Source organism: Octopus bimaculoides, chromosome 12, assembly GCF_046866305.1.
Source record: "Octopus bimaculoides isolate indiv1 chromosome 12, ASM4686630v1, whole genome shotgun sequence".
NCBI lineage: Eukaryota > Metazoa > Mollusca > Cephalopoda > Octopoda > Octopodidae > Octopus > Octopus bimaculoides.
The window spans coordinates 59,370,989-59,433,548 of record NC_142939.1 but is presented as its reverse complement, the minus strand read 5'-3'; the positions used below and the strand labels follow the sequence as shown (position 1 = coordinate 59,433,548).

Genomic DNA, 62,560 nt, shown 5'->3' with positions numbered 1-62,560 from the left:
TAAAAGATTGTGTGTGTGTGTGCGTGCGTACGTGCGAGCATGTGCGTGTGTGTGTGTGTGCATGGATGGGTGTTTGCGTTTGTGCCCACCACCGCTTGACAACCGATGTTAGCGGAGCATACCTAGAAATGCGGTACTCTGTCACACACACGATTTTGTTGCCTCATAACTTCCAGAAAAATTAATGTTTTGTAATGAAATTTTCTACAAATACGCTTCAGATGGTGTAGATTACGATTTTGTCTGAATTTAATATGAAAAAGTAATCGGTTTGCTCATACACATACATACTGACATACATCACATGAAATTTCGAAAAAAAATTATATGTAGGAGTGGCTGTGTGGTAAGTGACTTGCTTACCAACCATATGGTCCCGGGTTCAGTCCCACTGCGTGGCATCTTGGGCAAGTGTCTTCTACTATAGCCTCGGGCCGACCAAAGCCTTGTGAGTGGATTTGGTAGACGGAAACTGAAAGAAGCCCGTCGTATATATGTATATATATATATATATATATATATGTTTGTGTGTCTGTGTTTGTCCCCACACCATCGCTTGACAACCGATGCTGGTGTGTTTACATCCCCGTAACTTAGCGGTTCGGCAAAAAGATATCCGATAGAACAAGTACTAGGCTTACAAAGAATAAGTCCTGGGGTCGATTTGATTCGACTAAAGGCGGTGCTCCAGCATGGCCGCAGTCAAATGACTGAAACAAGTAAAAGAGAAAGAGAGAGTAAAGTGAGTTAAAAGTACTGAAAATTTGCGATGATATATCTGTGTTCCGCAGTAAAACAGATAAGCCTGTATCGACATAATAAATAAATGAAGCTGCTGCCATCATTTTGTCTTTCTGGTTATGATTCCAGTTAATCTGGAATCTTTGCATAATATAATTCCTTGATGCATCTTCAATCTATTGACATTTGTTCCATACCTAGGAATATCTTGTAGTCTGCTTCAAATGCAGATACTGAATAAATTGTGTTTTATTGAACCAAATATAATCCAATGCGTAGTCCTTGCCATCAAGAAAGGGACAATATTTTCACCAACACCAACACATAATGGCATGCACTGAGGAGATGTGCATAAATTTCAATGTTTGAAGTTGGTGCCAAACCTACTATTCCCTTCTATGTTGATTACTTCATAACTCTTTCTTCTTAGTTCTCGGAAGCAGTCTTAAAATTTTCAATCTCTCCCTGTTGGCACAACTAATGTCTCCAATTCACAATTAGGAGACCATACCTAGTCTCTCAACTCCAGAACTTGATCATTAAGTAAACATATCTGGGATCAGTGCTCCAGAGCTTGGCATAATTGAACAACCATACTTGCAATCAATTACTCAGAACTTGACACTGTTGGACAAGAGGGTCAATTTGTAGATTATCGATCCTAAGTATGATCACCAACTAGTGTAAAGTTTAGGATCATTGATCCCATGTATGATTGCCTTATCATGTCAAGCACTGAATTATTTATTCCAGTTATTGTTTTGTAATAACCCAGAGCTTGGCACCATTAAATGATATTACTTGAGATTCATAATCCAGAAATTAGCACCACTGGGTGAACATAGGTAGGACCAGTGATCCACAGCTTGTCATTATTAGGTGAAAATAATTATTCAGAGTATAGCACGCTTAGGTAAGTGTACTTGGGATCAATAATTCATAGCTTGGAATTATTATCACATAAACAATACTTGGTAGCAATAAGCCAGCCCATGTCACTATGATGCAATCATACTTGAGATCAATAACCCAGAACTTGACACTATTAGGTGACGTTTACCTTGGATCAATATATCTAGAATCAATAATTTGGAACTTGGCACTTATTACAAGACAATAACTGGAATCAATAATCCAGACCTTGACATGATTAGGCGATTGTATTTGGGATCAATAATCCCAAACTTTGCACAGGTAGGCAATCATACCTAGGATCTATAATCCACCCCTTGACACTCGTAGGTAACCATACTTGAAATCAACAATTAGAGCTTGGCACTATCTGGTGACTAAATATGTAATCAGTAATCCAAAACCTGACAATATTAGATGACAATACTTAGAATCCATAATCCAGAATTGGACCCTTTAGGCCTTTCATATCTGGGATCAATAATCTAAAGTTTGGCTCTGTTAGTTGACCATTCTTGAGCTCAATAACCCAAAACTTGGAACTGTTAGATAAACATTGCTAGGATCAATAATTTAGAATTGGTAATATTAGGCGACAATAGTCAAGATCAATAATGCAGAATTTTACACAATAAGGTCAACCATATCAGAAATCAGTAATCAAGTGTTTTATGTTATTATATATCTCCAGAATTTGGCAGCATCAGGTGACCATATTTGGTATAAAGAATCACAGCATTGTACTGTCGGGTGACCATACCCTTAATCAGTAATTCAGAGCTGGACACTATTAGGTAACCGTACCTGGGATCTATAATCCAGAGTTTGTTTTTATAAGCTAATCACTCCTAAAAGTGTATAATACAGAGTTTGGTTCTATTAGTGGACATAATTAGAATCAATGATCTGGAGCCTAGCTCTATTAGCTGACCATACCTGAGGTAATCCAGAGCTTGGCACTGCTTTGTAATTGATATCTGGATTCAATAACCCATCAGGAATCAGCTTAAAAGTACCTGGCGGTTATCACCAGAGCATGATAGATGGCCAAGCTAATTTTACTGCATTAAAATTTAGATGTTTAAATCAGGGGTTTTCAAACTTTTTGACTTGCGGACCCCTTTATATTTCAGGCTTTACCTTAGGGACCCCCTTATAAATGCATATGAAATTTAAACATAAATATTTGCTTAAAATAACATATATTTTTACATTTATTTATTTAACAGTATTTAACAAATAGGTTTATTGTCAATTAAAAGATTTCGATTAAAAAACATATATAAAATCAAATTGCCCATAAAAAGTATTTGCTGTCTACAGACCCCCTGTCTTGTCCTTGCGGACCCCCTGTGGTCCGCGGATTACAGTTTGAAAACCCCTGGTTTAAATCACAGTTTAAACTAACTGAGAGAAAGAGGAAAAAGGACTGAGAGATGTTTGCTGCTTTTCAGCTGTGATATACAACAGATAGTGATACTTGGTAGCCATACCCTCATGCGCCTCCCCTCACCCCCGTTCAGATTTGCATTTTGTGCAAAGTCTGCAGCTCTACAAGCAAAAGGATGACAATATTGCAAGTGCTGCACTCAGTAAGTTTTTGAGACATTTGTGGTACCTCTCTGAGGAGCTTGTAACGCTTGCATCTTTTGATTCAGCTGTTTTGCATGAGACAAAAAACAAAAATGAAGCATGCTATGCAAAACCAAGTTGACTCAAAACCGAGCAAACGAGCATCAATAAATCCTGAATCAGTTGGGCAGAAACAACTGCAGGATTTCTTTACTGCCAACACAAAAAGATTCTTTGAAATCCTGGAGGTGCCTTGCACATTTCTTGAAAAAAATACTGAAGAATGGAGTGATGATGAAAGTTATGCGAATGCAAGAGATATCGCATATGGAATTCAAAGTGGTAAGCAATATTGCAGGAAGAGCTGATGGAGAAATACAACAAACTGGTAACCAATGCTGAAGAGCAGAAACAATATCTTCATCAGTTGTTTGCTGCCTATCGACTCCTCCTTTGTCATTCAGTGCTTGAAATGAAGAGTAGGTAGGCAGCCGACAACTGATGAAGGGTCGTTCTTTATACTACTTGTCCTGTTTTCCTTTTGTTTCTCTTGTTGTTTGTGTATTCAACTCATTTGTTTTCGTATTTCATGTTGTTTACTGTTTGTGACATCCTGTACCCATATATGCATACACACACACACACACACACACACACACACACACACATATATATATATATGTATGTATATGTATGTATATGTATTTATATATGTATATATATATCTGTATGTATGTATATGCATATATATATATTACATTTATATATTTATTTTGCAAGATTCTTGATGTGAATTCGTGTGTTGAAACAGATATTGTTGTATTTGGAGATGGTCAAGTTGTCAGTTTAGCCAATGGAAACACATGCACTATATATTTGGTGTTCATTTGCTTCAGCTCTATTTTATATTAATCATATTTCGACCAGAGTTCTTTTGTCACACTTCTGGGAACTAATCAGTGGTCTTTTGCTTTCTTCTTTCTTTTTTGTGTGTCTTTCCTTACTAATGATCAGCCATTTTGTATTCCTATTGTATGTGGGGGTTCGCTCAACAACATAGAAGTTAATATTTTGTCCACAAATAGAACAGATGCAACGCTTAGACAAATTACAGAAGCTATACACATAATAGAAGATAAACCCAGCCTGAATAGGAAACTAGAATGAAACACTAGCACATCCCCACAACACACAACAACCTATGACAGAATAAAATCCCCATAAACTGATAACACGAATATGATATAATACAATACATAGATAAACAAATGGAATTAAATAACTATATACATTAACAAAATAAATAAAAACAAATTAAACAAACATATATAAACAGGGGATACAGATAATGCAGGCACATTCCCCCCACACACACTCTTACTAAACATAGACACACACAGGGGTATACGCATGTGAAAATACATAAACCCTACCAAAATAGACACAATAGCATAGGGCAGTTTTCCTACCTGGCCAGCTCTTGTAAACCGTCCTACCCATGCATGCATGGGAGATGGATGTTAAATGATGATGATGATATCATCATCATCATCATCATCGTTTAACGTCCGCTTTCCATGCTAGCATGGGTTGGACGATTTGACTGAGGACTGGTGAAACCGGATGGCAACACCAGGCTCCAGTCTAATTTGGCAGAGTTTCTACAGCTGGATGCCCTTCCTAACGCCAACCACTCAGAGAGTGTAGTGGGTGCTTTTACGTGTCACCCGCACGAAAACGGCCACGCTCGAAATGGTGTCTTTTATGTGCCACCCGCACAAGCCAGTCCAGGGGCACTGGCAACGATCTCGCTCGAAAATCCTATGGGAGCCAGTCAGGCGGTACTGGCAACGGCCACGCTCAAAATATATATATATATATATATATGCATGCACACACACACATGCGTGCACACACACACACACACAGAGTTTGATGCGCTAAGCACCCAACAATTATTTCATTCAGGGTTCGACTATTATTGTTAATCCCATTAAATTTCCGCTGTTACATATTTACATGGGTTCTGTGCTGTCTGATGTGGGCGATAATGTAATATATGAGCACATCAGCAATGAGAGGAAAAAGAACATGGGCTTGAACCTGGTACTCCTCTATTTCATTTGTTACATATGTTTTGGCATTGGGTAACACATGATGTCTTACAATCGATACAATCTGTAGATGCATCTTCATAAGGGTACCATATCCTATATCTGGAGATGTGTTTGCTAATGCATGCTGCCCTTATGCTGTGTGTGTACAGATTGCATCTATAGTGAGATATCATGTGTAACTGAATACTGAAACATATGTAGCAGATGATTTTTTCATCTGTTACATATGTTTCAGCATTACAAATTTAAGCCCATGTTCTTCTCTCTCTCTCTTTCAAAATAAAAAAAAATGTATATGTATGCATAAATGAGGAAACTTGTATTCATTAAAATTAAGAACTTTTTCCGTTATATAAATAATTTATTAATGTTTGATTTGTTCTGATTATTTTACTAAAGTCGATTTTGCCTTTAGAGACAGGATAGTCTTGATAAAGTTTTCATTCTAAAATTTGACATTCTTTTGATCTTCAAATCGGGCTCTGGATAAAAACTCTCAGAAAAAAGATCATAGGTACAAGGATAATTACAATTCATATACGATTATGTTTTAATCTGGATTATTCAGACATGGGTACTTGGGCTTCTTTGTAATGAATGAAAGTACTCCAGAGCAATCAAGATATCTGTTAAACACGTAAGAGTTTGAAATTAATATTTTCCTTCCTTGCAATGGCCGTGCTACTCCATCAATGTTTTCATAGGTCTGTTCAAGGTATTGCATTAAGCGGAAAACATAACGATTCCCATCTTTTCGAAGGGCTCCATAAAGACTGAATTTATCTCCAGAGTTTATGAGGTTACGAGAGGATTCTGGAAAATTATAATAGACTTTTTCAGATTTGACCAGTTTGTTAACATATTCTTTGTCTGTTGTTGAAGACTGCATTCCATGAGCTGATTCACTACATACTTTTATAGTATCTTTGCAAAACCTAGATGTAGATGCAACCACTTTATTATTGCTAGAATTGTTGTCAAGATTGGATTCAGTATTTTCTTCACAAACATACTCTCCTTCACTAATATTTTCCCTTCCTTGGGACTTTTTTGCCTGTTTCTTTGAGAAACCATCTGACAAACTTTTTACATTTCGTTCAGCTGCAGCAGTTGAACTAGTATTTTCTGGCTTATCTATTTGGTCATTAGATCTGTCTTGGTCTGCATTTTGACTTGAATCAATTTGATTTTTCTTTCTGTTACCAGGAAAATTCTTGCTATTTAAGTTAGTACTTTTTTTCTTTTGGGAGGTACCAGGTTTGTCAAATTTCTTTGCAGTTTTCCCGGCATATTTTTTAGCACTTGTCATATTATTATTTTGACTTTTGTCAAGAGTACTTTTTAAAGCATTTGAGTTGGTGCTAATTTTATCTGAAGAGGCACTCTTTGATGCTTGCGAAGAATGACTACTGTTTGATTTTGAAAGAGAACGTACAGAATCAGACTCATTCCCAACTACCGTAGTCTGTTGAGATCTAGAAGATTCATTCGATACCTCAGTTAAAGCAACATCACTTTCAGATCTGAATTGTTGAGATGAGGCTACAGATGAATCTCTTGGTTGAATTCCAGCTGGCAAATCAGTCGATGATGATTGAGTGCGAGAACTTCTACTAAGCTCATCAAGGACTTCAGTAACAGAAGTGTTCTTGTCCTGCCTAATAGATCTGCCACTTGATATTTCTGATACTGCTTTATGTGAGGTGGATCTTGAACTCAGGTTGTCTGGCGATAGATTACTATCAGTGCCATCTTTGGATGAGTGATGGAAAGATTTTGATGATGAAGCTGTTGAAGCTCTACTGCCAGAGAGTTGTGTTCTTGAACTGTGACTCCTCTCTCTCATTGAACTTGGAGTACTCTCTCTCATTGAACTGGGAGTACTCTCTCTTCCAGATATCTGACTTCGTTCGTCTCTCATTGAACTGGGGATACTCTCTCTCCCAGATATCTCACTCTGCTGGCCCATCATTGAACCAGGAGTACTTTCTCTTCCAGATATCTGACTTCGTTCGTCTCTCATTGAACTGGGGGTACTCTCTCTTCTAGATATCTGGCTTTGCTGCTCCATCATTGAACTAGGAATACTCTCCCTTCCAGATAAATGACTTTGTTGGTCTGTCATTGAGCTTGGTATACTCACTCTTTCAGATATCTGACTTCGTTGGTCTGTCATTGAGCTTGGTGTACTCACTCTTTCAGATATCTGACTTCGTTGGTCTGTCATTGAGCTTGGTGTACTCACTCTTTCAGATATCTGACTTCGTTGGTCTCTCATTGAACTGGGGGTACTCTCTCTTCCAGATATCTGACTTCGTTGGTCTCTCATTGAACTGGGGGTACTCTCTCTTCCAGATATCTGACTTCGCTGGTTTGAACTAGGAATACTCTCCCTTCTAGATATCTGGCTTCGTTGGTCTGTCGTTGAACTGAGAGTGCTCTCTCTTCCAGATATCTGACTTCGTTGGTCTGTCATTGACCTGGAGGTACTCTCTCGCTCGGATATCTGACTCCGCTGGTCTGTCACTGAACTAGGAATACTCTCTCTTCCAGATATCTGACTTCGTTGGTCTCTCATTGAACTGGAAGTACTCACTCTTCCAGATATCTGACTCCGCTGGTCCATCATGGAACCAGGTATACTCTCTCTTCCGGATATCTGACTCCGTTGAAGTATCATTGAACTAGGTGTACTCTCTCTTCCAGATATCTGACTTCGTTGGCTCGTAATAGAACTGTGTAGTCTCTCTCTTTCTAGTATTTGATTTTGTTGTTCTGGTATTGAATGAATACTCTTTATATCAGATAGTTGACTCTGCTGGTCTGACACAGATCTGGGAGACCTTTCTCTTTCAGACATGGGACTATATCTGCTAAGTACAGAATCTGGAGCACTCTCTATTGAAGACATTCCTTGGCCTACTATTCCACTATGAATACTCTCGGTTCCATATATTTGACTGAGTTGATCTTGAATTGTGCTGGAAATACTCTGGCTTTTAGACATCAAACCCCGCTGCTCTGGAATAGAACTGTGAGTACTCTCTCTTCCTGATATTTGACTCCGTTGAAATGGTGTTGAACTTACAATGCTTTCATTTCTAGATGATTGTCTCCATTCGTCAGATACAGGAGTGTAAACTTTCTCACTTCCAGATATGTGGCTCATTTCGTCAGCTGCTAAATTTGGAATACTCTCACTTTGGAATATTTGACTGCGGTGACCTGGAACTGAACTAAAACTACTCTCTCTTTCAGACGCCTGTCTCCGTCGGTCTGTTACTGGACTTCCTTGATCTGGTAATGAACTGACAAAACTCTCCTTTCCAGTAATCTGGCTCCGCTGGTCAGATATAGAACTTTCAGATGTATGACTCCCTCGTTCTACTATTAAACTGGGAGTACTCTCTCTTGCAGATATGTATGTCAAATGAGGTGCTATAGTTTGGCGAATATTCTCACTTTCAGATGTCTGACTCCACTGGTCTGGTACTGATCTTTGAATACTCTCTCTGAGAAATACCCGACTCCACTGATCTGGTATCGAACTAAGAATACTCTCTGTACCAGAGACCTGATTCTGCTGGTCTTGCATAGAACTAAATGTATTCCATCTATCTGATATCTGACTGCGCTGGCTGGGAATTGAACTACGAACACTGTCTCCTCTAGATATCTGAAGCTGTTCATCGGGAGTAGAACGAAGCATACTCTCAGATACAGATGCCTCACTCGGTTGACCTACTATTGAACTAAGACTACTCTCACTTCTCGATGTTTGTGTCCGTTGTTCTGGTATTGAACTAAAGTGACTGTCTCTTTCTGATACGTGACTGTGCTGCTCTGAACTGTAAATACTATCTCGTTCAGAAATATGACTTCTTTGGTCTGGTATAGAACTGCGCATTCGATCAAATATCTGACTTCGTTCGTCTCTCATTGAACTGGGAGTACTCTCTCTTCCAGATATCTGACTTCGTTGTTCTCTCATTGAACTGGGAGTACTCTCTCTTCCAGATATCTGACTTCGTTCGTCTCTCATGGAACTGGGAATACTCTCTCTTCCAGATATCTGACTTCGTTGTTCTCTCATTGAACTGGGAGTACTCTCTCTTCCAGATATCTGACTTCGTTCGTCTCTCATGGAACTTGGAATACTCTCTCTTCCAGATATTTGACTTCGTTCGTCTCTCATGGAACTGGGAATACTCTCTCTTCCAGATATCTGACTTCGTTCGTCTCTCATTGAACTGAGAGTACTCTCTCTTCCAAATATCTGACTTCGTTCGTCTCTCATGGAACTGGGAGTACTCTCTCTTCCAGATATCTGACTTCGTTCGTCTCTCATTGAACTGGGAATACTCTCTCTTCCAGATATCTGACTTCGTTCGTCTCTCATTGAACTGAGAGTACTCTCTCTTCCAAATATCTGACTTCGTTCGTCTCTCATGGAACTGAGAGTACTCTCTCTTCCAGATATCTGACTTCGTTCGTCTCTCATTGAACTGGGAATACTCTCTCTTCCAGATATCTGACTTCGTTCGTCTCTCATTGAACTGAGAGTACTCTCTCTTCCAGATATCTGACTTCGTTCGTCTCTCATGGAACTGGGAATACTTTCTCTTCCAGATATCTGACTTCGTTCGTCTCTCATTGAACTGAGAGTACTCTCTCTTCCAGATATCTGACTTCGTTCGTCTCTCATTGAACTGGGAATACTCTCTCTTCCAGATATCTGACTTCGTTCGTCTCTCATTGAACTGGGAGTACTCTCCCTTCTAGATATCTGACTTCGTTGGTCTCTCATCGTACTGGGAGTACTCTCTCTTCCAGATATTTGACTTCGTTGGTCTGTCATTGAACTGAGGGTGCTCTCCTTTCCAGATATCTGACTACGTTGGTCTATCATTGAACCAGGAATACTTTCTCTTCTTGATATTAGGCTCGGTTCTGTTGTTGAACTACGAATAATCTCTCTTCTAGATGTATAACTCCGTTCGTCTGAACCAGACTGAATACTACTTTCGCTTTTAGATAACTGACGTTCTTCAGCGAAAGGTCTCTCAGTACTCACCATTTCATAAAGCCGGCTTCGTTGGTCTGGTACTGAACGAACAATACTCTCTTTCTCTGTTATTCGACTTTGCTGTTCTGGTATAGAAGTTTTAAATGATGCACTTTCATCATCCCGACTCCTTTGACCTAATACACTACTATATATTCTTTCTCTTTGAAACATTTCGCTCCTTTGGAGAGACAGTGGACTTTGAATACTCTCTCTTCCACTTATCTGCTCGTCTGGTACAGAAATACGTAGGCTCTCAGTTCGCGATGATTTACTCCATTGTTCTGGTACTGTGCTAACTCTACTATGTTTTCCGGATATTTGACTCCATTCCTCTGAGAGCGAACCTCGAATAGGTGGTGGTTCAGATATATGGCTTTCTTGATCTTGTACAGAACTCAGATTGCTGTCGCTTCTCGATAACATACTGTGTTGGAGTGCAATCGCACTAGGAGTACTGTGCCTTAGAGACACACGGCTACGCCGTTCACTTGTTGAACTAAGAGTACTCTCTCGTCCAGTAATCTGACTGTGTTGATCTCCCATTTCACTAGAGATACTTTGTATTCTTGTTATTGGACTAAGCTGTTCTTCTTTTGAACTACGTATACTCTCTCTTCTAGATGACATACTTCCTTGGTCAATCATTGAACTGGGGGTACTCTCTTTTACAGATATCTGACTTCGTTGGTCAGCCATTGAAATGGGAATACTCTCTCGTCCAGATATCTGACTACGTTGGTCTCTCATTAAACTAGGAATACTCTCTCTTTCAGATATATGACTCACTTCGACTGGCGGAGAACTAGGAATGTTCTCCTTACCAGGTAATTGACTTAGCTGGTAGGCTATCGCCGTCTGAATGCTCTCCCTTTCTGATATGCGACTCCGCTTATCTAACGGAGATATGAGACTTCTCACACTTCGGGATATTTGACTACGAATATCGGCTATTGAACTGCGAATAGTACGTTTGCTAGGTGTTGCGCTTCGTTGGTCTGCAGTAGAGACGAGCATTCTCTCTTTTTCTGATATTTGACTCCACTTTTCTGGTACCAAACTATGGATTTTCTCTCTCTGTGATATCGGACTCTGAACGTCAGGTACAGGAGACTGAGTAACCTCCTGTTCTGATAAACGGCTTCGATGAGCAGTTATTGTACTGGGAATACTCTCTCTTTCAGTTACATCACTCCGTCGGTCTGCTTCCGAAGTGGAAATACTCATTGAACTGGATATCTGACTCCGCTCATCTGATATCGATCCGAGAGTACTCTGCCTTTCCGATAACCGACTTCGTTGTTCCGTGATTGTACTGGGGACAGACTCTCTTTCAGTTACTTCACTCCAACGGTCTGTTGTTGAACTTGGAATACTCCTTGTTCTGGACATTTGACTTCGCTGATCTGATATCGACCTGACAGTGCTCTCTCTTTCTGATAATCTACTTCTATGGTCTGGCATCCAACTTACGATAGACTCTCTTTCAGATACTTCACTCCGCTGGTCTATCATAGGACTCGGAATACTCATTGTTCCCGATATATGAATTTGATCATCGGATATCGATCTGATAGTACTCTCTCTTTCAGATAATCGACTTCGTTGATCAGTCATTGTACTTGGGACACTCTCTCTTTCAGATATTTCACTTCGACGGTCCGTTATTGAAATGGGAATACTCGTTGTTCCAGATATCTGACTTCGCTGATCTGATATCGATCTGATAGTACTCTCTCTTTCTGATAATCGACTTCGTTGATCCGTCATTGTACTTGGAATACTTTCTCTTTCAGACATTTCGGTCCGACGGTCCGTTATTGAACTGGGAATGCTCATTGTTCCCGATAACTGACTTCGCCCATCTGATATCGATCTAATAGTACTCTCACTTTCTGATAATCGACTTCGTTGATCCGTCATTGTACTGGGAATACTCTCTCTTTCAGATACTTCACTCCGACGGTCCGTTATTGAACTGGGAATACTCATTTTTCCCGATATCTGACTTCGCTGATCTGATATCGATCTAATAGTACTCTCTCTTTCTGATAATCGACTTCGTTCATCCGTCATTGTACTGGGAATACGTTCTCTTTCAGATACTTCACTCCGACGGTCCGTTATTGAACTGGGAATACTCATTTTTCCCGATATCTGACTTCGCCCATCTGATATCGATCTGATAGTACTCTCTCTTTCTGATAATCGAGGTCGTTGATCCGTCATTGTACTGGGAAAACTTTCTCTTTCAGATACTTCACTCCGACGGTCCGTTATTGAACTGGGAATACTCATTTTTCCCGATATCTGACTTCGCCCATCTGATATCGATCTGATAGTACTCTCTCTTTCTGATAATCGATTTCGTTGATCCGTCATTGTACTGGGAAAACTTTCTCCTTCAGATACTTCACTCCGACGGTCCGTTATTGAACTAGGAATACTCATTGTCCCCGATATCTGACTTCGTTGATCTGATATCGATCTAATAGTACTCTCTCTTTCTGATAATCGACTTCGTTGATCCGTCATTGTACTGGGAATACTCTCTCTTTCAGATACTTCACTCCGACGGTCCGTTATTGAACTGGGAATACTCATTGTTCCCGATATCTGACTTCTCCCATCTGATATCGATCTGATAGTACTCTCTCTTTCTGATAATCGACTTCGTTGATCCGTCATTGTACTGGGAATAGTTTCTCTTTCAGATACTTCACTCCGACGGTCCGTTATTGAACTGGGAATACTCATTGTTCCCGATATCTGACTTCGCCCATCTGATATCGATCTGATAGTACTCTCTCTTTCTGATAATCGATTTCGTTGATCCGTCATTGTACTGGGAAAACTTTCTCCTTCAGATACTTCACTCCGACGGTCCGTTATTGAACTAGGAATACTCATTGTCCCCGATATCTGACTTCGTTGATCTGATATCGATCTAATAGTACTCTCTCTTTCTGATAATCGACTTCGTTGATCCGTCATTGTACTGGGAATACTCTCTCTTTCAGATACTTCACTCCGACGGTCCGTTATTGAACTGGGAATACTCATTGTTCCCGATATCTGACTTCTCCCATCTGATATCGATCTGATAGTACTCTCTCTTTCTGATAATCGACTTCGTTGATCCGTCATTGTACTGGGAATAGTTTCTCTTTCAGATACTTCACTCCGACGGTCCGTTATTGAACTGGGAATACTCATTGTTCCCGATATCTGACTTCGCCCATCTGATATCGATCTGATAGTACTCTCTCTTTCTGATAATCGACTTCGTTGATCCGTCATTGTACTGGGAATACTTTCTCTTTCAGATACATCACTCCGACGGTCCGTTATTGAACTGGGAATACTCATTGTTCCCGATATCTGACTTCGCCCATCTGATATTGATCTGATAGTACTCTCTCTTTCTGATAATCGACTTCGTTGATCCGTCATTGTACTGGGAATAGTTTCTCTTTCAGATATTTCGGTCCGACGGTCCGTTATTGAACTAGGAATACTCATTGTTCCCGATATCTGACTTCGCTGATCTGATATCGATCTAATAGTACTCTCTCTTTCTGATAATCGACTTCGTTGATCCGTCATTGTACTGGGAATACTCTCTCTTTCAGATACTTCACTCCGACGGTCCGTTATTGAACTGGGAATACTCATTGTTCCCGATATCTGACTTCGCCCATCTGATATCGATCTGATAGTACTCTCTCTTTCTGATAATCGACTTCGTTGATCCGTCATTGTACTGGGAATACTTTCTCTTTCAGATATTTCGGTCCGACGGTCCGTTATTGAACTAGGAATACTCATTGTTCCCGATATCTGACTTCGCTGATCTGATATCGATCTGATAGTACTCTCTCTTTCTGATAATCGACTTCGTTGATCTGTCATTGTACTGGGAAAACTCTCTCTTTCAGATATTTCACTCCGACGGTCCGTTATTGAACTAGGAATACTCATTGTTCCCGATATCTGACTTCGCCCATCTGATATCGATCTGATAGTACTCTCTCTTTCTGATAATCGACTTCGTTGATCCGTCATTGTACTGGGAATACTTTCTCTTTCAAATATTTCGGTCCGACGGTCCGTTATTGAACTGGGAATACTCATTGTCCCCGATATCTGACTTAGCCCATCTGATATCGATCTGATAGTACTCTCTCTTTCTGATAATCGACTTCGTTGATCCGTCATTGTACTGGGAATGCTTTCTCCTTCAGATATTTCGGTCGGACGGTCCGTTATTGAACTAGGAATACTCGTTGTTCCCGATATCTGACTTCTCCCATCTGATATCGATCTAATAGTACTCTCTCTTTCTGATAATCGACTTCGTTGATCCGTCATTGTACTGGGAATACTCTCTCTTTCAGATACTTCACTCCGACGGTCCGTTATTGAACTGGGAATACTCATTGTTCCCGATATCTGACTTCGTTCATCTGATATCGATCTAATAGTACTCTCTCTTTCGGATAATCGACTTCGTTGATCTCCTATTGTACTGGGAATACTCTCTCTTTCAGATATTTCACTCCGACGGTCCGTTATTGAACTGGGAATACTCATTGTTCCCGATATCTGACTTCGCCCATCTGATATCGATCTGATAGTACTCTCTCTTTCTGATAATCGACTTCGTTGATCCGTCATTGTACTGGGAATACTTTCTCTTTCAGATATTTCGGTCCAACGGTCCGTTATTGAACTAGGAATACTCATTGTTCCCGATATCTCACTTCGCCCATCTGATATCGATCTGATAGTACTCTCTCTTTCTGATAATCGACTTCGTTGATCCGTCATTGTACTGGGAATACTTTCTCTTTCAGATATTTCGGTCCGACGGTCCGTTATTGAACTAGGAATACTCATTGTTCCCGATATCTGACTTCGCTGATCTGATATCGATCTGATAGTATTCTCTCTTTCTGATAATCGACTTCGTTGATCCGTCATTGTACTGGGAATACTTTCTCTTTCAGATATTTCGGTCCGACGGTCCGTTATTGAACTAGGAATACTCATTGTTCCCGATATCTGACTTCGCCCATCTGATATCGATCTGATAGTACTCTCTCTTTCTGATAATCGACTTCGTTGATCCGTCATTGTACTGGGAATACTTTCTCTTTCAGATATTTCGGTCCGACGGTCTGTTATTGAACTAGGAATACTCATTGTTCCCGATATCTGACTTCGCCCATCTGATATCGATCTGATAGTACTCTCTCTTTCTGATAATCGACTTCGTTGATCCGTCATTGTACTGGGAATACTTTCTCTTTCAGATATTTCGGTCCGACGGTCCGTTATTGAACTAGGAATACTCATTGTTCCCGATATCTGACTTAGCCCATCTGATATCGATCTGATAGTACTCTCTCTTTCTGATAATCGACTTCGTTGATCCGTCATTGTACTGGGAATACTCTCTCTTTCAGATATTTCACTCCGACGGTCCGTTATTGAACTGGGAATACTCATTGTTCCCGATATCTGACTTCGTTCATCTGATATCGATCTGATAGTACTCTCTCTTTCTGATAATCGACTTCGTTCATCCGTCATTGTACTGGGAATACTTTCTCTTTCAGACATTTCGGTCCGACGGTCCGTTATTGAACTAGGAATACTCATTATTCCCGATATCTGACTTCGTTGATCTGATATCGATCTGATAGTACTCTCTCTTTCTGATAATCGACTTCGTTGATCCGTCATTGTACTGGGAATACTCTCTCTTTCAGATACTTCACTCCGACGGTCCGTTATTGAACTGGGAATACTCATTGTTCCCGATATCTGACTTCGCCCATCTGATATCGATCTGATAGTACTCTCTCTTTCTGATAATCGACTTCGTTGATCCGTCATTGTACTGGGAATACTTTCTCTTTCAGACATTTCGGTCCGACGGTCCGTTATTGAGCTGGGAATACTCATTGTTCCCGATATCTGACTTCGCCCATCTGATATCGATCTGATAGTACTCTCTCTTTCTGATAATCGACTTCGTTGACCCGTCATTGTACTGGGAATACTTTCTCTTTCAGACATTTCTGTCCGACGGTCCGTTATTGAGCTGGGAATACTCATTGTTCCCGATATCTGACTTCGCCCATCTGATATCGATCTGATAGTACTCTCTTTTTCTGATAATCGACTTCGTTGATCTGCGATTGTACTGGGTATACTCTCTCTTTCAGATATTTCACTCCGACGGTCCGTTATTGAACTGGGAATACTCATTGTTCCCGATATCTGACTTCGTGGACCTGATATGTAACTGATTGAACTTTCCCTTTCTGATAATCGACTTTTTTGGTCTTCTATTGTACTGGGAATACTCGCCCTTTCAAATATTTCACTCTGCTGATCACTTATTGAACTTGGAATACTCATTGCTCTAGATATCCGACTTCGCTGATCGTATATCGATCTAATAATACTCTCTCTTTCTGATAATCGACTTTGTTGGTCCGGCATCGTACTTGCAATACGGGCTCTTTCATATACTTCACTCCTCCTTTCAGTTACTGACCTAGGGATACTCGGTCTTTCAGGTATTTGAATGCGTTCATCTGATATCCATCTGATAGTATCCCCTCTTTCTGATAATCGACTTCGTTGGTCTGCTATTGCACTGGGAATACTCTCTCTTTCAGTTGCTTCACTTTGCCACCCTGATACTGAACTGGGAATATGCAACCTTCCAGATATTTGACTTCGTTGATCTGCTATCGACCTGACAGTAATTTCTCTTTCTGAAAATCGACTTCGTTGGTCAGGCATAAAACTTACTATACCCGCCCTTTCAGACACCACACTCGACCGGTCTCTTATTGAACTCGGAATACTCATTGTTCCCGATATCTGACTTCGTTCATCTGATATCGATCTGATAGTACTCTCTCTTTCTGATAAACGACTTCCTTGGTCAATTATTGTACTGGGTATCGTCTCCCTTTCAGATATTTCATTCCACCGGTCGGTTCTTGAACTGGGGAGACTTATTTGTTCAGAAATCTTACTTTCTTGAACTGATGCCGATCTGATAGTACTCTCTCTTTCTGATAATCGACCTCGTTCGTCTGATATTGTACCCGGAGTACTCTCCCTTCTATATATTTCACTCTGCTGGTGCATTGAACTGGGAATACTCATTTTTCCCGATATCTGACTTCGCTCATCTGATATTGATCTGATAGTACTCTCTCTTTCTGATAATCGACTTCTTTGATCTGCTATTGTACTGGGAATACTCTCTCTTTCAGATACGTCACTCCAACGGACACTTGTTGAACTTGGAATACTCGTTGTTCCCGATATCTGACTTCGCTGATCTGATATCGATCTGATAGTACTCTCTCTTTCTGATAATCGACTTGGTTGATCCGTCATTGTACTGGGAATACTCTCTCTTTCAGATACTTCACTCCGACGGTCCGTTATTGAACTGGGAATACTCATTGTTCCCGATATCTGACTTCGCCCATCTGATATCGATCTGATAGTACTCTCTCTTTCTGATAATCGACTTCGTTGATCCGTCATTGTACTGGGAATACTTTCTCTTTCAGATATTTCGGACCGACGGTCCGTTATTGAACTGGGAATACTCATTGTTCCCGATATCTGACTTCGCTGATCTGATATCGATCTGATAGTACTCTCTCTTTCTGATAATCGACTTCGTTGATCCGTCATTGTACTGGGAATACTCTCTCTTTCAGACATTTCGGTCCGACGGTCCGTTATTGAACTAGGAATACTTATTGTTCCCGATATCTGACTTCGCTGATCTGATATCGATCTGATAGTACTCTCTCTTTCTGATAATCGACTTCGTTGATCCGTCATTGTACTGGGAATACTCTCTCTTTCAGACATTTCGGTCCGACGGTCCGTTATTGAACTAGGAATACTCATTGTTCCCGATATCTGACTTCGCTGATCTGATATCGATCTGATAGTACTCTCTCTTTCTGATAATCGACTTCGTTGATCCGTCATTGTACTGGGAATACTCTCTCTTTCAGACATTTCGGTCCGACGGTCCGTTATTGAACTAGGAATACTCACTGTTCCCGATATCTGACTTCGTAAATCTGATATCGATCTGATAGTACTCTCTCTTTCGGATAATCGACTTCGTTGATCCGTCATGGTACTAGGAATACTCTCTCTTTCAGATATTTCGGTCCGACGGTCCGTTATTGAACTAGGAATACTCATTGTTCCCGATATCTGACTTCGCCCATCTGATATCGATCTAATAGTACTCTCTCTTTCTGATAATCGACTTCGTTGATCCGTCATTGTACTGGGAATACTCACTCGGTCAGATACTTCACTTCGACGGTCCGTTATTGAACTGGGAATACTCATTTTTCCCGATATCTGACTTCGCCCATCTGATATCGATCTAATAGTACTCTCTCTTTCTGATAATCGACTTCGTTGATCAGTCATTGTACTGGGTATACTTTCTCTTTCAGACATTTCGGTCCGACGGTCCGTTATTGAGCTGGGAATACTCATTGTTCCCGATATCTGACTTCCCTGATCTGATATCGATCTGATAGTACTCTCTCTTTCTGATAATCGACTTCGTTGATCCGTCATTGTACTGGGAATACTCGCTCTTTCAGATATTTCACTTCGACGGTCCGTTATTGAACTGGGAATACTCATTGTTCCCGATATCTGACTTCGCTGATCTGATATCGATCTGATAGTACTCTCTCTTTCTGATAATCGACTTCGTTGGTCTGTACCGGGAGTACTCTCTCTTTCTGATACTTCACTCCGCCAGTCAGTTACAGACCTGGGGGTACTCGTTGTTCCCGATATCCGACTTCGCTGATCTGATATCGATCTGATAGTACTCTCTCTTTCTGATAATCGACTGCGTTGATCCGTCATTGTACTTGGAATACTCTCTCCTTCAGATACTTCACTCAGTCGGTCTGTTATTGAACTGGGAATACTCATTGTTTCAGATATTTTACTTCGCCCATCTGATATCGATCTGATTATGCGCTCCCTATCAGAATATGGACTTCGTTGGTCTGGCACCGAACGTGCAATGCTCTCTCGTTCATATATTTCACTTCGCTGGTCTGCTATTGAACTAGGAATACTCATTGTTGCCGATATCTGACTTCGCCCATCTGATATCGATCTGATAGTACTCTCTCTTTCTGATAATCGACTTCGCTGATCAGCTATAGTACCGGGAATACTCTCTCTTTCAGATAATCCACTTCGGCTTTCTGTTCTGGAACTTGGAATACTCATTGCTTCGGATATCTTACTTCTCTCATCGGATATCGATCTGATAGTACTCTCTCTTTCTGATAATCGACTTAGCTGGTCTGCTATGGTACTTGGATAACTCTCCCTTTCAAATATTTCAATCCGTCGGTCCGTTATTGAACTGGGAATACTCATTGTTCCCGATATCTGACTTAGCCCATCTGATATCGATCTTATCCTACTCTCTCTTTCTGATAATCGACTTCGTTGATCTCCTATTGTACTGGGAATACTTTCTCTTTCATATATTTCACTTTGACGGTCCGTTATTGAACTGGGAATACTCATTGTTTCCGATATCTGACTTCGCCCATCTGATATCGATCTGATAGTACTATCTCTTTCTGATAATCGACTTCGTTGATCCGTCATTGTACTGGGAATACTCTCTCTTTCAGACATATCGGTCCGACGGTCCGTTATTGAGCTGGGAATACTCATTCTTCCCGATATCTGACTTCGTAAATCTGATATCGATCTGATAGTACTCTCTCTTTCGGATAATCGACTTCGTTGATCTGCTATTGTACTAGGACTACTCCATCTTTCAGATATTTCGGTCCGACGGTCCGTTATTGAGCTGGGAATAGTCATCGTTCCCGATATCTGACTTCGCCCATCTGATATCGATCTAATAGTACTCTCTCTTTCGGATAATCGACTTCGTTGATCCGTCATGGTACTAGGAATACTCTCTCTTTCAGATATTTCACTCCGACGGTCCGTTATTGAACTAGGAATACTCATTGTTCCCGATATCTGACTTAGCCCATCTGATATCGATCTAATAGTACTCTCTCTTTCTGATAATCGACTTCGTTGATCTGCTATTGTACTGGGAATACTCTCTCTTTCAGACATTTCGGTCCGACGGTCCGTTATTGAGCTGGGAATTGTCATTGTTCCCGATATCTGACTTCGTTGATCTGATATCGATCTGATAGTACTCTCTCTTTCTGATAATCGACTTCGTTGATCCGTCATTGTACTGGGAATACTTTCTCTTTCAGATATTTCGGTCCGACGGTCCGTTATTGAACTAGGAATACTCATTGTTCCCGATATCTGACTTCGCTGATCTGATATCGATCTGATAGTACTCTCTCTTTCTGATAATCGACTTCGTTGATCCGTCATTGTACTGGGAATACTTTCTCTTTCAGATATTTCACTCCGACGGTCCGTTATTGAACTAGGAATACTCATTGTTCCCGATATCTGACTTCGCCCATCTGATATCGATCTAATAGTACTCTCTCTTTCGGATAATCGACTTCGTTGATCTGCTATTGTACTGGGAATACTCTCTCTTTCAGATACTTCACTCCAGCGGTCCGTTACGGAACTGGGAATACTCATTGTTCCCGATATCTGACTTCGCCCATCTGATATCGACCTGATAGTACTCTCTCTTTCTGATAATCGACTTCGTTGATCTGCTATTGTACTAGGACTACTCCATCTTTCAGATATTTCACTCAGTCGCTCCGTTACTGAACTGGGAATAGTCATCGTTCCCGATATCTGACTTCGCTCATCTGATATCGATCTAATAGTACTCTGTCTCTCTGATAATCGACTGCGTTCGTCTGGTAGTTTACTGGAAATACTCTCTCTTTCAGATACTTCACTCCACCGTTCCGGTATGTAACTGGGGACACTTGTTGCTTCCGATATCTTACTTCGCCGATCTGATATCGAGCTTACAGTACTCTCTCTTTCTGTTAATCGACTTTGTTGATCTGTTATTGTACTGGGAATACCTTCCCTTTCTGATACTTCACTCCGCCAGTCTGTTATTGAACTTGGAATACTCATTATTCCAGATACCTGACTTCGCTGATCGTATATGGACCTGACAATGCTCTCCGTTTCTTGTAATCGACTACGCTGTTCTGGTGTCAAACTTACAATTCTATGTCTTTCAGATGTTTCACTCCGCCAATCTGTTATTGGACTTGGAAAACTCGTTTTTTTAGATATCTGACTTCGTCGATCGTATGCTGACGTGAGAATGTTCTCCCTTTCTGATAATCGACTTCGTTGGTCTGGCATCCAGCTTACGACACTCTGTGTTTGTAATACTTGACTTGGCCAGTCTCTTATTGAACTGGGAATACTCGTTGTTCCCGATATCTGACTTCGCCCATCTGATATCGATCTGATAGTACTCTCTCTTTCTGATAATCGACTTCGTTGATCCGTCATTGTACTGGGAATACTCTCTCTTTCAGATACTTCACTCCGACGGTCCGTTATTGAACTGGGAATACTCATTGTTCCCGATATCTGACTTCGTTCATCTGATATCGATCTGATAGCACTCTCTCTTTCTGATAATCGACTTCGTTGATCCGTCATTGTACTGGGAATACTCTCTCTTTCAGACATTTCGGTCCGACGGTCCGTTATTGAGCTGGGAATACTCTTTGTTCCCGATATCTGACTTCGCTGATCTGATATCGATCGAACAGTACTCTCTCTTTCTGATAATCGACTTCGTTGATCTGCTAGTGTACTGGGAATACTCTCTCTCTCTGATATTTCACTCCACCGCTCTGTTATTGAACTAGGAATACTCATTGTCCCCGATATCTGACTTCGCTGATCTGATATCGATCTGATAGTACTCTCTCTTTCTGATAATCGACTTCGTTGATCTGCTATTGTACTGGGAATACTCTCTCTTTCAGAAACATCACTTGGACGGTCTGTTATTGAACTGGGAATACCCGTTGTTCCAGATATCTGACTTCGTTCATCTGATATCGACCGAATACTACTCTCTCTTTCTGATATACTTTGTTGCTGTTGTATTGTACTGGGAATACTCTCTCTTTCATATACCTGACTTTGTTGTTCTGTAATTGAAGTTAGAATACTTTCCTTCTCTGATATCTGACTCCATCGGTCATGTGTTGAACTAACTGTACTTCCACTTTCAGATTTTTTACTCCTTTGTTCTATCGCTGAACTTGGAATACTCTCCCTTTGTGACAGCTGACTCTTTTGGTCAACCTTTGAGCTAGGTGTACTCTTTTTTACACTTATTCGACTCCGCCGGTCTGATTTCGTAGTTTCAGTACTCACACTCTTAGAAATTGGACTTCGTTTGTCAGTTATCGAACTAGGAGTACTCTTTCTTCCAAATATCCTTTTCCGTTGTTCACTTACCGAACTAGGAGTACTCTTTCTGCTAGATACCTGACTCCGCTTGTCACTAATTGAACTAGGCGTTCTAGTACTGTCTCTCCCAGATCTCTGACTCCGCAGGTCACTTGCTGAGCCAGAAGTACTTCTTGCTGAGCTAGAACTACTCCTTAGTTTGTCAGTTGTTGTACTAGGAGTACTCTCTTTTCCTGATATTTGACTACGTTTATCCGGCGTATATCTAGGTGTAGTCTCTCTTGATGATATCTGACTTCGTTGGTCTACCATTGAACCAGCGATATATCTTCCCGATATCTGGCTCTGCTGCTCAGTAACAACACTGGGTGTACTTTCTCTTCCATATATAAGACTCTCTTTTTCAGTTATTGTACTATGAGTACTCTCTTTTCCAGATATCTGGCTTCGTTGGTCAATGATAGATGTAGGAGTTCTCTGTCTTCCGGATATTTGACTCTGTTGGTCAATTATGGAACTCGGAGTACCTTCTCTTCCAGACATCTGACTCCTTTGGTCAATTATTGATGTAGGCGTTCTCTGTCTTCCAGATATCTGACTCCGCTGATCTGCAACAGAACTGCGAGAACTCTCACTAAGGAAAATATGGCTTAGATGAGATGGTATTGCACTGTGAATACTTTCCCTTCCTGACATCTGACTTTGTTGTTTTATTATTGAACTCGGAACACTTTCGCTTGCTGAAATTCGACTCAGATGGTCTGGTACAGAGCTGACATAACTTTCACTCTCATATATGTGACTTCGTTGATATGGAACCGAACTAACAATACTCTCTGATAATAATTTTTGTTGTTCTGATATTGAACTAGGAGTACTTGCTCTTGCCGATATTTCACTTTGTTCTCTTGTTGTTGAACTAGGAATACTCTCTCGCTCAGATATTTGACTTCGTTGGTCTGCGATTGAACTGCGAATACTCTCTCGTACAGTAATTTGACTCTGCTGGTCGGCTACTGAACTGAGACTACTCTCTTTTTCTGACAATCGTTCTTGTTGGTCAGCTATTGAACTAGGAATACTCTCTTTTCCATATATCTCACTTCTCTGGTCAGCTACCGGACTGAGAATACTCTCTTTTTCTGATAATAGACTCTGCTCAGATGGCTTTGAAATGGCAATACTCTCTCGTCCTGATATACGACTCCGCTGATCTAGCAAACTAAGAACACTCTCTCTTCGTGATAATGGACTTCGTTGGTCTGTTATTGAACTGAGAATGCTATCCTTTTTGTATACTTCACTCAGTCTATCTGCCACAAGACTATGTGCACTTTCTCTTGTAGACAACTTATCTAGATCTTCTGGTATTGAACTGTGTTTACTCTTTTTTCCAGCTAAAGAAATTGACTGTTCTCTCTCTAAACCAAGCAATTCTCTCTCAGACATTTGTCCATCAGTTTCTGTGGAATACGGAGTCTGTATATCCAATAGAGATTTACTCTTTCTTTCTGCAGTTAGTAGATGCCTACTTTCTCTTGATAAGCTTCCTCTTATACTGTCAATCACATCGCTGCGTGTTTCAATACCATACTTTGCTAATAAATCGTCTAAACTCTTTTTCTTTTGTCTTAGATCTAACAGTTCCGTTACTGACAGGTATGGTTTTTCCTCTATGCTTGATTGTTGATCTCTGTCTCTCATTTCCAGGTGTTCTGTGACCGGAGTAGAAATCTCGATAACTGTTGACGTTTTATCTGGCAGTTCTTGGAATGAAACAGTGTGAAGCTTTTCAACAGATGGAACACTCATTATTCCCGATATCTGACTTCTCCCATCTGATATCGATCTGATAGTACTATCTCTTTCGGATAATCGACTTCGTTGATCCATCATTGTACTAGGAATACTTTCTCTTTCAGATATTTCACTCCGACGGTCCGTTATTGAACTGGGAATACTCATTGTTTCCGATATCTGACTTCGCCCATCTGATATCGATCTGATAGTACTATCTCTTTCGGATAATCGACTTCGTTGATCCATCATTGTACTAGGAATACTTTCTCTTTCAGATATTTCACTTCGACGGTCCGTTATTGAACTGGGAATACTCATTGTTTCCGATATCTGACTTCGCCCATCTGATATCGATCTGATAGTACTCTCTCTTTCTGATAATCGACTTCGTTGATCTGCGATTGTACTAGGAATACTTTCTCTTTCAGATATTTCACTTCGACGGTCCGTTATTGAGCTGGGAATACTCATTGTTTCCGATATCTGACTTCGCCCATCTGATATCGATCTGATAGTACTCTCTCTTTCGGATAATCGACTTCGCTGATCCATCATTGTACTAGGAATACTTTCTCTTTCAGATATTTCACTTCGACGGTCCGTTATTGAACTGGGAATACTCATTGTTTCCGATATCTGACTTCGCCCATCTGATATCGATCTGATAGTACTCTCTCTTTCTGATAATCGACTTCGTTGATCTGCGATTGTACTAGGAATACTTTCTCTTTCAGATATTTCACTTCGACGGTCCGTTATTGAACTGGGAATACTCATTGTTTCCGATATCTGACTTCGTTGATCTGATATCGATCTGATAGTACTCTCTCTTTCGGATAATCGACTTCGTTGATCCATCATTGTACTAGGAATACTCTCTCTTTCAGATATTTCACTTCGACGGTCCGTTATTGAACTGGGAATACTCATTGTTTCCGATATCTGACTTCGTTGATCTGATATCGATCTGATAGTACTCTCTCTTTCTGATAATCGACTTCGTTGATCCATCATTGTACTAGGAATACTTTCTCTTTCAGATATTTCACTCCGACGGTCCGTTATTGAACTGGGAATACTCATTGTTTCCGATATCTGACTTCGCCCATCTGATATCGATCTGATAGTACTCTCTCTTTCTGATAATCGACTTCGCTGATCCATCATTGTACTAGGAATACTCTCTCTTTCAGATATTTCACTTCGACGGTCCGTTATTGAACTCGGAATACCCATTGTTTCAGATATCTGACTTCGCCCATCTGATATCGATCTGATAGTACTCTCTCTTTCGGATAATCGACTTCGTTGATCCATCATTGTACTGGGAATACTTTCTCTTTCAGATATTTCACTTCGACGGTCCGTTATTGAACTGGGAATACCCATTATTTCAGATATCTGACTTCGCCCATCTGATATCGATCTGATAGTACTATCTCTTTCGGATAATCGACTTCGTTGATCCATCATTGTACTAGGAATACTTTCTCTTTCAGATATTTCACTTCGACGGTCCGTTATTGAACTCGGAGTACCAATTGTTTCAGATATCTGACTTCGCCCATCTGATATCGATCTGATAGTACTCTCTCTTTCGGATAATCGACTTCGTTGATCCATCATTGTACTAGGAATACTTTCTCTTTCAGATATTTCACTTCGACGATCCGTTATTGAACTCGGAATACCCATTGTTTCAGATATCTGACTTCGCTCATCTGATATCGATCTGATAGTACTCTCTCTTTCAACAGATGGTTGACTTACTTGGTCTGTTAACAGGCTATACATTTCCGATATATCATGCGGCGTCTCTCTCACTGTATCATACAGCATTGAAGCCTGCTTTTCAGGTGATGGAATATGCAGTTCTTCAAATACACCTCTTGAATCATATGTAGGTAGAATTTCTTTGACATCCTCTCTGTAAGTTTCACTAGGCCGTTGTTCAAAAGAACTCTCCACTGTGTCTTTTCTGGATATCTGACTTCGATGATCAACTGAAGAAGATCTCTTTCTCATCCTTATTGGTTTTTCATCGTACATTGATGAAGTCGGTTTTGTTATATCATCTGGTGGTACAAAAGTAATATCTTGTTTTTTCGGTGCTAATATAGGTGTATCAAAAAAGGATACTCGATATTGTCCCTTTTTCGATGATTTTCTCTGTTGCGCTACTCCTGAAGAGGCTACTTTGTCTTTTCGAGCTAATTTCCCATCTGAGTGCAATTTGTACAGAGTGTCTTTTACAGGAATTTGAGTCACTGGCTCTACCATCGATTTGTACATTCGTTCTTGTGTGGGTAGCACTTCATGTTGTTGACGTAGTGGCAATTTTTCAATCTCGAAACAAGGTGCTGAAGCCGTGGAAATTTTTGAAGTCGACTGTTGGACTCCAGTAACGCGCCGTATCGCTTCCTCAGAAACTCCACTCGGCTGCCCCATGAAGATCTCTTGCATCTCTTCTGTAGATAGTGGACTCATCTCTTCTTCTAAGGAGACAACTTGCATATCTTCACTACGCTGTCTACTTCGCAACTGTTCTAAGGAGACATGCTGCATTTCCTTTCTAGACAATTGACTCGGCTCTTGTTCTAACGAAGATGCTTGCTTCTGCTCGATAATTGGTTCAATTGGCGGTTGTTCTAAAGAAATAACCATAGATGTCGGACTTCGTTGTTGTTCTTTGGAGAAATGCTGAAAGCCATCGGTAGATCGTCGAACGAACTGCTGATCAAATGCAACGTCCGATGGTTCTTTGGTGTATGTGGGAGTTGTTGGGGGGTATAATATAGCATCTGAGACTCTTTTCTGTTCTTTCTGATCCGGTGAAATGACTGACCTTTGTAGTATGTCACTTCTTGTGATTTCACTTGGATGCATTCTGCTTGAAGTATACGTCCTTTCCGTAGTTAATGGCATTGCAGTCGATGGTTGTCTTAATGAAACATGCTCTCTCTCCTGTACGGGAAACGCACTCATAGATTTTACTAGAGGCATGCACTCAACTTCTTGAGCTGAAACTTCTCTCCGATGTTCAACATCAGAAAGGCTACCTAACTTAGCTGGTGATGCTCTACCTCTCTGTTCACCTAACGATCCAAATGGCACTTCTCCTATATCCCTGGATTCTTTACTCCGTGATTTCCCTTTGAATCCAAAACGCCGACCATCTTCTTTGCTGCTGCACACTTGTTCTTCACGATCTGCCTCTGTCCAGGAAACACGTGATGTGGTCCGTTTTGCTGATTTTGACTTCTTTTTAAAGATGCTGGTCTTAGACGGCTTTTTTCCAACTTCTCTACAGGAAGCATCACTCACATTTTCACTTACTTCAATTTCAGAGAGAGTTGTTGCGCTTACATTACCACGCTCAATCCTTTCTTTGTCAGTTTCACCTGGTGGCTTCTCTAGAGGAACATCAAGAATTAATTCTGGTAGTGGAAACTGAAGTGTACTTTTCATAGCATCACTTGTGACACTTCTTTTGGATGGTTGACATGGAGGCTCAAACGATGATGAACTAGTCTCGTGTCCTATAGAAGTACTATACGTCTGTCGTTTTGACGATTTAGTCAATGGAAATGTTGATAATCTATCCCTCTTACCTTTCTGACTTTCTAGACTTTCTGATGACGTAGAATCCTTGTCAGTTTTCATGATATTAGCAAGCATGCTTTTAAATTTAGTCTTTTGTCGACATTCTTCTGAAGATTGTCTCTGTGACTTTTTCAACGGTTTGCATATCGAATCTTCCCAACGTTTTGTTCTGCATACCCTTTTCCCATATTCATTTAGTATAGCACTCCGTTTTTCTTCGATATGATCTGGCAATTCGGAGTGATCTGATGATGAATAATGACATGTTGTTTTTCGTAAAGATTCGTGCAAACTACGCTCTTCGTCACCATCGTGAATCAGTTGGATAGACGTTTCTAATTTATTCCACATTATATCTGATTTCTTTTTATTTATACATTTTCGTACTAAAAGCCAATGAATGCCAATAAATGGCAAATAAAAGAAAAAAAAGAAATTCATAACCCCCATTTGCTTTTGTGACAGAGCACGCACTCTTTGCCTAGTTTTGGGGTGCACAGGGTAACCGTCTTTGTTATATTTTACAGTTTTATATTGAAGATCTTTATCGAAATATTTACACTGATAGTTGCTTTTTATAAAAACACATAGCCCTGCTTCGCCAATGGATATCGGAAAACAAAATCCAAAAATGAGTTTTAACATGTTAAGTATCATAAGAAAAAGTAAAACTATACCTAAAGCAATTAATGTTTCGTCTCGGAAAATAGCCGTGACCGGAGAATGAATCATTTTAGCTTTTTTCACTTCACATTTGTATGGTGGATCACAACTACATTTACAACCAACTAAACATATACAGAGCTTGTTTTTTCGTATAATAAGGTATTTTGACTTAACTGTTTTCTGATTTTCATTCCATAATTCTATTTCACACTGCACTGGAAACAGTAATTTGGCAGTTTTTCCAGGAACAGTGTTCCCACTGCTTCGTTCAGCAATACCAATTTTGTGAAAAAATATCACAGTTTCTCCTTGAAATGGGGTCAATGTATAAGTCTTGAACTGTCTATCAGGTTCACAGCTTAATAATACTTTAAAGTTTCCTGTAATCAGTCCTATGTTAATTACATTTATACCAATCTCATATCGGCTGCCTTTATCTGTCAATGGGTGGCTGTACAAGGTTCCAATGGATCCTTCACTTAATAATGGAATTGCAGAAGGAAGAACGTCTTTGTTAAGATTTATTATAATATCTAGCTGTGCACGAATTGAATGCCTTTTATTCTCTACAAATAACAACGATTTATTTGATACCCAACCGGGAATTCTTCCAGTATAAGGAGCCATTAGCTTGGCAAAATGCGATAGGAAATATTTTGATCTGTCTGACTCCACATCATTGTTCAATTTTTTCAAATTATCTTCAAGCCAGAAACTCAATGGTTGATTCTTGAAACAAGTTTTGACAAAGGATTTTGTACAACGGTCGATCTTTTTCAAAACGGCACCGGCAGTAATTCCTGTTGCTCCACAAGATATTCCTTTTAAATCAAAATATTTTTTCTTAATAAGCAAGTACTCATTAACACCTTTTATGTTCTGTTTTGCCTGTGGACTTCTATTTAGTGCCGAGTTTGCAACGGGTATCAATAAATAATTTAAATTTGAACAAATTATCTGTCTACAACTAGAGTTGGTCTGGTGAAGAACGCGGGCCGTGAAATAAAGGTTGTCGTCTCTCTTCTCGATAGTTTTGCCGTTGACAAGAAAACGATTGCTTTTTGCGACACTTTGCTCCTTTTTCTCAGCGTGCCTTTCTTTTTTAAAAACCTCTACTATAAGACTTTGAATAATTATAGGGTTGCCGAGAGTATTAACAGAATACCATAAAGGATCATATAGAATGCAATGCATCTGCAGACTTTCAGGACAACAGTATCCTTTTGTTTTGTACGATTTGCCACCTATATATGAATGTTGGCAGAAAGCTTCGGCCTTTTTATTACTATTATCACAGGTATGGTTATAAATCATTTCGTACGGTTGATTGTTGACAAATTGCAAAAATTGGATGGGATAACCAATAACTAAATCGTTGAAGTAAACGCGCAGAGTTACTGGATCTTCGAAAAAAAAAACTTTGTTTGTGGATAAATCAATCATGGTTTCAACTGAGTAGAAACGACCAAATTTCCAGTTGTTGTAATTATGTATATCTGCCACAAGTTGCAGAGTTAGATACCGATGGGGATTTGAACTTCGCTGTTCCTCGTCTGAATGTTGTAGAAGGACGGTTAAAACATATGTGCTTAGCAATGTCTGTAGCTTCATAATTCCACCATAATTAATGAAATTTAAATCGTCAACAATATTTGATTGGATGAGCGAGACAGAGGAATACAGAAAAATATAACATGAAGAAATATATAATTGTATATATACCGAATTATGCAAATAAGCACACGAGAAATGAAAACCAAAAAGCTTACTGATTTTATATATCTTCAAAAAGCGGGATTCTTATCTATTATGTTCATTTTAATATCCATCCTTCATGAAAATGTCAGACAGTTGGCAATATCGCGTTTGTTTAGCGTCATTCTTTTTGAAACAACTTCTTTCCTCTCCTCAACGCTATTACTTTGAATTTGACTCCCTGTTGATAAAAATCGGTTCTGAATAAATGTACACATTGGATTAATATTATTGATTTCAACATCGGTGGAGTAGGTACCGGAAAGGAGTCATTAGTTGTAACTCTTTAATTTTACTAATTAATGTTCTCCTACACATGGTAATATTTATGACTACTGTGCGTGCGCGTAATCACGTGACTCTGAGTGTGTGTGTGTGTGTGTGTGTGACAATGAATAGATTATCCAATCTGTTCATAGTCAATCCATTTAATCCATTTAATTGTATATATTGTATATCATCAGACGATTAAAATCATTGATGATCTATTTGTCAGTATTTTTGTTCAGTAAAGGATTTCCTCATAAAGTTTTACCCAGATACGACACGCATGAATACTGGCTTTCAAACGTACATGTTGTTGGCACTCCATCGCTTACGACGAGGGTTCCAGTTGATCCGATCAACGGAACAGCCTGCACGTGAAATTAACGTGAAAATGGCTGAGCACTCCACACACACGTGTACTCTTAACGTAGTTCTCGGGGATATTCAGCGCTCTAGGACTAACTTATATTTTGCATTTGCGGCTCCGTTCATGGCTAATGAGCCTTGCTCTTGACAAGCATATACGACTGCAAACATTGCAAACAAGAATTTCCTCATTCACTACACCAGCAGTGCGCTTTCGAACAGCATGCTTTCGAGCAGCACCCTTAAGTTCTTCATGCTTAAATTCTTCATACGTGCTCTCTCAAAAGTGTCGACCCCTTCCTTAACCTGCTTCCTCCATCTGTAGCGATGACAGGTATTGCTCTCCCAGTCACTCTCCTGCATATCACAGGCCTTTAATGAGGACTTGATACAGTCCTTAAATTGCAGCCTTGGTTTCTGCCGATGTTTCTTTCCATTTACAAGTTCCCCATATAGCATCAGCTTAGGGATCCTGTTATCCTTCATTCTAATAAGGTGTCCAGTTCAATGTAACCGGTGCGTGTGCACCATCGCCTCAATACTCAAGATATCAGCTGTCCTCAGGACCTGTGTGTCTGGAGTTTTTAAGGTCCGGCCAACATTCATAATGTGTCTGAGATATCTCTGATGAAAGCGTTCAAGGATCCTGACATGACGTTTGTAATGGGTCCGTGTCTCACATGAGTAAAAGAGCGATGTCAGTACACATGCACAGTACACAGCAGTTTTTGTTTGATCTGTGATGCCATGCTGGGACCAGACACGAGACTGAAGAGACCGGAAGGAATCAGTTGATCTCTGCAGCCTGAAAGATATTTCATCATCCAGGGAGCAAGAACGGCTGAGTGTGCTGCCCAGGTAGACAAACTTGTCTACCACTTTCAGAATTGTTCCTTCAACCAAGATAGCTGGTTCCACATATGGATTTGCCGATGCAGGCTGGAACATTACAACAGTCTTGTCCAGGCTAATGCTGAGTCTAAATGCCTTGCAAGAAGCAGAAATACGATTCATAAGAATTTGCACTGTATGAGTGACTAAGTCACAGTCATCTGCATAAAGGAAGTCACGAATAAGAGACTGGAAAACTTTTGAATTGGCAGCAAATCGGCGCAGATTAAAGAAGCAGCCAGAAGATCGATATCTGACATATATTCCCAGAGAGCTAACCTTAGCAAAGCATGAGTAAAAGCAGCAGTAAAGTACAAAGAAAAGAGAGTTGGGTCAAGGATGCTTGACACCATTCTCTACAGGAATGGGTCTCACAGTGACACCACAGCATTGACCCAAGCCTCCATCCCATCATGAAATGATTTAATCATAGATACAAAGTGATCCAGGCATCCAAGTTTGCCAAGTATTTTCCATAGCAAGGCCCTATTCACAGTATCAAAAGCCTTCGTTAAATCAACGAATACCTGGACAAGATCCATATTCTACTCATAGCACTCCTCCTGCATCTGTCTTGCTGTGAAGATCATATCCATTGTCCCTCTACCAGATCGGAAGCCACATTGAGATTCAGATAGGACATCATTTACGAGACACCCATTCAGACGGGTAAGAAGAATAGTTGCCAGAACCTTGCCAGCAGCTGATAGTAGAGCAATGCCTCTGTAGTTACCACACATTGTTCTGGCTTTTTTTCTTTTATAGAGAGGAAGAATAATTGCATCCTTCCAGTTCTTAGGCATTACACCATCCCTCCAGACTGCACTAATAAGTTCATGAAGAGACTTATGATGTAATCACCACCAAATCGCAAGACCTCAGCACAAATTCCATTCTTTCCAGGTGCCCTACCAAGATTCAATTTACTTATTGCTGTCAACACCTCATCTATTGAGGGCGTGGAATTTAAGGAGCCAATGATAGGTCTTTGTTGCATAGTATCAATTACTGTTTCATCCACTACTGACTCATGGTTTAGGAGTTCAGAGAAGTGTTCAATCCAGCGACCTGTGATTTCTCTTGATTTAGTAAATAGAGTTGAAGTCTCCTTAGAAAACAAAGGAGCTGATGCAGAGCTCTTAGGCCCAAAACTTGCTTCATAAGATGGTGAAGCTTGTGGCTGTCGTTTGCATCAGCAGCAGCCTGAACATCTTCTAATCCGTCAGGTCTGCATGCTTCACCACCTTCCCATCGCCGCAGGACTTCCGAATAAAAATAAAATAGTAAGAAAAAAGAAAGTAAGAAAAAGATGGACGGCAGTGGTTCCGACGACACACTGAAGTGCCGCAAATCGACATTTTCAACTTGATTGTTTCTTCTTAAAAAGAGAAATGACTAAAATATTTGTAAATTTTATTAACTATATTATTTGTAATCATTATTATCAAAGGGCAGGAAAACAGACAAACTTTGAGTTTTAGTATAATATAGATAAATATATACACAGAGAGAGAGGCTGACAGACAGAAACAGAGAGAGAAAGACAGACAGGTGCGGGGGTGGCTCTGTGGTAAGAAGTTTGCTTCTCAACCACATTGACATGTATACATATATGAGCGGCGGTTTTGTTTGCCCTGAGTAAAAACACCGAAGTTGCCCAAAGTGTCACGCAGTGGGACTGAACCCAGAACCATTATGCTTGTTTGTCCCCCACCTGAGTTGATTTCTTGGCCTCCTCCCCGTAATTTAGCGGTGCGGCAAAAGAAATCCGAGAGAATAACTACACGTAGGAGCCTGTGAACCAGAGGAGTCAACTTCGCCAAGCTCCATTGTCATGCTTAGGCCATGGTTTCTACGCATGCGCGCACGCACACACACACACACACACACACACACACACACACACACACACACACACACACAAACACACGCATAAACACACACATACATAAACACATACACATAACACACACACACACACACAGTAAGAATCTTCTGCTATAGATTACGGTTGACCAACACACTAAATGAAATCTGTTCGATTTGGTTTGTCGATATTGTGCAGTGTGTGTCAATGTGTGTGTAAGTGTACGTGCGTGCGTGCGTGCGTGTGTGTGTTTGAGTTTGTGTTTATTTTATGTCCGTTGATGTCGTGTGGTATTGTCGTTCGACAAATGTAATTCAATAAAGCATTGACAAACATCGATAAAATATATAGCATAGCCAAATTTGTACTAGAATCGATATGATCGACTACACTTTCGAAGATGGCGCCTCGGTGTGGCAGCAGTCCAATAACTGAAAACGTTTAAAGAAAAAAAAAAGAAAACTATACATATAACACACACACACACACACACACACTCACGTGCGCGTGCGCTCACTTACACATATTAAGACATACATGTATGTATTAATGCACTTGCCTCTCTGTGTGTGTGTGTGTGTGTATCTCTCTCTATTTATCCATCTATATCTATCTATCTATCTATCTCTCTATCTATCTATCTATCTATCTATCTATATATATATATATATATATATATATATATATATATATATATATATAAATATAAACATATATATGTACATATATATATATATATACATATATATACACATATATACATATATATATACATATATATGTATATATATATATATATATATATATATATATATATATATATACATACATATATATGTATGTATATATATGTATATATATGTATATATATATATGTATATCTCTCAGATATGCCTTCAAGTGCCCGGATAGCCACTCTTGCAAGCTACGCAGACGATACAAAAGTCTCGCAGAGAATACAGAACTCCAGTGATGTTGCACACCTGCAGCAGGAATTGGACTCGGTTTGCAGATGGGCTGAGGACAATAATATGCAGTTTAATGCTGAAAAATTCCAAGCCCTGCGCTACCAACGTCCAAAACTGAATATTAAACTTACAGAGTACACTGGTTCACAGGGAATTTCAATCCCAGAGCCTAAATCAGTGAGAGACCTGGGTGTCGACATGAGTGATGATACCTCTTTCCAAGTGCACATTACTAGAATGGCAACAAAGTGCAGACGATTGGCTGGATGGATCCTGAGAACATTCAGAACCAGAGATAAGGAAACCATGATGATCCTCTGGAGGACATTCGTCCTCAGCCGCCTGGATTACTGCTCACAGCTGTGGTCACCCACCAGTCTGAAATTAACAGCAGACCTTGAAGCAATCCAGAGGAGATTCACAAAGAAGATTGTCTCTTTGCAACTGGTCAGCTACTGGGAAAGGCTGAAACAGCTAAGACTCTACTCCCTGGAGAGAAGGCGGGAGAGGTATGCAGTATATACATGATGTATATACATCTGGAAGATCCTGGAAGGAATTGTGCCAAATTTTGGCATTGAAAGCTACACCAATGCCAGAACGGGACGGCACTGCATAGTACCAAAGATCCCAGCAATGCCATCGCGCTTCAGGACCAGTTACTGCAACAGCTTGGGATTCAGGGGCCCACAGCTTTTTAATATTCTCCCAAAGAGCCTGAGGAATCTGCACAAGGTAGATGTAGGAGTTTTTAAATCAAAGCTGGACCTCTTCCTATCGAGAGTCCCAGATGAACCTACCTCGCGGCAGGAGGTGCAAATGAGAGTTGCTAAATCAAACTCCATTCTTCACCAAGTGCCACATATTGTAAGAGGCTCCCTGTGATGGCAGTGTAGCAACACGGTGGTGCATCAGCATGGCCGCAGCTCTGAGCTGAAACTTTGAAAAGAAAAAAAAAAAATATATATATATATATATGTATGCATATATATGCATATATATATATATATATATATATATATATATATATATATATATATCCTTCCTCCCACCCCAGCTAACCAGTCATATTGTCTCTTAAGACAGCAAACATTCCCTCAATACACACAAGAGTAAAAAGCTAGGTCAGTTCCTCCTCAACTTTTTGCGAACTCTTAAATATATTTCCTGGGTATATATATATACATATTTTACCAATTCCTTTTTGTTATAACAACGTTGTAAACTGTTTCAAACATATTCTTATTATTATTATCAGAGAATGTATATCTGTATTTTGATACTTAAACTGTTTCTAACATTTTCTATTATTATCAAAGAATATGTATATGTAGTTTTCCATATATGTATTTTCATACTTACACTGTTTTTAACATTTTCATCTTATTATCAGAGAATGTGTGATAATCAGTATGTAACACTACAAAGATCATACAAAGCTTTATACTTTAAATATATTCCTCTTATTATCATCAAAGAATGTATATATGCATTTTAATACTCAAACTGTTTTTTAACATTTTCTATTATTCTCAAAGACTTTTGATAATCTTTTTCTAAAAAAGTGAAACCGGTTAAGTAAATAAATATCTTTAAAATAAGTGCATTTTCAAACCTTCTTTCATATATATTTCCACTCGTACGGTATTCCACAACTTTACTTTATTATATATATATATTCTTTTACTTGTTTCAGTCATTTGACTGCGGCCGTGTTGGAGCACCGCCTTTTGTCGAGCAAATCAGCCCCAGGACTTATTCTTTGTAAGCCTAGTACTTATTCTATCGGTTTTTTTTGCCGAGCCGCTAAGTTACGGGGACGTAAACACACCAGCATCGGTTGTCAAGTGATATTGGGGAAGAAATACAGACACACAAACACTCACACACACACACACACACACACACACACACACACACACACACACATACACTCACACACATATATATATATATATATACGACGAGCTTCTTTCAGTTTCCGTCTACCAATTCCACTCACAAGGCTTTGGTCGGCCCAAGGCTATAGTAGAAAACACTTGCCCCAGTGGGACTGAACCCAGAACGATGTGGTTGGTAAGCAAGCTACAAACATACGTACATACATACATACATACATCTTTGTTGGAAACCGGCTCCCTCCTCAGTGGAAGATTTGTAATAATTAAAAAAACAGAAGAGACATACATAATACGGATTTGCGCAAAGCCCCAGAAATGTTAATATTTTCTAAGAAAGACCAAAAGACACAAACGTGCTTCCTCCAAATCCAAGCTATTAGCGGCACAGCAAAAATTTGTAAGCTGCCCCATAGATTCGCCCGTTGAGATTCTTTAGACCACGTTATCTGGCGGTTTCAGCATAGGAGGTGGCGGAGATTTATCTCTACGCTAGCTATATAAACAATAAAGCCAGTATACGAGTTTCTCTCGTGGTCATTACCGCAGTGTAGTTTGTTCTAACAGGACATCCACGTTTAACTGAGGATACCTCTCTGTATTAATGGTGCGTCTGTCATTAATATATATTTTTTAACAAGCTCACTGGCTAATCGTGACACTAGCGCCTGTTCTGGCACCGTTATTCTATATATCTCTGATGGAGAGATGAATAGCTGCTATTTCTAGCGGTCGAGTGTCCATCATTGACATGATCAAAGAAGGTCAAAATCACGTGATATGGTGGTCTCGCTAGAGATGGCAATATATACAAGAGTGCAAAAGCCAATATGAGAGTTTATCTCGTGATAATTACCACAGCATACTTTGTTCTAACAGAACACCCACGTTTAAGTGGGGACAAATATTACCTCCCTTTAGATGAATATTTGTACACACTTAGGTGTGTGCATCTACAAAGTAGTCATGCACATGCACACGCATCAAACACCTAAGTGCTGAAGAGGCTTGTTCACACATCTAACTACAAGCACACACTAACTCAACCTCATATTTACAAGCCCATAGGAATTGTTTTTATTCTCACGCATTTTAACTCTCTTGAGCTCTCGTCAACTTGTTACCATCATTAATACGGACCCGGGCTATAACGTAGTAGTAACGAGAATCACATATACTTGAAATCGATTTCATTAATGGAAACGCATGTTATAATGATCGTTATTTTTCTTTCTTTCCTTTTTTCTTTCTTTCTTTATTTCTTCCTTTCTTTCTTTCTTTCTTTCTTTATTTCTTCCTTTCTTTCTTTCTTTCTTTCTTTCTTTCTCTCTCTCTCTCTCTCTCTATATATATATATATGTGTGTGTGTGTGAGGGTATAATGTGTGTGAAGTGGTATATGTTGGAGTGTTGGTGGGAGACAGTATATTTTGTGAGGTGTCTGCCTTATAGAGGTGAGTGTGTGTGTGCATGGGTGCATTGGCGTGTGTTTTGGTCAAGCTTTTTGTCGGGCACGAGGTCATTGGTGGAAGGTTGAGTCCGGGGACTTGTGGTTGCAGTCATGTTGGGGTGCGCAGGTACGATAGGATGTACTTCCTTTCATGTGGGCAAGGGTTAAACATCTCACTCCTACTATTCAGGCAAGCATCCGGGTGATGGATACTCCTTAAAATTGCTCTCTTCTCAGCCAGGCATAACCTGCACTTCTTGCTGCTATTGAAGTACGGCTGGCATTTTTCCATGATCTTCCACAGACTTTAAAATGGAATATCCTGACCTCGTTGGATCTCGATCTCTCCCCATCTCTTTCGCTCTCTTCGATTCCCGACTTAGAATCGCAGAAGGTACATTCATTAATATTTGGTTCCACAGCGAAGCTACCTGCTGTGTTCTATTTGTGCATTACAGACCAGCCTCACCAAAGTCATCCCCGCACAGAATGAAATTTCTCATACACAACAAATGTAGTGAAATGAGATACAATCACCAACACAGAGTTGTTCAAAAGAGTATTATTAATGGATATCCTGAACCCTTCATCAGAAAACAGCCATGTATTAAGATCTCTAAGTATGTTCAAACCTCATACGACAATGCTTGCCTTCTAAAGCTGCCTTTCATTGATGATAGAATCACTTCTGCAACCTGTCAGGGGGTACTAAATATAGAGTTGGAGAATTCAGAGCCATCTCCATGAAAAATACTTGTCCAGGTATCAGCCAACAGACGGCATAAATATATGCATATAGGCTAAGTACTTTATAAACAATGTGGATGTGTATTTTATAGGCTTACGTAATATAGCACATAATATGTAATAAATATGGCAGATCCCCCGGCGGAAGTACCGTTCGCAAGCTGTATATTCTTATACAAATGCTTCTTTTCTTTCGAAGGAAAATGTATCCATCTCCAGAGGTGTGTTGGCACTCCGTCGCTTACGACGTCGAGGGTTCCAGTTGATCCAATCAACGGAACAGCCTGCTCGTGAAATTAACGTGCAAGTGGCTGAGCACTCCACAGACACGTGTACCCTTAACGCAGTTCTCGGGGATATTCAGCGTGACAAGGCTGACCTTTTGAATTACAGACATAACAGAAACAGGAAGTAAGAGTGAGAGAAAGTTGTGGTGGAAGAGTACAGCAGGGTTCGCTACCATCTCCTGTCGGAGCCTCGTGGAGCTTTAGGTGTTTTCGCTCAATAAACACTCACAACGCCCGGTCTGGGAATCGAAACCGCGATCCTATGCCTGCGAGTCCGCTGCCCTAACCACTAGGCCATTGCGCCTCCACTTCCAGAGGTGTAAGAATCAGAATATGATGGTCACCACTGAGCGGAATGTTGGGAATCTGGGAAATAAGGAGGCTATTTTTATTTAAAAATATAAATACCTCGGTGAACGACAAAACTAGTAAATGGATGATGAGGATGTTTGTGTTTTAACTGTGGAAACAGCAGCTGAACTTAAGAATGGAATTTTGATATATCAGTGACATCTTTGCTTTTTATTCTTTTTCTTTTTAGCCAATTCATCTTTAGACAAACTCATTCTTATAATGGATATTGCATTGAACTTACAATATATTGTAGTTTAACGACATGTTAAACAATTGAGCCCTTGAATTTAGTGTATATATTTATAGAGTGTTTAAGCCACTGAAGGTGGATTTTCAACCTGTATGAAATCAATATTTCTACCGAAGAGGTGCTCTTTCCTATATGTGAATGTATATATGTATGTATATAGTGGTACCATTGCTAGTTCTGTGCTTCTTATAGTAATCGTGTCGCTCTCCTCTGTGAGGATGCAATTTATCGTCAATGAACATGAATGGAAGAAAACATTCCGAGAAAAATTCTGGTGTGAAGAGAAAAGCGAGAGCAAACTGGAGGTCATAAAAAATAAGAACGCGGAGATGGCAAGGCAAATATAAATTGAAAGGCGGTGAGCTGGCAGAGTGGTTAGCACGCCGGGCGAAATACTTAGCAGTATTTCGTCTGTCTTCACGTTCTGAGTTCGAATTCCGCCGAGGTCGACTTTGCCTTTCATCCTTTCGGGGTCGATTAAATAAGTACCAGTTGCGCACTGAGGTCGATATAATCGACTTAATCCGTTTGTCTGTCCTTGTTTGTCCCCTCTGTGTGTAGCCCCTTGTGGGTAGTAAAGAAAAGAAATATAAATTGATACTTGTGAATCAATGTAATAATAATAGGAATAATGGTTAATAAAAAACAATTCTATAAGAAGTTTATAAGAGTAAAGCTACATTAACTTCGAGTAAACTAGCAACGAGGAATAGAATTTCTTCCAAGCACCATGGTTTTTAAAATGAAAGCTTTGGGTTTTCCTCTACAATTGAAAGACACATATAAAATTTTTTTTTAATTAATTTCAGCGGGAGTTTACCAAACATTTTCTGCATGTTCTGGTTGATTTGTTAGATTCAAATCTCGATTTGTAATTCAGAATATTCGTATAAGAGGGAAGGTTGCAAATATGGAGAAAAATGCAGTATCAACAATATAATTGAAAGGGATTATTTTCAATGTCTGAAACTAACCTATTTTGGAAAAGAATGCCTCCAAAAATTCCTATCTCAATGTAAAATTAATGAAGCTAATGTCATTTATCTTCTCTGTGATCTCTGATGTCATCTGACAAGCGCCAACCAAGATGACGTGATTCAGCCAAACTTTACCTGCTAAAAATAGCAACCCAAATGCTTTTAAATCAGAACCCGATGTTGAATGTTCAAGAACCAAAGGAAGGGCAGAATTTCAATCCCGGATTCATCCTGATTCCAAAAAGGTATATGCCAATGTAGAGCTGAGATACAGGAGTCACGGACAAATAGAATATCGCATTAATTAAGATAGATTACGTCTTTTCTTAATTATATATAATAATAATGATGATGATGATGATAATAATAATAATAATAATAATAATAATAATAATAATAATAATAATAATAATAATAATAATAATAATAATATTTTCTACACTAGGCACAAGACCCGAAATTTTTGGGGAGGGGGCCAGTCGATCAGCTCGACCTCAGTACGCAACTGGTATTTAATTTATCGACCCCGAAAGGATGAAATGGCAAAGTCGACCTTGGCGGAATTTGAACTCAGAACGTAAAGACAGACGAAATACTGCTAAGCATTTCGCCCGGCGTGCTAACGTTTCTGCGAGCTCAACAACAACCCTGCAAACCTTAGAGTTGGAAATTTTGCTAATTCTAGCTGATCGACATATCGGAAGTAACAAGTTTCATGTGTTGACGATAAGAGAAGGAAAACATTATGCAAAAATAAGAATCCACAATTGCTGCTGTGGATAAAGATATTCTTCAAAATTCCTTGTTTTTAATACGGCGCGACTGCTACTTTTAGCAGCTAAAGCGATACATGCGCCACAGAATCCGAGAAAGCGATCTTACGAGAGTAACTCGGGAAGGATCTTTGACAGGCATTTTAATTATCGACCCCGAAAGGATAGAAGGCAAAGTTGGTCGCAGTAAGATTCGATCATAGACTGTAGAGAGCAGAGACAAATACCGTAAGGCATTCATTCCAGCCGATGCTCAAATGACTCTGCCAATTCGCTCCCATAAACTGTTGAAGAGTGAACACATTTTCATTACTTTTTATTATTATATCACATTAAAATATGGTAAAACTAATTCATAAATCCAACCGCATATTGAAAATGTTCTTGCACAAATTACTGTATTTATATAGATTATTGTTGTCAGTTAGCACGGAAGATGTGCTTTCACGGTACCAGTTAACGTGCTAGTCGAGGGATGCTATATGTGCGCATGCGTACGTGTGTGTGGGTGAAGGTCGGTGTGTTGCTCTAGTGCAGTAGTTCTTACACACACCACCGGATAGCTCAACTGATGAAGCGGAAAGCAGTCAGGTCTGTGACTCCTTGTTCAACAAGGTTTCTGCTTAACCTCCCTGTGACAATATACACTAACTGGATGCTGGATGCTTTGCGGGCCTATGTCAACTTAACAAGGAAGCTCAGAGGAACTGAGAGTTTCGGTATGTAGTGCGTAGTCCAACTTTGATAGATATACCCAGACGCTTAATATTCACCGCTCTGTAAACCCTGGCGGTGAGTGCAAGAAGAAAAATACTAAAACGTTAATGGCTTATACCCTGAGAAAGAAAACAACTGTGGTAGTCAGCTTCAAAGTGGTTTCTGAAAAGCTGGATCTCCAGCAGACTTCAAGAGCTAGTAAAATATTCTAATCGTCTTGAATCGTGTCACTAGACCTACTTCATTCTCAGTTATGACAGTAATACCAAGAAAGGTGTACTCCTAACTCCTATATACAGCTTTACTGAGCAGCAGTTTTCTCTCTCCTCTTGCAACGCGTGTGTGTTGTGTGTGTGTGTGTGTGTGTGTGTGTGTGTGTGTGTGTGTGTGTGTGTGTGTGAGGTCAGATGTTGTCAGGTCACTCGTGGTGCTACTAGTAACATGTAACCAATACAACCTGTCGCATGGTCGGGCCGGCAACCCTACAAAGCATGCTTGGTAAGGAGGGCTGTTTGCAGGGAACACTCTGCAGGACGAAAAACAAATCCAGTGAAAGGACGGATGAACTCAATAGAGTTAAGGCTATCCAATAACTGGGAGTGAGATCCTCCTTTTCTTTGTTTAGACATCACTCTATGAGAAAGAAATTCCGAAGCAAGAGATGTTGTTCTTGCTTGTTTCTAGACTACTTGGCTTTGTAGGTGGGAGTCGTAGCAGTGTTGTGCAAGCTGTTATTGACTTTAGATTTCAGCACGGGTATTGCTGATAACCATTGTCATTAAGATCTAGGAAAGGATCATTTGTCACAGATGGTCATATTCATCTACAAGTCGACAACCACAGTGCATATATGTATGTGCATGTGTGTGTGGGGGTGTGTGTGTGCGCATGTCAGTATGCATATATACTTTCGAATGTAATCAGCAGACTTATTCAAATGTATAAAATTCTAGATTTATTCATTATATTCCTTGTCTACTTTTAAATGTATTATAATCATGTATGTATGAGTGTGCACGTGTGTATATGTGTGAAAACACTTGATCACTATATTATCATTTATGTTTTATCCTTACAGAAGAAAATGTAATAAGGACAGGTGAAAATGTGTTTAGTATTCAACAATTTATTGGAAATGCAACATTGTTTTACTGCAGTCTACATAAAAACGTCGGAAAATAATCTTTTCACGAATTTTTCCCTTTGAAAAAATAAAAATACTTAACCATGGTAATTTGATACGCATTAATATATTTTCCTTTCGCTGCCCTTGCCTGTAACTGTCTATAGTTATGAAGTTCGTTAGGATCGATATTCATCACAAATAGTTTAAATTTCATATTCGAGAAACATAACACAAAATTATTTTAGTCACTCCTTTAATTTGTGGTACATTTTATCGACTCAGTTTCGTCTTCGTTGTATGCCCGCTTGTTGATCTACATTAAGAATGTCCTGAGAGTTAGTCCTTTCGAATAGGATTCAAATAAATCGTCAACATCTATATCGTCTATTTTTACGAAACCAAGCTCTATTCTAATGTTAAGTATTTCTTCAAAAAAATTCCTCTGGTCAGTGTGTCAGTGAAATATTAAGCACACTGAGGTCAAATATGTTGGTTTTCACTTTTCCCCACGATTCAAGAATATTTTCAATGGCGTTTTTTTTTCTTTTGATATATTAAACAGGTTCACAAATTCTACCAATGAACAATGGTAAAATATGTTGCAGGTTGTCACTTTCCTCCAAGATTTACAAATATTTTCAATGGCATCTTTTATATTAAACTGTTTTACAAATTCTGCCAATGAAATTCAAGAACATTTATCTTTTATAGGAGTTCTCTTGAGTGTTGAACACGAAGAACGCTCAGATGATGAACTACTCTCATGACCGTCGCGAATACATTGGGTTATATCAGGTATGTGACATGCTGAAAGATTATCCCCTACACTTTTCTGACAGTCTGAACTTTCAATTGAACTGGGTTCTTTTTCTGTTTTTCGAAAATTATCAAACACACTTTTAAATTTACTCTTTCGTTGGCAATCCTTCATGGATAATTTCTGAGACTTTTCCAACGATTTTGACACTGAATCCTCACGACATTTCCCTCTATATATTCTTCTACCATATTCCTCTAATATACAATTCCTTTCTTCTTGGATGTGATCCGGCAATTCGGACTGATCTGATGATATTGTTTGACATGATGTTCTTCGCAAAGTACGGTGCAAACCAAAGTTTTCGTCGCCTTCTTTGACCATTTCAACAGTTGTTTCTAATTTTTCCCACGATATATCCATTTTCTTTTTATTTATTTTCGTTCGTACTAAAAGCCAATGCAAGACAATAAATGGCAAGTAAAAGAAGAATAATAAATTCAGAGCACCCATTGTCTTGTACTGCAAAGCACGCGCTCTTTCTTTAGTTTTCGGATGCACTGGGTAACCGTCTTCATCGTACTCTACTGCTTTTTGCTCAAGGTCTTTTTCGAGATATTCACACTGATAGCTACTTTTTATAAAAACACACAGCCCTGCTTCACCAACGGGAATTGGGAAGCAAAAGCCAAAAGTGAATTTTAGTAAATTGAGTAGCATAAGTAAAAGTAAAATTGTGCATACAATAACCCATGTTTTGTCACGGGGAGCTTCTGTGACAGGAGATTGAGTGGTAGATCTCGAGTCTGTCAATTCGCATTTGTATGGTAGATCACAACTACATTTACAACCGACTAAACATATGCATGTTTTGTTTTCTTTTAAAATAAGTTCTTTTGAATTCATTGTTTTATCATCTTCGTTCCATAATTCTATTCGACACTGCGATGGAAACAGTTTTTTATTGGCGTTTTTAGAGGTAGTGTTGTCGCTTTCTCTTTCAATAGTTAAATCAATACTCTGATAAAATTTCACTATTTGTCCTTGAAATGGCATCAATATAAATGTCTTGAACTGTTTTTTCGGTTCACAGTTTAATAATATTTTAAAGTTTCCTGTAACTAGCCCTGTGTTAAGAATATTTATTCCAAACTCGTATTGGCTGTCGTAATCTGTAAATGGATGGCTGTATATAGTTCTGATAGAACCTTTACCTATTAATGGAATTGCAAGAGGAAAAAGGTTTTTATTGAGATTTATAATAATTTCCAGCTTCGCTTTATCTGAACGCTTTGTATTTGCTACAAATAACAATGTCTTATTAGAATTCCAGCCAGGAATTTTCCCAGTATAAGGGGCTACAGGTGCGGCAAACTTCGATAGAAAATATTTTGATTTCTTTGCATGGGTACCGCTGTTTCTTATCTCCTCATTTTGGTCAGGCTGAGTTTTGGAGCAAGCTTTTACAAAGGTGTCTGAACATCTGTCGTTCTTTCTGTAAACAGAACCGATAGATATTCCAGTTGTAGCACACAGTATTCCTTTTATATCAAAATCTTTCTTCTTGATAAGCAAGTATTCACGAACACCTTCCATGTTCTGTAGACTGTTGTTTGATGGTGTTCTTGAAATTGGTAACAATAAATAATTTAACTTTGGACAAATTGGGTTTTTACAAGTAGAAGAAGTAGAGTTAGCCAGATTATGAACGCGGGCCGTGAAATAAAGTTTATCGTCTTCCTTCTCGATAGTTTTGCCGTTGACAAGAAAACGACTGCTTTCGGCGACTCTTTTCTTTAGATCATCTGTTTCGGCGCCTGCTTCCTTTGTTAAGACCTCCATTCTTATACCCTGAATGATTACAGGGTCGTCGAGCGTATTAATAGAATACCATAAAGGATCATAGAGAATACAACGAATCTGAACACTTTCAGGACAACAGTACCCTTTGATTTTGTACGATTTGCTGCCTTCATTAGTTTGCTTGCAGAAATTTTCGGTATTTTTATTTTTATTACAAGTTTGATTGTAAGCTATTTCGTATGGTTGATTGTTGACAAATTGCAAAAATTGAATGGGATAACCGATCTTTGAGTTGGGAACGTAAAGGCGCAGAGTTAGTGAATCTTCGAAAAAATAAAATTGCTTGGTCGATAAATCAATCATAGTTTCAATGTTAAAAAAACGATCCATTTTCTGCTGTTCGGGACTTTGCATATCTACCAGAAGTTGTACGGTCAGATACGTATCGGAATCTGAACTTAGCTGTTCCTCGTCTGAATGTTGTAGAAGGACGGTTAAAACATATGTGCTTAGCAATGTCTGTAGCTTCATAATTCCACCATAATTAATGAAATTTAAATCGTCCACAATATTTGATTGGATGAGCGAGGCAGAGGAATGCAGAAAAATATAACATGAAGAAATATATAATTGTATATATACCGAATTATGCAAATAAGCACACGAGAAATGAAAATCAAAAAGCTTACTGATTTTATATATCTTCAAAAAGCGGGATTCTTATCTATTATGTTCATTTTAATATCCATCCTTCATGAAAATGTCAGACAGTTGGCAATATCGCGTTTGTTTAGCGTCATTCTTTTTTAAACAACTTATTTCCTCTCTTCAACGCTATTACTTTGAATTTGACTCCCTGTTGATAAAAATCGGTTCTGAATAAATGTACACATTGGATTAATATTATTGATTTCAACATCGGTGGAGTAGGTACCGGAAAAGAGTCATTAGTCGTAACTCTTTAATTTTACTAATTAATGTTCTCTTACACATGGTAATATTTACGTTTACTTCAATGCTGATATGAACGCACGTGAGTGTGTTGTTCTTCTTCTTTAGTCCAAGCTACTGCAGACTTATGACCAAAAAACATTCCAGAAATTACTAATCTCCCAACTTTTTTTTCAGTCATTATATCTAATACATACTATATTATCCGTTGTTATTTTTGATATTATGTAAGATATTATGTAAGATATTATTTGAGACATTTCCCCCCGCTAATTCTAGCAGCTCATGCGAACAAACAGACGTTTTCGTTGATTCGTGTGTATGTATGTGTACATGTGTGTGTGTGTGTGTGTGTGTGTGTGTGTGTGTGTGTGTGTGTGTGTAACTACGAAATGAAGCTTATTTCAATATTTTTATTCAGTACTTATACATAGCAACAAAAAAAAGAGAAAAGAAAGAAACTAAAAGCAAACACACATGATATTCGTTAGATTGACCATTCTGTCTCATGATGTTCATTCCTGAGGCGCAGTGCTTTCATCCCAATTTGATGGAAGAGAATGACACTCCAAGGACAAAAGTTAGCTGCGGTTTTAACAGCGGCCGATACAAAAAAAAAGGAATTTGTCCTTTTATGCCCAGAATCCAACCGTGAGAACCCAATAAAGATTGCCCACATGTTGCACCTAATTAATTATTATCGAGTCCTGTTTATGTTGAAGAACTGTATCGTTCTACCTAAAGAATACGCACACCCGGTGTTTGAGTTAGGGCTAGGGTTTTTGTTACCTCCGCCAAATTCTTCTTTCGCTGCGCAGCGCACCATGTTATCTCCATTTAGGACATCTCGACAAACTAGAAGCCACTATCCGTTCATCTACGCAATTCATCTGCAACATCATTTTTCACAATACTTGCAGGCAGCATGTGGAGTTTTTTGTGAGATTCGGCAGCCTCTGTCCTCGTGCAGCATCTGACTTAAAATTGCCGGCTCACCTCTCCTTCATCGCCTCCAACTATAAACTCATCCGCGAAGTTCCCCATAACACATTTGGGCCTCGTATGGACAACGAGTCAGTAATATAGGTTGGAGTGTACAACCTGTTACAGGGCGGCCACTTTATATACGTATGTTTGTTGAAGTCGAAGGTATGTTATGTTTAAAAAGCTTCAAATGTCTGGAAGCTTTTCTAGGGACAACAAATGAGTTGTTGGAAATATATTTTGATGCATAGTGGGACTGTGTAGAGCAAACACGTAAGAAGATGGGATACAAAAACCTCGAAAACCTACTCAGAAGTTTCCAAATGTCTGACAAGTGTTGAATGGATTTTCCTAATATGTCAGTAGCAGTGGCGGCTCGCAGATAAAATTAGTGAGGGTACAGCTTCAGAAGATTTTTAGCCGTTGTTTTAGTATTGTGTAAAAGGAAACAAACATATAAAAAGAAAAATTAATACATAAACTTGATCGGTTCGCGTTTTAGCCACTGCTGGGTAGTGTGTTTAATTTGTTCACTGAACACCGCTGCAAATTCCCCTTTGTTTTTCAAAAATCCCCCTAAATCACAAAATAAGGGGGGAGTCTGCCCTATTTTTCAAATCCTGACAGCAACAATGTAGCTGGAAGCAGGATAATAATCTAATTCTACACTTTATCACATTCAATAATATAAACACGTTTTTAAGCACAATACACGCGAAGTCAAAAAGAAACACTACCTTTCACCAGCACACAAGGGCAAGCACTGCATGAACGACAGTGCTCTTTCTCCTTAGCGAGCAGCTTCCTATCTCGGGCATGTGAGCATGCGCACATCAGCCAAACACTGTGTCGCTGGAACTGTGAAGCGCACATTTGTATACAAGGATTTTTGTATTTTTTTTCATAACTAGGGGATGGCTACTGACATTAAGCTTAAGGATTATATAATGTACAAGTATAAAGAAAGAATTAAAGAAACAAGGACTCATTATATTGAATATTATCGATAATATCGAGTGGAGATAGGGGGTGCTGCAATTTCGCAGCGCCTATACACGAGCCGCCACTGGTCAGTAGAAACGTGGAGCAGCCACAATGGATCATACGCATTGAATCTGGATAGAGTATTTGTCAGGCTAGCGAGTAAGGTCCCTGTCTACGAGTCTTATCTAAGTTGATTGAGCAAATTAGGAATTTTAGGTCTGAGGAGCACAACTAGGTGTTGTGAACAGTGTAAGATGTCCACAGTTCAATTTGATCGGCTACACAGGCCTCAATCTCATGATTAGAGTGGAGGGGTAGCTAGTCAGAAATCTAAAAGAGGTGGTTAGTAAATACATCGTGCTAATTTGCTAGCATCGAGAATGGTCCTTTATTATTTCTTCAACGCAAAACATATGGCTACTTTGTTAGAGCTAAGATTCATGCCCTAAAACACGAAAAAGAAAATGCTGCAAGCACTCGTTCAGTGTCCGGGCATTGTTGGCTTATAATGCTTTGTTGAACAGCTGTTGTTGCGTGTAGGACGGATCCAACTATCAATGGAGCCTTTGTGACGATTGCAATGCTTTCCTATAACTATAATTTCTTTCTAGAAGGTTGTGTAGTGAACGAGGTTGAAAGGTCTGAGGGCAGAGACTTTCCTCTTTCGAAGATTCCTCATCGACTTCTTCTTGTTGACTGGAACCTGGGGCTAAGTTCCAGCTGAGCAAGTTATTCAGTCAGTAAGACATTGGAAATGATGTTAGTGAAGTGAAATTCAAAGAAGTGCAGTAGTTTGGATTAGAACTGGAGGAACAGAGAAGTGAGAAGTTCTGTGATTTCGAAAATGCTTATGAAATTTATACATAAATATTTGCTTAAAATAACATATATTTTTGCATTTATTTATTTAACAGTATTTAACAAATAGGTTTATTGTCAATTAAAAGATTTCGATTAAAAGACATATATAAAATCAAATTGCCCATAAAAAGTATTTGCTGTCTACGGACCCCCTGTCTTGTCCTTGCGGACCCCCTGTGGTCCGCGGACCACAGTTTGAAAACTCCTGACTTAGGAGACACGTTCAATGGAAAAGATGGATCGTAACCAGCGACAGATGCTAGGAGAGATGTGCACGGAATGAGTCGAGGGGAATTGTGCAGCATGCTAATGAAGAAGAAAGTCATTAGAACTGAAGGAAAAGAAAGGTGAGAAGTTTTATGATTTCGGAAATGAAACATTGGTAATGGAGGTGGAGCAACCGACTGGCTGTTGGTTCGTTTACATCCATATGATCTAGTCGTTCGTCAAAATAGATCAATAGAATGAGTACCAAGCTTAAAAAAATAAGTTCTAAGGTTAAAATTGCTCGTCTAAACCCTTTAAATTCGGTACCCGAGTATGGCTGCAGTCTGATGACTAAAGCAAATAAAAAATAAAATTTGAAATATTCCCCCTCCCCTTTTCCGAACTGTTTTCTTTTTTGATTTCTTTTTTCTTACTTTTTTTTTTTTTTTCAAAATATTTTTTCAGATTTCTGCTTTGTTGGACATCAGAAATTACGATTATGCAAATATAGATTTTCACAAATATCCCAATTATTTTGTTATGTTTCGTTTCGAATTTAAAAAATTTTTTTTTAGAAGTTTTTAAGGTGGGAGGAATAAAATTTTGATTTTTGTATTTGTTTTGCAGAATCGTAATCTTCGATGTTTAAAAACATACAAATCCGAAGAGGTTACGGCTTTTGGTGATCTGGAAGATTTCCGACTTTATTCTTAAGGATTACCAGCGGCTCCCAAATACGTAACAATTGGTTGGCACTCTGTCGCTTACGACATCGAGGGTTCCAGCTGATCCGATCAACGGAACAGCCTGCTCGTGAAATTAACGTGCAAGTGGCTGAACATTCCACAGACACGTGTACCCTTAACGTAGTTCTCGGGGATATTCAGCGTGACACAGTGTGACAAGGCTGACCCTTTGAAATACAGGCACAACAGAAACAGGAAGTAAGAGTGAGAGAAAGTAGTGGTGAAAGAGTACAGCAGGGTTCGCCACCATCCCCTGCCGGAGCCTCGTGGAGCTTTAGGTGTTTTCGCTCAATAAACACTCACAATGCCCGGTCTGGTAATCGAAACCGCGATCCTATGACCGCGAGTCCGCTGCCCTAACCACTGGGCCATTGCGCCTCCACTACGTAACAATTAGACACGTATAAAAAACGAAAGGTGACGGAAATTACAAAACTAGTTCACACTGTATCGCGTTTAGATAACGCCTTTGCTCAATATGAATACTCTCCCCAAACTCAATAAAATTAAAATATTTTCAATATTATGTAACCGACTGTGATCGTTCTACGATCAGCTCTCTACGATAAATAATTACATGAAGGAATCTAATGCGGAAGTAAAATACCTTTACCGTGCAATAACTGAGTCGCTCTCTAGAAAAATAAATTTGCCTAAACCGGAAGTGACGTTTACACACCTGAAATTGACGCCAAAATCACTAAACAAAACAATTTGAGACTTTTAATAAAATATTTTAATGTAATTTGAAATACTCTTCAGTTTCACACCGTATGTGTTTGTAGTTAACCGGTTAGATATATCTGGCATTAAATACTTGTCGATTTCGTGTGATAGAGTATTTAGACCCTGGTCACCTGTATATCGGCAATTCAGGTTCGAATCATGATTGAATCCAATTCATTCCTCTCATGTCTGTAATGTTGTTTGTTAAATTAAATATTCTGTCTTCATATAATTCACCCTAAAATTTAGTGGGGGGGGGGGCTATTCAAGAAAAATATTCAACAATTTTTGATATAATGTTTAAATGTGAAATTTGAAACTATTTAAGAGAAAACCTATGATAATTTTTTTTTTCAGGAATAAAGCATCGCAACATGTTATAATATTGGTTTCTGTTCGACAAACACCCTATATATTTTATTTGAAGCAAAATTAAAGGTTGTGGGCACACATATTTTCCCAGGAAATAATAAAGTGAAATTGCTTCAACTAAGAAAAAAAAAATTCTCAGATCTATCTACGCTGTTTATCTTTCATTTGGCTCTCACTATATACTGAGACCTTATGATAAATATATCATCTTATATTCATATATAATCTATCATATATATCTAAACGCTTTAAACATATTCTCAAATTTATTTACATCAGTATGTATTTTATATTTCATTAACTCCTTGCAATAAATATTATCGTATTGTTTTACGTTGGTCCAGTGCCTATATAAAAAATTTCTAATTAAAGCACAAGTCCAGAAATTTTTAGGGGATGTAGTTTATCGACAGCACCGATTCTAGTATTGACTGGTACTTTGATTTATCGACCAGAAAGGATAAACAGCAAAATTGATCTCGAGAAAAGTTGAACTAAGAACCTAATGACGACGCCCTGGACACTACAATAGGCCTGTTTCGATTCAAGTGCAGTTTAGTCCATAAATGACGTGTCAGGTGGGCTGTCTGAAGGCAGTAAAAGTTTCTTCGAAGTGATTAACTCGTAGTTGGGCAGACGCGCGCACACAAACACGTATCGCATATCTACCTCTGTTAATATTTATTTATAGAGAAAGACAAAGAGATCGATATATATCGGCATTTATACACAGGGATAAATGAATTCGTAAGTAGTTACAAGCATACGCATTTTTGAAAAAAATTTACACTGATTATAACACACACATTTAGGTACATACAAATAATGTCAGATTTTTCTATACACACGATAACCACAAGAAATTAAAGAGGTTTGCGTTGCGTTCGCAGGCAATTATAGGTACACAAACGCATATATACACACACGTATAGCCTACTAGAAAACAAATGCCATTTGTTTTGGTATAGACCGTCTAGTAGATGAACTCACATGTCTATATTTTAGATTCTCACGCATATACAACCATATATATATGTGTGTGCCAGTATGCAAATTTCCGCATATACCCATATGAATTCACACACTGACAAATCATGATTAGTGTTTGCTTTGGTGTTAGTAGACATACACGTATAGTGTCTTACACACTTATTGCTGACACATGTACCCTCTCATAGACTCACACATACACGCGCAAACCCATAGTTAACAGAAGTCTTAGTGGCCTTGGTACGATAGTAGCTAACGACAGGAAGAGAACGTCTCGGAGTAATATAGGATACGTATGCACACACACACACAAATGTTTACGGAAGATCAATAGATGATGGATCGATAGCTAAATAGATGTATTGATAGGTAGATCAATGTCTTGGGGAGTTAGAGAACACAAAAAAAGAAAATTTAGCATCCTTTCTTAAATAGCCCTGCAACGAACAGCCAGACCGACACTAAAAGCAAGTGTAATAACAACGTCAGCAAATAATTAGTACGAAAGTATAATATATATTATCTATATATTATATGCTTCAAGCCACTCCATCTATCCACGTCCATATACATTCATACATATAGGTTTGCACACTTATCTAATTTTTCTTTTTTTTTTTTACTTGTCTCCATCCAACAACATCTGCGTAAACGACTCCAAACCAGTGAAAAAAGTATGATCAAGCGAAACGGAGCTGCAATCCGGAATCTACTGATTGCCGTAACCTTGGTGTCTTTAATGTATTTTGTCTATATGTATCATGACATCCAGTCCCGCCTTCGACATTCCGATATTGTTAGTGAGAAGTTTAAAAGAGACAGAGAATCGTTATCGTCCCAACTCAACGGTCAGTTTTTTTTTTTAAATCTTTTTTTTCTTTATTAAGTTTCATTTTATTTATTGTAGTCTGTTTGAAGCATAAACTTCACAACCTTTCTTTTTGTGCTAAAAATAAAACAAAACACAAAAGAAATACAAATGATTTGTATTTCTACGTAAGAACTGCAGCGTCACATTGACACCTCTCTTCCATATATGTGTCTGTGCGCACAAAATCATGGTTTGACGCGCAACACATCATTTACACACACACACACTGATTGATCTTATTCACAACAAATCGCCCATCACTTGCACAAACTTGCTCTTATTTACAACACACATACACGTACCCATGTGCATATTTCACTTACACCCACCCAAGACAAAGCGGGATCCTCTATGTGGTTGATCGGATTGTTAGAAATAACAGCCAAATCTCCCACAAATCACACTTTATTATCGTCTAAGAAATGAATTCGTTGAATGGTATAGTCCTGGGTCCCCTCTCTGCATGTAGGAAAGGGAAAAACAGTCGCGACAGGACTGTTTTTGATCTTACACCACTCGATCAGAGCTGTCCTGGGGCGCACCAGCCACATACCCATTTTAGTGATACCCTCAATTACACTCATAGACCCACCTTGCTTTCAATACACGTCGTACTCGCATTTCATTCTAACTTTTTTTTTCACATCTCATTAATGACACTCTTTTCGTCTCCGATATGCAAAACATCATGTCTCTTAGAACTAGACCGCGTATCACTTTCACACACATACACACTTCCTACATAATTGCTCGACCTACGAGAAATAACGGCCAGATCTCCCTCAAACCACGCCCTACCGTCGTAAAGGAAGGACGTGTTGATTAATGTAACTATAAATATGCAAAAAAAAAGCTGGGATGGTCACAATAGAGACGACTTGGTTAAGACGACTGCTCGATCAAGGCTGACTGGCTGCTAAGCAACAACAGTCCTTGTATGCACATATTACAAACATGAAAATGTTCATAAATATTTCACGATTCAGCTTGCATAGAGATTCTTTCCTTCTGTTTCACTTAAACACATGGTTATGAACACATCACATCGATAGTATATGCATAATAAACACACAAAAAACGCATCTTTTTCATGCTTTTCCTAATTTAACACACGGACAGATTGCCCATATCACCGTCTATCTCTTTTACGACCTCCAACTTCATATATCACTTAACTTTTCTCACGTCAACACAATTTTGTCACTTCCACGTGTACTGTACGACAATGAATGCTACACTTCAACACGCACACACACACATGCAGATTGTTATAACGAACTGTAATACAACGTTACTCAAGCGCTTGGATTTTCGTTTCCAAGCATATGTGAAACTTGATACTTGTCTATTTCAACAAGTACTTTTGAAACGAAACCCAAGGCTTTTCAGACATGTATCGCGAGCGCACATTTTTTTTTTCCATATTCGTTCAGAGCAAGTTGCTTTACACCTATTACACTATTTTCCATTTGTATTTGTGCTCTGGTCAAACGCTTTAGTTTAACCTATATATTCATACATTTATTGTCATTTGTTACTTTTCTTGTCTGATCTTCCGTATATCTATCAGCGAAAAGTTACAAAAGTGTCTCTACAGCCGAGACTTCTGCATAGCATGTTAAGCTTTGATGAGTGCCTCGAGTCATTTTCTGTCGATTAAAAATAAACATTGCTCTGTTTCTCTTTTCATCCACTAAACCTGTGTGTGTACGTGTGTAATCTTACATTTAGCATTCAATAACAATAGTAACCATATAGTTACTCTATAGAATACTTCTTGCAGAAACAAACATGCATCTTATCTCTTTCTCCCTTATCCTTCCTCCTTCACCTCTAAACATTTCTGTATCGCTGTCATCACCCCTAATACAGTTTACCAAATCTATCAGGTGGTTATTTTAAAGTTCACTGTTATTCTTGAACTTTCTCAACTGCTCACTTTGTGCTCTTTCTCCCCTGAGTCTTAACTTAATTGTAGATAGTCAACAGGGTTATTCCATATCGTGTGTTACTCAAACTCGTGACTAGCACTGGTTTTGGTTACTTCCATCGAAAGAATGAAGTACAGATAACACGAGACGAATAGTGATTTCCTTCATTGGTTCAAGGATACAAATTAGAGAAGAGGAGAAAATTTGAATGTAACAATCATCACAAATACGATTTTGATCTTTGGAGGAATGGAAGACGATGTTGAGACCTTAGAATTCAAACTAAAAACGTTAGAAGAGAGAGAAAGAGTTCCAAATTTTCGCACAAGGCCAGCAATTTTAGACAGAGAGAACAAATTGATTATCTCGACCCCAATTTTCAACTGGTACTTATTTTATCGACCCTCAAAGGATGAAAGGCAAAATCGACCTCAGCGGAATTTGAACCGGAAAAGAAAAGAAACAAATTGAAATGAAACTTTTAAACAAATTGCACTCCATTCTCTTTATGAAAGGTGGTATGAAGCTTTATACAATAACCTTTCATGAAACTCGAGAGATGAAGTTCATTCTAAGCTAATTGATCAAGGTACTTAGGGAAATCATAAGGTAGCAAACTGACTGAATTGTGAAAGCGTTGGATAAAATGCTTTGCATTCACCCAGGTCTTTTGTTCTTCTGCGCTCTGACTTCGTATCCTGCCGAAGTGAATTTGTAATTCAATATTGATAAATGAAGCACCAGCCCACTACAACTCCCTTGTTCTCTCTTTTCAAAGATCCAGACTTCTCACATTGTGTCAAGCTGGTCGGCCACATTGGGCTACAATTTAAATTTATGCTAGTACTTAAATTTTTTTTTGTTTTTAATTTGGGCTATTTGCTGCTTTAAAGTTAACCTTATTGAACATCATATCGAATTAGCTACTAAATAATCCTTACATATATTTTTGTACTTAGCAACTAAGTAATCCTTACATATAGGCGTAGGAGTGGCTGTGTGGTAAGTAGCTTGCATACCAACCACATGGTCCCGGGTTCAGTCCCACTGCGTGGCACCTTGGGCAAGTATCTTCTACTATAGCCTCGGGCCGACCAAAGCCTTGTGAGTGGATTTGGTAGACGGAAACTGAAAGAAGCCCGTCGTATATATATATATATATATATATATATGTATGTGTTTTTGTGTCTGTGTTTGTCTCCCCAACATCACTTGACAACCGATGTTGGTATGTTTATGTCCCCATAACTTAGCAGTTCGACAAAAGAGACTGATAGAATAAGTACTAGGCTTTCAAAGAATAAGTCTTGGGGTCGATTTGCTCGACTAAAGGCGGTGCTCCAGCATGGCCACAGTCAAAAGACTGAAACAAGTAAAAGAGTATATATTCTTGCAATTTACAGCCAAGTGATCCTTATATGTATTTTCACAATCCTTACTAATAATAGTTTTACAATTAGCAACTAAGCAATCCTTATGTGTATTCCTGTAATGATCAACTAAACAATTCTTACACATTTTCTTGTAATTAATTAGGAATTAGCAACTTGAAAAGAAAGAAGAAAAAGGATCAAAGGTCCTTCCTCAACCATAGGCTCTTATAAGGCTGGTTTCCCAGATTCTTTGGTATATATACCTCCCCACACCAGACAAGATGCCAATCCATTGCAGGATTGCCCATTTTTACAAGCTTAGTGCACTGGAGTACCATGAAATGAAGTGTTTTGCTCAAGTACACAAAGCTTCGTGTGGTCTTGGAATTGAAGCCACAATCTTACAATCATTAAACCACGCACCTCCACGATTTATAATTTAGGGCCACGGATTGGCTCCCATGCCAGTGACATGTAAAAGCACCCACTACACTCTCGGAGTGTTTGACGTTAGGAAGGGCATCCAGCTGTAGAAACTTTGCCAGATTAGATTGAGCGTGGTGCAGCCTTCTGGTTCACCAGTCCTCAGTCAAACATCCAACCCATGCCAGTATGGAAAGTGAACGTTAAATGATGATGATGAATATATATATATATATTTGTAATTAGCAACTATGCCAATATTCTTAAATGTATTCTTGTAATTAGCAACTAAATAATGTTTAACTATATTTTTGTAATTTACTAGTAAAATTAGTGAAATTTTGCAAAAATTAATTTTCAAAGGTGTAAAAAGAAAGAAAACAAAGTTTGTCACCGTAATCATCATCCTACACCTTTGAAAACTTAACTTTGCAAAATATCATTAAAGACTTATGAATCATTAAACAAAGTTTTGTGGGCGTCAAACTGTAATTATGCTGTAAAATCTTCAATTTGGGATACTTTTCTTACGTAATATGCTATGTTTTGAAACTCTGTTCTACTTTTCATTGAAATTGATCTGGTAGTCTTTGTGTAGACACTGGACTGGAATTCTTTGCAAGATATAATTGACAGGAACAATTTCTGCTGACAGTTGCTAGAAGTTGATCATTACTTTTTTCAAATGCTTTACAAACATTAAATCATGTTGTAAATGACAAAGTTTTTGCTGTAGTGAAAACCTGAGGAAAGGGAACAGAGGAATCTGATAGGTTTGGATTTAGTTGTCTATCTTTGTGGAGTATGGAAACCTTCATTTACAAAAATTTCTTTGTTATTTTTTTTACATTTTTGCTCCCTCTCCACTTCTGAGCCCTTATTTTTTCTCATGAGTTATGGGACTTCAAAGGACATATATTATAAAACTCTGCCATTAATTCTTTCTCCACTTTAATCACCACAAAGGGGTGAATCTCTTAGGAATGAGAATCTTTTTCTAGTACCGAGGAGGGGTTGTAAGTTCATAAGAATGTGAGTCATATCTGTGCTGAGGACAATGGCCATTTGTTCATTTTCCTTTTATATCCATTTTTCCATGTTAGCATGGATTAGATGAAATTATCAAGGTGTTGTTTTACAATCAGATGCCCTTCCTGTCACTCACTTTTACTTGATTTTAGACTAAAAAATTTTATTCCACATGTCTTTGAAGGAATAAAGCAGTTTTCAGAGAACTGCAACTGTAAACAAACATGCAGATACTCATGTGCAGACACACACACACACACACACACAACATGCTTCTTTCACTGTCTTTCTATGAAATCTACTCACAAGTCTATGGTCAGTTTATGGCTATAATAGAAAGCACTTGTCCAAGATGCTGCACAGTAGGACTGAACCTCAAACCACATGGTTGAGAAGCAAGCTTTTTAACCACACAGCCATGCCTATGCCTTTGTATTTAATTTTTGCCAGTTCATAGTTATGCATCTTATATTAAATTACTGTTTTGGTTTTAAACTGTAAATCATTTTTTTCACAAGTTCCTAGAGACATCATCATCATACGAGAGGTTCTCCATATAGTCACTCCACTTGCTAGAAACAACAGCCAAGATTTAGCTCAAATTACACCCTTCAATATGAAAAAAAAATGTTCGCATTGCATTGGAAAATGTTGTCTTGAGATACGTCGACTCTGAAAACAGGATGGAGTGGCCATAACTGAAATATCTTTGAACATAGGTATATGTTTAATCACAATGCTAGTTTATGACCAACCAGCAACACTTCAAAATAGTGATTTTTTTTTTCTGTTTGAAGGCCACATTCTTTGGCTGAAGAGGAATTAAATTGGTTGATAGTCATGCTTTATTCGGATTGAGTGTAGCCAACAAGTCTTAAACTCTGTGAAAAGCCAGGCATTGAAAAATCACAGTATGAAGAAACTTGTTCCAATCCCTTTCATACATTTTTGTCTCTCATTGCCTGACCTAGAGCTAATCATACTTTCCTGTTTTCAACAGCCAATGTTTTTATTTAGCAAAGGATTAGTTAATAAACCATTAAACAATCACTCAATTGATTGTCTCTTTCCTTCTCCATGATGTAGTGATTGCTATTCTGAAAGTCCATCAATCAACTATTACACTTATCTCACAAGTATAATAACTTATTTACTAATCCTTTAGTAAAAAAAAAAAATTGACTGTTGATAACAGGTAAGTACTAAGCTGTCTCTCTCTGTACTGTAGTTCCACTCAATCAAATGGGATGTTGGTTTTGTGAGCTACATGGCAACCTCACTAGTGTTGGTGCCATAAGAAAAAGTAAAGCATCCAGTACACTCTGTAAAGTAGTTGGTGTTAGGAAGAGCATCCAACCATAGAAACCGTACCAAAGCAGGTATTGGAGCACAAGGCAGTCTTCCAGCCAATGAGATTCTTTTGAACTGTCCAGCCCATGCCAACATGGAAGATGGCTGTTAAAAAGTGATGATGATGATGTCACTCTATATATCTGAAGACTGACTTTCCCAACAACTGTATAAGGGAACTCTTTAACCATCAGTGGTCAACTTTCATCAGGCAAAAAGGTAATGTCAAACAGCAGTGCTGTGAGAATCGCACCTCAGAGTTCAGTGGGATATACAGACTGCCCTCACCATTCCACTGTGTCTTTGTATACTACTAATTACATTGACCCACCTTCCAACTGATTTAGGAAATCAGTGCTATGAGAATCAGGTTGATTATCTGGAATAGTCCCCTCTCATGATAATCCAAATTCATGCACAAACTTCTTGAAATGACAGATGCCATGTTTAGCTTTATCCTGGTTTCCAACCTTGATGAGTGATAATTGTTATATTTTGTTCTCTGTAGAGTCACAGGAATTCAAACTGGGCATTTACAGAATCTGTTTTATGAACTTATAATTTTGCATCAGTATGAGAAATCTCTATCAGTGTTGTAACCATCATCATCATTGTTCTAATGTCCACTTTTCCATGCTTCCATGGGTCAGATGGAATTTGTTGAGGCAGATTCTTTATGGCCAGATGGCCTTCCTGTCGCCAACCCGCATCTGTTTCCATATGTGTACACAACAGACTTCTTTCAGTTTCTGTATACTAAATCTGTTCACAAGGACAAAGCCATGCAAATAGATTTTGTATAGTAGGAGACACTTACCTGCCCAAGGTGCTCTGCAGTGGGACTGAACCTGAAACCACATGGTTGGGAAGCAAACTTGCTGCCATGTTCACCTCTGTGTTTTGCAGTATTTGTTTTGGTTTTTCTTTGCATTCCTAGTTGTTCTTGAATTGATTGGTGGGTTTAATTCTTCACCTGGTTTAGCACTATTACCTTTTACTGAACTTTGAAGCAGTGGTAAGGAACAACACACATATACAACGCGCATGCACACACACACATATAATAAGTAGGTATGTAGGTAAGTAGATAGATAGATAGATACAACATGCTTATTTTCAGTTTCTATCTACCACATCCACTCACAAAATTTGCTTGACTCAGGGCTATAGCAGAAGACACTTACCCAAGGTACCATGCAGTGGGACTGAACCCAAAACCACATAGCTTGGAAGCAGGCTTCTCAATCACACGGTTACACCACTGCAAATCATGTCCAATTTTTTTTAATTTAGTCTTTTAAAATTTTGTAATTTATTTTGTGATGTGGACAGGGAGAAGAAGGGGATGATTTTAAGTATTAATGAATTAAGTTTCACTCTTAATAATAGTTTGATTAATACTTGTAATTAATTAGGATAACACAGTCAGTAGAAACACTGGGGTCTATGTAATTGACTAGCCTCCTCCCCACAAATTTCAAGCCTTGTGCCTATAGTAGAAAGGATTATTATTATTATTATTATTAGTAGTAGTAGTAGTAGTAGTAGTAGTAGTAATAATAGTTGTAGTATACTTGTTGTTGTAATATGTTCTTGATGAATTGAATATGTGAACTTGGTTTTTACTTTATAATTATTATTATTATTATTATTATCATTAGAGGATTAGTGGCAGGGGTGTGTGATGATGTTCTGAAGAAGACTCTGAGCATCAATGAAAATGAACTCGCCGGTCTGTTTCAGAGGACTTTGTGGTTGGGAACTATCATGGATAATTTCCAGATGCCTTTGGTCTGGCAGTGCTACCAGTTTGAGATAAACTCTACAGGCACAAATGTGCTGATAGACGGGCTTGTCCGAGATGCACACAGTGACAAAACTATTCCACATGCACTTGTTCAGTGTCTGGGGATTACTGACTTGTGGGGGTTATGTCAAATAGCTGCTGTCACATGTAGGATGGGTCCATAGTGGTGATTACCCTGCCACCCTTCTCTAATCAGGCAAAGCAGTTTTCCTCTGCCTGGTGGCTATGGCAAAAGAGGTTGTCCAGTGGATGAGGTTGAAATGCATGAGGACAGACACATTCCTCTTTGATAGAGGTCTCATTGACTTCTTCAGGTTTCACTCGAAAAGGAAATTGAGAGTGGAGAGGGAAGTGCTGTCCTTGAGTGAGTTTATTGGAAGGTAGGTGAAAGTTGCAAAAATGGCACATGTGGATGGTACCTCTTTGAGTGTAGACCTGTGAGTTGAAGGAAGGGAATTGGAAATGGCACTTGCCTTTGTTGTTCAGGAAGATCTTGGACAGTGGGGTTCCTTGAATATCCCTAGAGGTCATCCTGTCTCAGGACTACATCTCCATCACTCCCCCACCACTTTTTTTTAACCTTTGTATACTATGTATATTTCCCTTCCTTTTCATTGTATACCATTTATACTTACTCTATTTTTATTATTATTTATTTATTTCATTATATGTAAACCCCCACACTTTGTGTCTGTCTTTTTATTGTCCCCCCTCATCCTTCACACTGGTGGAAAATACATGAAATCATTATTATTT

At 39.0% G+C, this 62,560-nt stretch overlaps 3 protein-coding genes across 14 annotated transcripts in view; 1 reads left to right on the top strand and 2 right to left on the bottom strand.

Annotated features, from left to right (window-relative positions):
* Nucleotides 1–5,892: 5,892 nt before the first annotated feature.
* LOC106876295 (uncharacterized) lies at nt 5,893–30,681 on the bottom strand. Its single transcript, XM_089361286.1, has 2 exons — nt 7,299–30,681; nt 5,893–7,094 (listed from the first exon to the last, which is right to left on the bottom strand). The coding sequence occupies exons 1-2, from the start codon at nt 30,556–30,558 to the stop codon at nt 5,893–5,895; spliced, it is 24,462 nt and encodes an 8,153-aa protein (XP_089217412.1). The 5' UTR covers nt 30,559–30,681.
* A 13,509-nt stretch (nt 30,682–44,190) lies between these two features.
* LOC149133104 (hapless 2-like) lies at nt 44,191–48,597 on the bottom strand. The gene has a single exon (XM_089361114.1). The coding sequence runs from the start codon at nt 46,728–46,730 to the stop codon at nt 44,328–44,330; it is 2,403 nt and encodes an 800-aa protein (XP_089217240.1). The 5' UTR covers nt 46,731–48,597; the 3' UTR covers nt 44,191–44,327.
* A 3,782-nt stretch (nt 48,598–52,379) lies between these two features.
* The window catches only part of LOC106876311 (uncharacterized), a 184,161-nt gene continuing 173,980 nt past the window's right edge, over nt 52,380–62,560 (top strand). For 11 of the 12 annotated variants that reach the window (XR_016243858.1, XR_016243857.1, XR_016243856.1 and 8 more), the window contains exons 1-2: nt 52,380–52,777; nt 53,687–53,868. Coding sequence is in view for 8 of the 12 variants with exons in the window: in XM_089361122.1 (XP_089217248.1) it covers nt 52,770–52,777; nt 53,687–53,868 (190 nt within the window). In the remaining 4 variants the exon portion in view is untranslated. Of the gene's footprint in view, nt 52,778–53,109; nt 53,869–62,560 lie in introns of those variants that run through there. The other variant, XR_016243859.1, reaches the window with a different exon arrangement.

What these genes read in the sequence shown, in the direction of transcription:
- LOC106876295 (XM_089361286.1), bottom strand. Translation starts at nt 30,558, where the DNA reads ATGAAGCTACAGACATTGCTAAGCACATATGTTTTAACCGTCCTTCTA. An exon ending in TTCAATGATGGGCCAGCAGA is followed by an intron (nt 7,095 to 7,298) that starts GTGAGATATCTG and finishes ACTCATCCAAAG; the next exon opens with ATGGCACTGATAGTAATCTA.
- LOC149133104 (XM_089361114.1), bottom strand. Translation starts at nt 46,730, where the DNA reads ATGAAGCTACAGACATTGCTAAGCACATATGTTTTAACCGTCCTTCTA.